The sequence below is a fragment of the Oncorhynchus masou genome, chromosome 27 (assembly GCF_036934945.1).
Source record: "Oncorhynchus masou masou isolate Uvic2021 chromosome 27, UVic_Omas_1.1, whole genome shotgun sequence".
Classification (NCBI taxonomy): domain Eukaryota; kingdom Metazoa; phylum Chordata; class Actinopteri; order Salmoniformes; family Salmonidae; genus Oncorhynchus; species Oncorhynchus masou.
The window spans coordinates 21,332,814-21,393,761 of NC_088238.1; the positions used below are offsets into that span (position 1 = coordinate 21,332,814).

General features: G+C 47.2%; 1 protein-coding gene across 1 annotated transcript; it reads left to right on the forward strand.

Moving 5' to 3' along the window:
* Positions 1-23,985: 23,985 nt before the first annotated feature.
* Positions 23,986-54,490, forward strand: LOC135515779 (protein FAM180A-like). Its single transcript, XM_064939509.1, has 3 exons — positions 23,986-24,545; positions 30,392-30,489; positions 52,723-54,490. The coding sequence occupies exons 1-3, from the start codon at positions 24,467-24,469 to the stop codon at positions 53,068-53,070; spliced, it is 525 nt and encodes a 174-aa protein (XP_064795581.1). The 5' UTR covers positions 23,986-24,466; the 3' UTR covers positions 53,071-54,490.
* Positions 54,491-60,948: the final 6,458 nt, after the last annotated feature.

Below are 60,948 nucleotides of genomic sequence, written 5' to 3' on the forward strand. Positions count from 1 at the left end.
TTTGCAAGGAGGAATGGGAAAACATTTCAGTCTCTCGATGTGCAAAACTGATAGAGACATACCCCAAGCGACTTACAGCTGTAATCGCAGCAAAAGGTGGCGCTACAAAGTATTAACTTAAGGGGGCTGAATAATTTTGCACGCCCAATTTTTCAGTTTTTGATTTGTTAAAAAAGTTTGAAATATCCAATAAATGTCGTTCCACTTCATGATTGTGTCCCACTTGTTGTTGATTCTTCACAAAAAAATACAGTTTTATATCTTTATGTTTGAAGCCTGAAATGTGGCAAAAGGTCGCAAAGTTCAAGGGGGCCGAATACTTTCGCAAGGCACTGTATATATATATAATACACCTGCACACACACACACACACATATATATATATATATATATATATATATATATATATATATATATATATATATATATATATATATATATATGTGTGTGTGTGTGTGTGCAGGTGTATTGTTGTATGTGTGTAGGGGAATGTGCAGGTGTATTGTTGTATGTCTATATGTGTGTAGGAGAATGTGCAGGTGTATTGTGGTATGTCTATATGTGTGCAGGGGAATGTGTATTGTTGTATGTCTATATGTGTGTAGGAGAATGTGCAGGTGTATTGTTGTATGTGTATTGTTGTGTGTCTATATGTGTGTAGGGGAATGTGCAGGTGTATTGTTGTATGTGTATTGTTGTATGTCTATATGTGTATAGGAGAATGTGCAGGTGTATTGTTGTATGTCTATATGTGTGTAGGAGAATGTGCAGGTGTATTGTTGTATGTCTATATGTGTGTAGGGGAATGTGCAGGTGTATTGTTGTATGTCTATATGTGTGTAGGGGAATGTGCAGGTGTATTGTTGTATGTGTATTGTTGTATGTCTATATGTGTGTAGGAGAATGTGCAGGTGTATTGTTGTATGTCTATATGTGTGTAGGGGAATGTGCAGGTGTATTGTTGTATGTCTATATGTGTGTAGGGGAATGTGCAGGTGTATTGTTGTATGTCTATATGTGTGTTGGGGAATGTGCAGGTGTATTGTTGTATGTCTATATGTGTGTAGGAGAATGTGCAGGTGTATTGTGGTATGTCTATATGTGTGCAGGGGAATGTGTATTGTTGTATGTCTATATGTGTGTAGGAGAATGTGCAGGTGTATTGTTGTATGTCTATATGTGTGTAGGAGAATGTGCAGGTGTATTGTTGTATGTGTATTGTTGTGTGTCTATATGTGTGTAGGGGAATGTGCAGGTGTATTGTTGTATGTGTATTGTTGTATGTCTATATGTGTATAGGAGAATGTGCAGGTGTATTGTTGTATGTCTATATGTGTGTAGGAGAATGTGCAGGTGTATTTTTGTATGTCTATATGTGTGTAGGGGAATGTGCAGGTGTATTGTTGTATGTCTATATGTGTGTAGGGGAATGTGCAGGTGTATTGTTGTATGTGTATTGTTGTATGTCTATATGTGTGTAGGAGAATGTGCAGGTGTATTGTTGTATGTCTATATGTGTGTAGGGGAATGTGCAGGTGTATTGTTGTATGTCTATATGTGTGTAGGGGAATGTGCAGGTGTATTGTTGTATGTCTATATGTGTATAGGAGAATGTGCAGGTGTATTGTTGTATGTCTATATGTGTGTAGGGGAATGTGTATTGTTGTATGTCTATATGTGTGTAGGGGAATGTGCAGGTGTATTGTTGTATGTCTATATGTGTGTAGGAGAATGTGTATTGTTGTATGTCTATATGTGTGTAGGGGAATGTGCAGGTGTATGTCTATATGTGTGTAGGAGAATGTGCAGGTGTATTGTTGTATGTCTATATGTGTGTAGGAGAATGTGCAGGTGTATTGTTGTACGTGTATTGTTGTGTGTCTATATGTGTGTAGGAGAATGTGCAGGTGTATTGTTGTATGTGTATTGTTGTGTGTCTATATGTGTGTAGGGGAATGTGCAGGTGTATTGTTGTATGTGTATTGTTGTATGTCTATATGTGTATAGGAGAATGTGCAGGTGTATTGTTGTATGTCTATATGTGTGTAGGAGAATGTGCAGGTGTATTGTTGTATGTCTATATGTGTGTAGGAGAATGTGCAGGTGTATTGTTGTATGTGTATTGTTGTGTGTCTATATGTGTGTAGGGGAATGTGCAGGTGTATTGTTGTATGTGTATTGTTGTATGTCTATATGTGTATAGGAGAATGTGCAGGTGTATTGTTGTATGTCTATATGTGTGTAGGAGAATGTGCAGGTGTATTGTTGTATGTCTATATGTGTGTAGGGGAATGTGCAGGTGTATTGTTGTATGTCTATATGTGTGTAGGGGAATGTGCAGGTGTATTGTTGTATGTGTATTGTTGTATGTCTATATGTGTGTAGGAGAATGTGCAGGTGTATTGTTGTATGTCTATATGTGTGTAGGGGAATGTGCAGGTGTATTGTTGTATGTCTATATGTGTGTAGGGGAATGTGCAGGTGTATTGTTGTATGTCTATATGTGTATAGGAGAATGTGCAGGTGTATTGTTGTATGTCTATATGTGTGTAGGGGAATGTGCAGGTGTATTGTTGTATGTCTATATGTGTATAGGAGAATGTGCAGGTGTATTGTTGTATGTCTATATGTGTGTAGGGGAATGTGTATTGTTGTATGTCTATATGTGTGTAGGGGAATGTGCAGGTGTATTGTTGTATGTCTATATGTGTGTAGGAGAATGTGTATTGTTGTATGTCTATATGTGTGTAGGGGAATGTGCAGGTGTATTGATGTATGTCTATATGTGTGTAGGGGAATGTGCAGGTGTATGTCTATATGTGTGTAGGAGAATGTGCAGGTGTATTGTTGTATGTCTATATGTGTGTAGGAGAATGTGCAGGTGTATTGTTGTATGTGTATTGTTGTGTGTCTATATGTGTGTAGGAGAATGTGCAGGTGTATTGTTGTATGTCTATATGTGTGTAGGAGAATGTGCAGGTGTATTGTTGTATGTGTATTGTTGTGTGTCTATATGTGTGTAGGGGAATGTGCAGGTGTATTGTTGTATGTGTATTGTTGTATGTCTATATGTGTATAGGAGAATGTGCAGGTGTATTGTTGTATGTCTATATGTGTGTAGGAGAATGTGCAGGTGTATTGTTGTATGTCTATATGTGTGTAGGAGAATGTGCAGGTGTATTGTTGTATGTGTATTGTTGTGTGTCTATATGTGTGTAGGGGAATGTGCAGGTGTATTGTTGTATGTGTATTGTTGTATGTCTATATGTGTATAGGAGAATGTGCAGGTGTATTGTTGTATGTCTATATGTGTGTAGGAGAATGTGCAGGTGTATTGTTGTATGTCTATATGTGTGTAGGGGAATGTGCAGGTGTATGTCTATATGTGTGTAGGAGAATGTGCAGATGTATTGTTGTATGTCTATATGTGTGTAGGAGAATGTGCAGCTGTATTGTTGTATGTCTATATGTGTGTAGGAGAATGTGCAGGTGTATTGTTGTATGTCTATATGTGTGTAGGGGAATGTGCAGGTGTATTGTTGTATGTCTATATGTGTGCAGGGGAATGTGTATTGTTGTATGTCTATATGTGTGTAGGGGAATGTGCAGGTGTATTGTTGTATGTCTATATGTGTGCAGGGGAATGTGTATTGTTGTATGTCTATATGTGTGTAGGGGAATGTGCAGGTGTATTGTTGTATGTCTATATGTGTGTAGGAGAATGTGCAGGTGTATTGTTGTATGTCTATATGTGTGCAGGGGAATGTGCAGGTGTCTTTTTGTGAGTGGCTTTGTAGTGTAACAATATATTTCTGTATGGGCTGATTGTTACATGTAAGAGCCGTTGTTGCATTTGGAAATGTCTCGGTCTGGAATATAGACGGCAGCTCTGCCTCTGATCTAACAAGGCATTATGCTCTGCGGTAGACAGCTTTGAGGGGATTTCAGAAGAGGAAGTGTGAGATTTTAACAAGGAGAAGATTTGATTTGGCAAACATTGAGCGGAGAAAAGGTTGCTAAGGAGTGAAAAAAAAGACGGTCTTCAAGCTGAGTCCCACCCACTCAAATGCTGTGCGTCTATTTAGAATTGGATATAGGAAACCAAAGCCCTGAACTGCCATTGTGAAACATAAAAAATGCCTCAAATTTAGCTAAAGCTGTGGAATTAGCTTTTCATACGAAGATGCTTCTTTTTCTGCTAAAGATGGAAAGAAATGTGCCTTGGGTTATCTAATGACTTTGTTTTTGTTTATTCTGTCATACTGTATGTCCGTTACACTAACCTTCCAGGACATCCAGCCAATCATTTTCTTTTCATAACTTTCATTGACAAGATTGACATGGTCATTGAATATGAATGTTAGTTCTTTGCATCAGCTTGATGTCACAGTCTCATATGCATGCTGTACAGGTACCCACTGGGCACAAACGTCAGATCAACGTCTAGTTTTGATTTTAATTTGGTTGAGTTGTCGACTAACGTGAAGTCAACGTGAAATCAACAGCACTGTCATTGGATTAGGTTGATACAGTGGGGCAAAAAAGTATTTAGTCAGCCAATAATTGTGCAAGTTCTCCCACTTAAAAAAGATGAGAGAGGCCTGTAATTTTCATCATAGGTACACTTCAACTATGACAGACAAAATGGAGAAAAAAATGCAGAAAATCACATTGGAGAATTTTTAATGAATTTATTTGCAAATTATGGTGGAAAATAAGTATTTGGTCACCTACAAACAAGCAAGAGTTCTGGCTCTCATGGACCTATAACTTCTTCTTTAAGAGGCTCCTCTGTCCTCCACTCGTTACCTGTATTAATGGCACCTATTTGAACGTGTTATCAGTATAAAAGACACCTGTCCACAACCTCAAACAGTCACACTCCAAACTCCACTATGGCCAAGACCAAAGCTGTCAAAGGACACCAGAAACAAAATTGTAGACCTGCACCAGGCTGGGAAGACTGAATCTGGTATTGGTAAGCAGCTTGGTTTGAAGAAATCAACTGTGGGAGCAATTATTAGGAAATCGAAGACATACAAGACCACTGATAATCTCCCTCGATCTGGGGCTCCACGCAAGATCTCACCCCGTGGGGTCAAAATGATCACAAGAACGGTGAGCAAAAATCCCAGAACCACACGGGGGGACTTAGTGAATGACCTGCAGAGAGCTGGGACCAAAGTAACAATGCCTACCATCAGTAACACACTACGCCGCCAGGGACTCAAATCCTGCAGTGCCAGACGTGTCCCCCTGCTTAAGGCAGTACATGTCCAGCCCCATCTGAAGTTTGCTTGAGAGCATTTGGATGATCCAGAAGAAGATTGGGAGAATGTCATATGGTCAGATGAAACCAAAATATAACTTTTTGGTAAAAACTCAACTCGTCGTGTTTGGAGGACAAAGAATCCTGAGTTGCATCCAAAGAACACCATACCTACTGTGAAGCATGGGGGTGGAAACATCATGCTTTGGGGCTGTTTTCTGCAATGGGACCAGGACGACTGATCTGTGTAAAGCAAAGAATGAATGGGGCCATGTATCGTGAGATTTCGAGTGAAAACCTCCTTCCATCAGCAAGGGCATTGAAGATGAAACATGGCTGGGTCTTTCAGCATGACAATGATCCCAAACACACCGCCCGGGCAACAAAGCATTTCAAGGTCCTGGAGTGGCCTAGCCAGTCTCCAGATCTCAAACCCATAGAAAATCTTTGGAGGGAGTTGAAAGTCCGTGTTGCCCAGCAACAGCCCCAAAACATCACTGCTCTAGAGGAGATCTGCATGAGGAATGGGCCAAAATACCAGCAACAGTGTGTGAAATGTTATGTACTTGAGTGAAGACCCAAAAGCGGTTTTAACAGAAACAGAGTTCTTTTAATGAAAAAACAGGAATGGCATAGATCCTCTTCCGACGTTGTCAATGGCACAATAGAATACCCGCAGAGAGGGTGACAAATGAAACATAAAGTCCCTCTGATGAATAGCTGGGTAGCGGCGACAGGCTGCAGGTCGCTCTGGGTCGGTGCGGGTCACAGAGGAACGGTGGTAGCTGATCACACGTAGCATATGATGAACTGGACACGGTGCAAACAAAAGATAGTTAGTAGAGTGCAGGATGCACCTGCCAGGCAGACTCCGACAGGATAGGACTAGGTGGAAGCAAACGAGACGATAGCTTGCTTCTGGCATGAGAAACACAAATGAGAATCTGACACCGAAAGTAGCAGGAACAGAGAGAGAAATAGAGACCTAATCAGAGGGAAAAAAGGGAACAGGTGGGGAAAGGGTGAATGAGCTAGTTAGGGGAGATGAGGAACAGCTGGAGAAGGAGAGAAAGAGAAGGTAACCTAATAAGACCAGCAGAGAGAGACAGAGTGAAGAGAAAGGACAGGAACAGACATAATAAGACATGACATGAAAACCTTGTGAAGACTTATAGTAAACGTTTGACCTCTGTCATTGCCAACAAAGGGTATATAACAAAGTATTGAGATAAACTTTTGTTATTGACCAAATACTTATTTTCCACCATAATTTGCAAATAAATTCATTAAAAATCCTACAATGTGATTTTCTGAAATTTGTTTTGATGAAAATGACAGGCCTCTCGTCTTTTTAAGTGGGAGAACTTGCACAATTGGTCGCTGACTAAATACTTTTTTGCCCCACTGTATGTGGGTGAAAAAAGACAATGTCTTTATGTTGATGACTTTTTGCAAATCCAATCAGTTTTCCACGTTGATTCAAAGTCATCACATTGATTTTTGGGGGTTGAAATGACTTGGAAACAACATTGATTCAACCAGTTATTGCCCAGAGGGTAAGGTTATGAATGTAGCTAAGATCACCCTTTGTTTTTCTTTCATAATTTTTATTTCACATAGAAATCTGTGGTTAGGGAAATGAGCACACTGCATAGCAACAAGGCAATCACTGAGAGTAGAGAATGGGAGATTTAAATTCTCTGTGCCAAACATAACATTTTATATTATGAGCTGTATCACTGTCTCAAGGGAGGTTAGTGGAATTATCACATAATGGTTCTGCTTTGTGGGAGCTTATTACCCTAACACCCTTATTAGAGAGTACCAGAGGTGAGTGACATAATAACCACATTCATCATATACCTGTAATACAATGAGCAAAAATATAAATGCAACATGTGAAGTGCTGGTCCCATATTTCGTGAGGTAAAGTAAAATATCCCAGAAATGTTCCATACGCACAAAAAAGCTTATTGCTCTCAAATGTTGTACATACATTTGTTTACATCCCTGTTAGTGAGCATTGCTCCTTTGCCAAGATAATCCATCCACCTGACAGGTGTGGCATATAAAGAAGCTGATTAAACAGCAGGATCATTATTACACAGGTGCACCTTTTGCTGGGGACATTAAAAGGCCACTCTAAAATGTGCAGTTTTGTCACACAACACAATGCCACAGATGTCTCAAGTTTTGAGGGAGCATACAATTGGAATGCTGACTGCAGACATATCTACCAGAGCTGTTGCCAGAGAATTTAATGTTAATTTCTCTACCTTAAGCCGCCTCCAACGTCCAACTGACCTTACAACCGCAGACCATGTGTATGGCGTTGTGTGGGCGAGCAGTTTGCTGATGTCAACGTTGTGAACAGAGTGCCCCATGGTGACGGTGGGGTTATGGTATGGGCAGGCATAAGTTATGGACAACGAATACAACTGCATTTTATCAATGGCAATTTGAATGCACAAAAATACATTGATGGAATCCTGAGGCCCATTTTTTAAGGTATCTGTGACCAAAAGATCTGTAGTCATGTGAAATCCATAGATTACGACCTAATTAATGTATTTAAATTGACTGATTTCCTTACATGAACTGTAACTCAGTAAAATCTTTGAAATTGTTGCATGTTGCGTTTCTAGTACGTTTACAGTATATATGGTATAATACATTAGGGGTGAACACAACATACTGTATATACTGCAGCCAACAGTTACAATATCCTCTTCTCCTGTGAGTTTATGGACCTCTGTAAACCAACATACGCATGCTGGCTACTCTGATACAACACCTACAGTATTCAGACCCCTAGACTTTTCCCACATTTTGTTAATTTACCGCCTAATTTTATAGTTTTTTTCCCTCATCAATCTACACACAATACCCCATATGCTGCTAACACCATGCTTCACCGTAGGGATGGTGCCATGTTTCCTTTTATTTTTTTATTTATTTCACCTTTATTTAACCAGGTAGGCAAGTTGAGAACAAGTTCTCATTTACAATTGCGACCTGGCCAAGATAAAGCAAAGCAGTTCGACACATACAACGACACAAAGTTACACATGGAGCAAAACAAACATACAGTCAATAATACAGTATAAACAAGTCTATATACGATGTGAGCAAATGAGGTGAGATAAGGGAGGTAAAGGCAAAAAAAGGCCATGGTGGCAAAGTAAATACAATATAGCAAGTAAAACACTGGAATGGTAGATTTGCAATGGAAGAATGTGCAAAGTAGAAATAAAAATAATGGGGTGCAAATGAGCAAAATAAATAAATTAAATACAGTAGGGAAAGAGGTAGTTGTTTGGGCTAAAATATAGGTGGGCTATGTACAGGTGCAGTAATCTGTGAGCTGCTCTGACAGTTGGTGCTTAAAGCTAGTGAGGGAGATAAGTGTTTCCAGTTTCAGTTCTTTTTGTAGTTTGTTCCAGTCATTGGCAGCAGAGAACTGGAAGGAGAGGCGGCCAAAGAAAGAATTGGTTTTGGGGGTGACTAGAGAGATATACCTGCTGGAGCGTGTGCTACAGGTGGGAGATGCTATGGTGACCAGCGAGCTGAGATAAGGGGGGACTTTACCTAGCAGGGTCTTGTAGATGACATGGAGCCAGTGGGTTTGGCGACGAGTATGAAGCGAGGGCCAGCCAACGAGAGCGTACAGGTCGCAATGGTGGGTAGTATATGGGGCTTTGGTGACAAAACGGATTGCACTGTGATAGACTGCATCCAATTTGTTGAGTAGGGTATTGGAGGCTATTTTGTAAATGACATCGCCAAAGTCGAGGATTGGTAGGATGGTCAGTTTTACAAGGGTATGTTTGGCAGCATGAGTGAAGGATGCTTTGTTGCGAAATAGGAAGCCAATTCTAAATTTAACTTTCGATTGGAGATATTTGGGTCTGGAAGGAGAGTTTACAGTCTAACCAGACACCTAAGTATTTGTAGTTGTCCACGTATTCTAAATCAGAGCCGTCCAGAGTAGTGATGTTGGACAGGCGGGTAGGAGCGGGTAGCGATCGGTTGAAGAGCATGCATTTAGTTTTACTTGTATTTAAGAGCAATTGGAGGCCACGGAAGGAGAGTTGTATGGCATTGAAGCTTGCCTAGAGGGTTGTTAGCACAGTGTCCAAAGAAGGGCCAGAAGTATACAGAATGGTGTCGTCTGCGTAGAGGTGGATCAGAGACTTACCAGCAGCAAGAGAGACATCATTGATGTATACAGAGAAGAGAGTCGGTCCAAAAATTGAACCCTGTGGCACCCCCAAAGAGACTGCCAGAGGTCCGGACAGCAGACCCTCCGATTTGACACACTGAACTCTATCAGAGAAGTAGTTGGTGAACCAGGCGAGGCAATCATTTGAGAAACCAAGGCTGTCGAGTATGCCGATGAGGATGTGGTGATTGACAGTCGAAAGCCTTGGCCAGATCAATGAACACGGCTGCACAGTAATGTTTCTTATCGATGGCGGTTAAGATATCGTTTAGGACCTTGAGTGTGGCTGAGGTGCACCCATGACCAGCTCTGAAACCAGATTGCATAGCATAGAAGGTATGGTGAGATTCGAAATGGTCGGTAATCTGTTTGTTGCCTTGGCTTTCGAAGACCTTAGAAAGGCATGGTAGGATAGATATAGGTCTGTAGCAGTTTGGGTCAAGAGTGTCCCCCCCTTTGAAGAAGGGGATGACCGCAGCTGTCATGTCTTGTTATGTCTGTTCCTGTCCTTTCTCTTCACTCTGTCTCTCTCTGCTGGTCTTTTTAGGTTACCTTCTCTGTCTCTCATTCTTCAGCTGTTCTACATCTCCCCTAACTAGCTCATTCACTCTTTCACACCTGTTCTCTCTTCCCCCTCTGATTAGGTCTCTATTTCTCTCTCTGTTCCTGCTACTTTCAGTGTCTGATTCTTGTTTGTGTTTTTGATGCCAGAAGCAAGCTGTCGTCGCGTTTGCTTCCACCTTGTCCTATCCTGTCGGAGTCTGCCTGGCAGGTGCATCCTGCATTATACTAACGTTCTTTTTGTTCCATTGACTACGTTGGAAGAGGATTTATGCCATTCCTGTTTTTTCATTAAAGAACTCTGTTTTCTGTTAAAACCGCTTTTGGGTCTTCACTCAAGTACATAACAGAAGAATCAGACCAAGAATGGACCCAGCGGCTCCGGACCCTTTTCACTCCGCCGTCGAGATCCAGGGAGCGATGCTAGGCAGACACGAGGAGGAATTGTCTGCTGCTCGACATGCCGTTGAGACCCTGGCCGTCCAAGTCTCCGACCTCACAAGACAGGTTCACCAACTCCACCTCGATCCACCGCCCACTTCCAGGGTTTCCGAGTCTGCGGAGCCCAGGATCAACAACCCGCCGTGTTACTCTGGGGAGCCCACTGAGTGCCGCTCATTCCTCACTCAGTGTGATGTGGTGTTCTCTCTCCAGCCCAACACTTACTCCAGGAGCACAGCCCGCATCGCCTACGTCATTTCTCTCCTTACCGGACGGGCGCGTGAGTGGGGCACGGCAGTCTGGGAGGCGAGGGCTGAGTGTATTAACCAGTATCAAGACTTTAAGGAGGAGATGATACGGGTTTTTGACCGTTCTGTTTTTGGGGAGGAGGCTTCCAGGGCCCTGTCTTCCCTATGTCAGGGGAATCGATCCATAACGGATTATTCTATTGAGTTTCGCACTCTCGCTGCCTCAAGTGACTGGAACGAGCCGGCTTTGCTCGCTCGTTTTCTGGAGGGTCTCCTCGTCGAGGTTAAGGACGAGATCCTCTCCCGGGAGGTTCCTTCCAGTCTGGACTCCTTAATAGCTCTCGCTATTCGCATAGAGCGACGGTTTGATCTTCGTCGCCGAGCTCGTGGAAAGGAGCTCGCGTTCTCCGTTGCTCCCCTCTCCACATCACTGCCACCTGCCGCATCACTGCCACCCTCCTCCGCCGGCTCGGATGCTGAGCCTATGCAGCTGGGGGTATCCGCATCTCGGCCAAGGAGAAGGAACGGAGAATCACCAATCGCCTCTGTCTCTACTGCGGCTCCGCTGGTCATTTTGTCACCTCATGTCCAGTAAAAGCCAGAGCTCATCAGTAAGAGGAGGGCTACTGGTGAGCGCAACTACTCAGGCCTCTCCTTCTGGATCACGCACTACTTTTCCGGTCCATCTCCGCTGGCCCGGTTCATCTGCTTCCTGCAGTGCCTTGATAGACTCTGGGGCGGAGGGCTGTTTTATGGACGAGACCTGGGCTCGGGAACATGACATTCCTCTCAGACAGTTAGGGAGCCCACGGCCTTGTTCGCTTTAGATGGTAGTTCTCTCCCCAAGATTCAGCGTGAGACGCTGCCTTTAACCCTCACTGTCTCTGGTAATCATAGCGAAACCATTTCTTTTTTAATTTTTCGTTCACCTTTTACACCTGTTGTTTTGGGTCATCCCTGGCTAGTGCGCCATAACCCTTCTATTAATTGGTCTAGTAATACTATCCTATCCTGGAATGTTTCTTGTCATGTGACCTGTTTAATGTCTGCTATCCCTCCTGTTTCCTCTGTCTCTTCTTCACAGGAGGAGCCTGGCGATTTGACAGGGGTGCCGGAGGAGTATCACGATCTGCGCACGGTGTTCAGTCGTTCCAAGGCCACTTCTCTCCCTCCACACCGGTCGTATGACTGTAGTATTGATCTCCTTCCGGGAACTACTCCCCCCCGGGGTAGATTATACTCTCTGTCGGCTCCCGAACGTAAGGCTCTCGAGGATTATTTGTCGGTTTCGCTCGACGCCGGTACCATAGTCTCCTCCTCCTCTCCCGCCGGAGCGGGGTTTTTTTGTTCAGAAGAAGGACGGGTCCCTGCGCCCATGCGTGGATTATCGAGGGCTGAATGACATAACAGTTAAGAATCGTTATCCGCTTCCTCTTATGTCTTCAGCCTTCGAGATCCTGCAGGGAGCCAGGTTTTTCACCAAATTGGACCTTCGTAACGCCTACCATCTCGTGCGCATCAGGGAGGGGGACGAGTGGAAGACGGCGTTTAACACTCCGTTAGGGCACTTTGAATACCGGGTTCTTCCTTTCGGCCTCGTTAACGCTCCAGCTGTCTTTCAGGCACTAGTTAACGACGTCCTGAGAGACATGCTGAACATTTTTGTTTTCGTTTACATGGACAATATCCTGATTTTTTCACCGTCTCTCTCGATTCATGTTCAGCACGTGCGACGCGTCCTCCAGCGCCTTTTGGAGAACTGTCTTTATGTGAAGGCTGAGAAGTGCATTTTTCATGCCGCCTCTGTCCCTTTTCTCGGTTCCGTTATTTCCGCTGAGGGCATTAAGATGGATCCCGCTAAGGTCCAGGCTGTCATTGATTGGCCCGTTCCTAAGTCACGCGTAGAGCTGCAGCGCTTTCTGGGCTTCGCTAATTTCTATCGTCGTTTCATCCGTAATTTCGGTCAGGTGGCAGCTCCCCTCACAGCCCTTACTTCTGTTAAGACGTGCTTTAAGTGGTCCGTTTCCGCCCAGGGAGCTTTTGATCTTCTTAAGAATCGTTTTACATCCGCTCCTATTCTTGTTACACCTGACATCTCTAGACAGTTTGTTGTTGAGGTTGACGCGTCAGAGGTGGGCGTGGGAGCCATTCTTTCTCAGCGCTCTCTCTCTGACGGCAAGGTCCATCCTTGCGCGTTTTCTCTCATCGCTTATCGCCGTCAGAACGTAACTATGATGTTGGTAATCGCGAACTGCTCGCCATCCGCTTAGCCCTAGGCGAATGGCGACAGTGGTTGGAGGGGGCGACCGTTCCTTTTGTCGTTTGGACTGACCATAGGAACCTTGAGTACATCCGTTCAGCCAAACGACTTAATGCGCGTCAGGCTCGTTGGGCTCTGTTTTTCGCTCGTTTCGAGTTTGTTATTTCTTATCGTCCGGGCTCAAAAAACACCAAGCCTGATGCTTTATCTCGTCTCTTCAGTTCTTCTGAGGTCTCCACCGACCCCGAGGGGATTCTCCTGACGGGCGTGTTGTCGGGTTGACTGTCTGGGGAATTGAGAGGCAGGTAAAGCAAGCACTCGCTCACACTCCGTCGCCGCGAGCTTGTCCTAGGAACCTTCTGTTCGTTCCCGTTCCTACTCGTCCGGCCGTTCTTCAGTGGGCCCACTCTGCCAAGTTAGCCGGCCACCCCGGCGTTCGGGGTACGCTCGCTTCCATTCGCCAGCGTTTCTGGTGGCCCACTCGGGAACGTGACGCGCGTCGATTTGTCGCCGCTTGTTCGGTCTGCGCGCAGACTAAATCTGGGAACTCTCCTCCTGTCGGCCGTCTCAGACCGCTTCCCATTCCCTCTCGACCGTGGTCTCACATCGCTTTAGATTTTATCACCGGACTGCCTTCATCAGCGGGGAAGACAGTTATTCTTACGGTTGTCGATAGATTCTCTAAGGCGGCTCATTTCATTCCTCTCGATAAGCTCCCTTCTGCTAAGGAGACGGCTCAGATCATTATCGAGAATGTTTTCCGAATTCATGGCCTTCCGTCTGACGTCGTTTCCGACAGAGGCCCGCAGTTCACGTCTCAATTTTGGAGGGAGTTTTGCCGTTTGATTGGGGCTTCCGTCAGTCTCTCGTCCGGCTTTCATCCCCAGTCTAACGGTCAAGCCGAACGGGCCAATCAGACTGTTGGTCGCATTTTACGCAGTCTTTCTTTTCGTAACCCTGCGTCTTGGTCAGAACAGCTCCCTGGGCAGAGTACGCCCACAACTCGCTTCCCTCGTCTGCTACCGGTCTATCCCCTTTTCAGTGTAGCCTCGGGTACCAGCCTCCGCTGTTCTCATCTCAGCTCGCCGAGTCCTGCGTCCCCTCCGCTCAGGCTTTTGTCCAGCGTTGCCAGCGCACCTGGAAGGGGGTCAGGTCGGCACTTTGCCGTAATAGGGCGCAGACTGTGAGGGCCGCTAATAAGCGTAGGACCAAGAGTCCTAGATATTGTTGCGGTCAGAGAGTATGGCTCTCCACTCAGAACCTTCCCCTTAAGACAGCTTCTCGCAAGTTGGCCCCGCGGTTCATTGGTCCGTTCCGTATTTCTCAGGTCATTAATCCTGTCGCAGTGCGACTTCTTCTCCGCGCTATCTTCGTCGCGTTCACCCGGTCTTCCATGTCTCCTGTGTTAAGCCCGTTCTTCGCGCCCCGCTCGTCCCTCCCCCCATCCTTGTCGAGGGCGCACCCATCTACAGGGTTCGTAAGATTTTGGACATGCGCCCTCGGGGCCGTGGTCATCAGTACCTAGTGGATTGGGAGGGGTACGGTCCTGAGGAGAGGAGTTGGGTTCCCTCTCGGGACGTGCTGGACCGTTCGCTGATCGATGATTTCCTCCGTTGCCGCCAGGTTTCCTCCTCGAGTGCGCCAGGAGGCGCTCGGTGAGTGGGGGGGTACTGTCATGTCTTGTTATGTCTGTTCCTGTCCTTTCTCTTCACTCTGTCTCTCTCTGCTGGTCTTTTTAGGTTACCTTCTCTGTCTCTCATTCTTCAGCTGTTCTACATCTCCCCTAACTAGCTCATTCACTCTTTCACACCTGTTCTCTCTTCCCCCTCTGATTAGGTCTCTATTTCTCTCTCTGTTCCTGCTACTTTCAGTGTCTGATTCTTGTTTGTGTTTTTGATGCCAGAAGCAAGCTGTCGTCGCGTTTGCTTCCACCTTGTCCTATCCTGTCGGAGTCTGCCTGGCAGGTGCATCCTGCATTATACTAACGTTCTTTTTGTTCCATTGACTACGTTGGAAGAGGATTTATGCCATTCCTGTTTTTTCATTAAAGAACTCTGTTTTCTGTTAAAACCGCTTTTGGGTCTTCACTCAAGTACATAACAGCAGCTGCTTTCCAATCTTTGGGGATCTCAGACGACACGAAAGAGAGGTTGAACAGGCTAGTAATAGGGGTGGCAACAATTTCGGCAGATCATTTTAGAAAGAAAGGGTCCAGATTGTCTAGCCCGGCTGATTTGTAGGGGTCCAGATTTTGCAGCTCTTTCAGAACATCAGCTGAATGGATTTGGGAGAAGGAGAAATGGGGAAGGCTTGGGCGAGTTGCTGTGGGGGGTGCAGTGCTGTTGACCGGGGTAGGAGTAGCCAGGTGGAAAGCATTGCCAGCCGTAGAAAAATGCTTATTGAAATTCTCAATTATGGTGGATTTATCAGTGGTGACAGTGTTTCCTATCTTCAGTGCAGTGGGCAGCTGGGAGGAGGTGTTCTTATTCTCCATGGACTTTACAGTGTCCCAGAACTTTTTTGAGTTTGTGTTGCAGGAAGCAAATTTCTGCTTGAAAAAGCTATCCTTGGCTTTTCTAACTGCCTGTGTATAATGGTTTCTAGCTTCCCTGAACAGCTGCATATCACGGGGGCTGTTCGATGCTAATGCAGAACGCCATAGGATGTTTTTGTGTTGGTTAAGGGCAGTCAGGTCTGGGGAGAACCAAGGGCTATATCTGTTCCTGGTTCTAAATTTCTTGAATGGGGCATGTTTATTTAAGATGGTTAGGAAGGCATTTAAAAAATATATCCAGGCATCCTCTACTGACGGGATGAGATCAATATCCTTCCAGGATACCCCGGCCAGGTCGATTAGAAAGGCCTGCTCGCTGAAGTGTTTCAGGGAGCGTTTTACAGTGATGAGTGGGGGTCGTTTGACCGCTGACCCATTACGGATGCAGGCAATGAGGCAGTGATCGCTGAGATCTTGGTTGAAGACAGCAGAGGTGTATTTAGAGGGCAAGTTGGTTAGGATGATATCTATGAGGGTGCCCATGTTTAAGACTTTGGGGAGGTACCTGATAGGTTCATTGATAATTTGTGTGAGATTGAGGGCATCAAGTTTAGATTGTAGGATGGCTGGGGTGTTAAGCATGTTCCAGTTTAGGTCGCCTAGCAGCACAAGCTCTGAAGATAGATGGGGGGCAATCAGTTCACATATGGTGTCCAGGGTACAACTGGGGGCAGAGGGTGGTCTATAGCAGACTGCAACGGTGAGAGACTTGTTTTTAGAGAGGTGGATTTTTAAAAGTAGAAGTTCAAATTGTTTGGGTACAGACCTGGATAGTAGGACAGAACTCTGCAGGCTATATTTGCAGTAGATTACAACACTGCCCACTTTGGCAGTTCTATCTTGTCTGAAAAGGTTGTAGTTTGGAATTAAAATTTCAGAATTTTTGGTAGTCTTCCTAAGCCAGGATTCAGACACAGCTAGAACATCCGGGTTGGCAGAGTGTGCTAAAGCAGTGAATAGAACAAACTTAGGGAGGAGGCTTCTAATGTTAACATGCATGAAACCAAGGCTATTACGGTTACAGAAGTCGTCAAAAGAGAGCGACAGGGGAATAGGAGTGGAGCAAGGCACTGTAGGGCCTGGATTCACCTCTACATCGCCAGAGGAACAGAGGAGGAGTAGAATAAGGGTGCGACTGAAAGCAATAAGAATTGGTCGTCTAGAACGTCTGGAACAGAGAGTAAAAGAAGGTTTCTGGGGGCGATAAAATAGCATCAAGGTATAATGTACAGACAAAGGTATGGTAGGATGTGAATACAGTGGAGGTAAACCTAGGTATTGAGTGATGAAGAGAGAGATATTGTCTCTAGAAACATCATTGAAACCAGGAGATGTCATTGCATGTGTGGGTGGTGGAACTAATAGGTTGGATAAGGTATGGTGAGCAGGACTAGAGGCTCTACAGTGAAATAAGCCAATAAACACTAACCAGAACAGCAATGGACAAGGCATATTGACATTAAGGAGAGGCATGCTTAGTCGAGTGATCAAAAGGGTCCAGAGTGGAGAGGTTGGTTGGGGGCCACGGCGATCCAGACAGCCAGCCAGGCCATCGATAGCAAGCTAGCATAGGATGGACGTCTGTTATTAGCCACCTCTTGCGCTCCGTCAGTAGATTAGTGGGGTTCCGTGTGGTAGAGGGGACCAATCCAAATCACACAACAACAACAAAAATAAAAACAATAGGTATGGCTAGAGGCCCAGAAGAAGAAAAAAATAACAATAACAATAAAAATAAATAAATAAATAAATTGTCCGATTATCTATTCAGATAGCAGCCGATAAGACAGCTAATGGCTAGCAGGCCGCAGATGGGCGCCCAGGCAACGTCGCGACGGAGGAACCAGACGGATAACTCCCTTGGGTAGACAACGTCGGCAGTTCAGCCGTGAAGGCCCGGCGGGGCTCCGCGCAGGCAGCAAAACGGGTCCGTACAGGTGACCGCAGCCCAGGAGCGATTGATGGAACTTCTCAGCTGGTAAGCTCCGCAACAACCGATGCTCGCTCCGGAATCGACGAAAACTCCAACTAGCTTCCGATTAGCTTCTGGATTAGCTTCTGGCTAGCTCCTGGCTAGCTTCTGGCCAGTTTCCAGCCAGCTCCTGACCCAGCTTGTGATTAGCTTCTGGATTAGCACCTGGCTAGCTTCTGGCTAGCTCCTGGCTAGCTCCTGGCTAGTTTCTGCCTAGCTTCTGGCTAGTTTCTGGCTAGCTTCTTGGAGTTTGGAGTTTCTGGCTAGCTTCTTGGATGATTTCAGACTTGAGGTAAATAATACTTTTTTAATACTTTTTTATAAATATAAATTGGTGAGGCGGGTTGTAGGAGAGTGTTTTGAGGATGAGTTTATGGAAAATTTAAATAACAAAATGTATGAAAAAAGTTGTAAATATATATATATATATATACGGGACACGACAAGACGAGGACAAATGACGTCTGAACTGCTATGCCATCTTGGTAAGAATGTTCCTCCAGACGAGATGCTTGGCATTCAGGCCAAAGAGTTCAATCTTGGTTTCAGACCAGCGAATCTTGTTTCTCATGGTCTGAGAGTCCTTTAGGTGCCTTTTGGCAAACTCCAAGTGGGCTGTCATTTTCCTTTTACTGAGGAGTGACTTCCATCTGGTCACACTACCATAAAGGCCTGATTAGTAGAGTGCAGCAGAGATGGTTGTTCTTCTGGAAGGTTCTCCCATCTCCACAGAGGAACTCTGGAGCTCTGTCAGAGTGACCCTCGGGTTCTTGGTCACCTCCCTGACCATGGCCCTTCTCCCCCGATTGCTCAGTTTGGCTGGGAGGCCAGCTCTAGGAAGAGTCTTGGTGGTTCCAAACTTCTTCCATTTAAGAATGATGGAGGCCCCTGTGTTCTTGGGGACCTTCAATGCTGCAGAATGTTGTTGGTACCCTTCACCATATCTGTGCCTCAACACAATCCTGTCTAGGTGCTCTGTGGGCAATTCCTTCGACCTCATGGCTTGGTTTTTGCTCTGACATGCACTGTCAACTGTGGGACCTTATATAGACAGGTGTGTATCTTTCCAAATCATGTCCAATCAATTGAATTTACCACAGGTGGACTCCAATCAAGTTGTAGAAACATCTCAAGATTGATAATTTAAAACAGGATGCACCTGAGCTCAATTTCGAGTCTCACAGCAAAGGCTCTGAATACTAATGTAAATCAGGTATTTTATTTGTAATACATTTGAAAACAATTCTAAATACCTGTTTTTGCTTTGTCATTATGGGGTATTGTGTGTAGATTGATGAGGGGGAAAATGATTTAATCCATTTTATAATAAGGCTGTAATGTATCAAAATGTGGAAAAGGGGAAGGGGACTGAATACTTTCTCAATGCTTGGATGCATTTTGACATATTCCCTCTTGGTCGATCCTAACCCCACTTTGTTCAGACTTCCCATCCTTTCCCCTTCTTTATGCAGTTAGGTTTCCTCTCTCTCTGTTCTCTCTCTCTGTTCTCTCCCTGTTCTCTGTTTCTGCTGGCAGTGCATGTTTCCTGTGTTGTGCATTCAGCAGGAGGTCTGGACTCATCCTACCATTAGCCACCTCTGGTCCAGGCTTTGATGTGTTTGGTGTCTACTTCTGGAAAACAACACGTACACTACTCTGAGGTCCTTCCGTTTTTGCCTCACCCTGACTATTGGACCTCATTGAACATGCCCCCTCCAGCTGTTCTAGAATGCCCCCCAAGAGAGCCTGTCGTGTCCCAACTCACCTTTTCAGGCGGGTTCCCTTCAGACCTCTCTCTCTCTCTCTCTCTCTCTCTCTCTCTCTCTCTCCTCTCTTTCATCCTGCCATCCGCTCCTAAGCTCAAGGCAGACTCTTCTGTGGAGTACAAACAGCATACAAAGTCGGGATGTTTTTGTTGCCATGGCACCGGGAGGAAGCCTAGGCAGAGAGCTCTCTCAATATTGTATATATATTTGTATTATTAAGTGTTTTTTGTTGCATTTTGAAACAATTTTTTGTTAACCTGTTCAGAAAAAATATCTGGTGGTGGCCCATGGAGTTGCAGGCCTGACAATGGCACGTCTATTTACTTTGCTTGGCTAGCATTAGCTAGCTAGCTGGGAAGTCTGTTTACTTGGCTTTGCTAGCATTAACTAGCTAGTTGGGAAGTCTGTTTACTTGGCTTGGCTAGCATTAGCTCGCTAGTTGGGAAGTCTGTTTACTTGACTTGGCTAGCATTAACTAGCTAGTTGGGAAGTCTGTTTACTTGGCTTGGCTAGCATTAGCTCGCTAGTTGGGAAGTCTGTTTACTTGACTTGGCTAGCATTAACTAGCTAGTTGGGAAGTCTGTTTACTTGGCTTGGCTAGCATTAGCTTGCTAGCTGGGAAGTCTGCTTACTTGGCTTGGCTAGGATTAGCTAGCTAGCTTGGAAGTCTGTTTACTTTGCTTGGCTAGCATTAGCGAATCTAATTTGAATGATGCATCAACACAGAACCAGATTTTTATTCCACCTGCCTCAGTTTCTGGAAGGATGTGGACTGTGGTGTGAGGGGATTGCAGAGGCTCACCTCGTAGGAGACACTTGGTGATTATAGCCGAGGTGTGGTGGTCTCTCGGGCACTTGTGCTGCCGAAGCATCACCCAGGTCGGTGCTACACATTTCTGTGGTGGATGTTCCAGCGCACCTACAGAGGAGGAGTAGCTGTGAGCTTCAGATACATAGGTGCCTGATAAAGAGCTCCCGACTGTTTCTCCCTCCCTGGCTGTACCATCAACACCACCTTTACCTAAGCTACTCCTTTATTGAACTGCATCATGATCTATACTAGCTGTAGAAGACCATCTCCCATCAACTGCCAGCTCCCTGAATTTGTTTGAGATTCTGTATGAAAAGCTTTATATTAAATACACAGGAGGTCGGTGGCTCCTTAATTGGGGAGGACGGGCTTGTGGTAATGGCTGGAGCAGAATCAGTGGAGTGGTATCAAATACCATTCCGTTTGCGTCGTTCCAGCCATTATTATGAGCCGTCCTCCCCTCAGCAACCTCTACTGATAAAATACATCTATTATTACTATTATTAGAGGGGTTGGAGAGACTGACATAGATCAGGTGGAAGCGGTTGGTAGTTTTGGCTTGATGGGTTGTGGCATGGACTGGACAATAGGACCTCAATTACGTATGTTATCTCGTCTTTACCATCAAGAAACAACAGGTTGTGTAGATAAATATAATGTTTTGTCCTTTCAAGTTGGTACAATTTCTACCAGCTATTGTCCGCATGTTGAGTCATCCCCAACTATTTCAACAGCAGATACATTTCTCTCAACATTAGCCTGCCTGTGTGTGCAGCCCGTGGGCGTAGCGACCAGAATTCCCCTTCCCAATCCTTCCGTCAATCAGAGTCGCATCACCAGGCAATGTCGCCATCACCATGCACCCGTCACTCACAGACTGGTCCGGTGACACTCCCCTCTACTATTCTGCAGGTGATAGCGTTGTCCCTGGAGACGGTGATGAGGGCAGGAGATAGTGGTGGTGATGGCTCTCTAGTCAGCAAACATGCCTTCATTGTATTCATTACTAATACTGTGCTATAATTGGTCATTGCTATAGCATGACCTGAGATGCCTGTGTACCTCCCTAATCATTGTGTCAGAAATAATCCCTCTGCCCACATGTAACAAGGCAGGATGGTCTCAGCGTGTCACCATCATCAACACCTCTCACTTTCCACAGGAAAGTCACAGGAAAAGCTGTTGTCCAGGGTGACTGTGTCACTGCCCACGACACACCAACAACAACCTGCAGCTCTGAGGAATTCAGCCAAGACATGAAATAATGCCTCAGCACAGAGACACTGACATCAACACAGAGACAAGCTTCAGTATACCTGCAAAGGGAGCTGCAACGACTAACACTAATGACTGAAACAATGCTGTCGCAAAGTGAAGGAGCAAATACTGCCTTCTGGTGAAGTTTCAGACACCAATTAAGTGTTTCCTTCTCGTTATTGAAATGCTGGACTGGTCAAAAAGTGGTGGTGCAACAGAAAAACCCAAAGAGCGTTTCAGGGAACTTTGCCACCGGTGGTCATTAATTGCAGAGCAATTACGAAGCATGATGTCCATAATGAGTCATTATTGCATTGTAATTGTCTCTATGTCTGAGTAATGAGGCTGGTGTTGGGTGTTGTGATTCGGCTGGTTAGTTCTGCAGGCTCCGCTGCTCTTGGGGAGAGGCATAGTCAACAGCAGCAGCAGTGGAATCTCTCTAAGAGCCTGGATGGTGTGTGTGCCCTCTGGCCAACCATAATAAGAGGAGCTGTCATGGGAGAGGGCCAGGAGACATCAGCTCCATTTGCAGTTAAGACACAGTGGAAATGGATCACGCAGCTGAGCCGCTGTCTGTGTCCAGACAATTTAGCTCTGAACTAATATCCTCCTGACAGGGTTTAGGATATGTTTCTACAGTAATGTTTTGTCTATTCATAATGGGTCTCTTATGTTGGATGTTTTTAGGGAAATTCAATTAATTCTTGATGTCGGATGACTCGGAATTGTGTGGTGGAAGACATATCAGATAGGCACTGGTGCTGACCCTGCCAAGAATTTATATTTTCCATTAAACCTTTTGCTACAGCTCAAATAACGATTCTGTATATTCTGCCCCATCCTGATTGCTGGTAATTACAGTCATGTGACATTTTGAGTCTGAAGTGTATAAATTAAAATGCTTTTCTTTTGTAGTTCTCATATAGGGGTTGCAGCTGCGCTTCTCTTGTCTAAAGGTAATTTGACTATTGAGGCTTTTACAGACTTCTAATGGCCTCCTATTCATTTGCATATTTTATGTATTACCAAGCTTTACAGCACGACTTGGGCAATTAAGCACTTGAGCGATTTCTTTATTTATTTCAAGGGTCCCCACCTGGACCTGAACCCAAACAACCCTTACATCTCTCTCAAGTGCATTCATATTGTGAGCATTTATCTTAATAGAATTCATTCTCAAATTCACACAGCATCATCAAAATAGTTTGAAAACGGCATCAGTCTGATGGGGTGCTGGAGTGATGGAAGAAGAATGTGTGTTCTTAGCCTGCCCCCTGCTGGTAAATGGAGAACTACACGTCAGTAGAAATTATTAGGGCTGGGACTTTTTCTGCTCATGTATCCAGGAGCTCCTGTGGACCTCGTTTATTTTTTTAAACAAAAAGACTGGAGTTCCTCTCTACCATGACCCTTCCAGTAAGGAGACGAGAGACCGGCTCTGGTGAAGCTTTCTTTACCTGCTGGACATTGTTTTCTCAGACTCATCTGTTATTACCTTCTGAGTTGATTGCGTAATGTACTGAGAGACAGACAGGTGTTAACTTGTTCACTGGGAATATCATCACCTTCTCATCATCCTTTATTTGAATATACTGTTCCTTCAGTGAGACATGGAAGGGCAGAATACCTCAGGTGCCCATCTGGTTTTAGAGGTGAAAATTTCAATTCAACATATTGTGTTTGTAAAGCAAATAACTTGAAAGTCAGAGGGCGCTCAATTGATCATGCCCTCCAGCATTGCCTGATATATCAGTGGAATGTTTGAAGTTACCTAATCAAGGTGGTGGTAATAGTGATGTGAAGTGGGTAATTAAAACCGCTGGCAATTTTAGATTTTCATTTAGATTTCATATCAGTCATCAGTCATATTTTTTATGATCATGCGCAGATAATATAGAAGCAGTAATTGTAAAACAAAACATTTAACCCAAACGATCATTTATGAATACACCATTAGTTCTCAGCAGTAGAGTACTGATATAGCAGATATTGGTTGAGCTCTGAAATACATACTGCAAAAACAGTTGTCATCCGCAGTCAGTAAGCTGAGGTAGAATGGTGTAATTCTATTTAATAATAGCAGACTCCTTTCTGAAATCTCTTTTCCCCCAGTTATTTTCCTTTATTCCCTGCCTTCATCTCAGAGGACAGGCCAACCAAAGCAAAGCCCCTGGATTCCTGAGCAAACCACTATGCTCCTTGGCCCTGGTAGCGAGAGTTCTGAATGTTGTTGAAACTGACATCATGTGACTGACTACCCAGAGAACAGAAACTGTTCACTGAGGACAATGGAGAGACGAAGAGAACCCTGAAATGCTATACTGCACTGTAAGCTATTGTATGTGGAGTGGATGTATTTGATGTGGGCAGATATTGGTGTTTTAGTCTTGTCTGTGATGAAGCTGTCAGACACTTACTGTGTATGCAATATGTGGAATGCAGGTGGATTCTAAGACCGAGCATGATGATGATGGAGACGTGTTATTCCTCACAGTAGTGATTGTCTCAGCCACCATCTTTGTCTCTGTGTGAGGTAGCAATAAGCCTGGGGACGAGGTTACGATATGACTATGATCACCATTATGCTAATGCTGATGGAAACCATATTGGAAACGACGGTGACTACAACAATGATGATGATGATGATACTGGACAGGTTTTACAGGTTGTAGACCAGCTGCAGCCAGTCTGGTGTCAGCTCTGCCTCAGCCAGTAGCACGGTGAGCGGCAGGCCAGCCACTAACCGAGCAGCCATTCCCTGAGTCTTGATGACTTCCAGATGACAGCCCAGACAGCCTGGCCCGAGAGAACTCAGCACTCAGTCACAGACAGAGAGAGAGGGGGGAGGCAGAGATAGGGGAAGGGAGGAGAGAGAGAAACAGACAGACAAAGGAAAGGATGAAGCAGTTGCATGTGAAGTGGTTTAGCAGTGCTCCAGTCAGCGTTCTTACCTCATTCTCCTGATGGTTGTTGGTACACAACTCTCTCCAGCTGGGGCCTAGCTGGCTGCTGTGATTGGCTGGTGACTGATCCACATTCAGATCCCATTGAGACAGACAGACGACAGGGCAGTGTCAGTGTGTGTGCGCTGGGCCGAGAGTCAGCATGATGCATCGGTGGGGTCTACTCATCACTGTGTTCTACTGCCAACTGTTCCTGGCTGCTGCTCAACACTGGAGGAAAGGTAGGACACCTGAGCACCTCACAGAGCTTAGACTGACTTCAGGTCAGTTTGAGGGGTCCACACAGACACGTTCATAGAAAGTTAATGGTTGTTGTGTAGACGTACTCAGAGCTAGTCGCAATAAGAAGTAATGAACTGCATTTAGGAATCAAAGGAAAAAATAAACTATGGTTATGTATTAAGTATCGTTGTGCTTTATCATAACTGAACGTTTTGCTGCCAAATAGATTATTTAGTTGGAGTTAAGAAGGCTACATTTTTTTATGTAGACTATTTTCTGATGTGTTTGCAGACATTTATGAGATTATATGTTTTTTTTAAGAAAAAAAATTGTTTTGTTTGCTTTGGCAGGGCTGTGGGTGTTAGGCTCCTGTATGTATGTGATTGTGTTGATGAGAAGGAGAGAAATGCTATTTTCTGAATGTCTTTCGACAGGGAAAAACAACTTCAAGTGCCTCTTTGTAGTTGTGTCCAAACATTTGGATCTACATTCATACATTTTCCCTCCCTCCCACACACGTCAATGTTTGGTTCCTTGGAAATGTTGACTGCCCAAAATAGGTCCCTCCGAATTAAGGAATGTAGGAGGGTGTATTTACATGTAAATCACTGAATCAGACACATGATGTTGAACTTGCTTCAGGAAACGCAACTTAGCTCAGGTTTTTGCAGGCAGATGAGATCCAGTCATATACAGTCTTGGCCAAAGGTTTTGAGAATGACACAAATATATGTCTTCGCAAAGTTTGCTGCTTCAGTGTCTTTAGATATTTTTGTCGGATGTTACTATGGAATACTGAAGTATAATTACAAGCATTTTATAAGTGTCAAGTCTTTTATTGACAATTACATGAAGTTGATGCAAGAGTCAATATTTGCAGTGTTGACCCTTATTTTTCAAGACCTCTGCGATCTGACCCTGGCATGCTGTCAATTAACTTCTGTGCCACATCCTGACTGATGGCAGCCCATTCTTGCATATTCAATGCTTGGAGTTTGTCAGAAATTGTGGGTTTTTGTTTGTCCACCCGCCTCTAGAGGCTTGACCACAAGTTCTCAATGGGATTAAGGTCTGGGGAGTTTCCTGGCCATGGACCCAAAATATCAATGTTTTGTTCCCCGAGCCACTTACTTATCACTTTTGCCTTATGGCAAGGTGCTCCATCATGCTGGAAAAGGCATTGTTCGTCACCAAACTGTTCCTGGATGGTTGGGAGAAGTTCCTTTTGGAGGATGTGTTGGTAGCATTCTTTGTTCATGGCTGTGTTCTTAGGCAAAAATGTGAGTGAGCCCACTCCTTTGGCTGAGAAGCAACCCCACACATGAATGGTCTCAGGATGCTTTACTGTTGGCATGACACAGGACTGATAGTAGGGCTCACATTGTCTTCTCCGGACAAGCTTTTTTCCAGATGCCCCAAACAATCGGAAAGGGGATTGATCAGAGAAAATGACTTTACCCCAGTCCTCAGCAGTCCAATCCCTGTACGTTTTGCAGAATATCAGTCTGTCTCTGAACTTTTTCCTGGAGAGAAGTGGCTTCTTTGCTGCCCTTCTTGACATCAGGCCATCCTCCAAAAGTCCTCCATCCTCCAAAAGTCAGATGCACTCACACCTGCCTGCTCCCATTCCTGAGCAAACTCTGTACTGGTGGTACCCCGATCCCACAGCTGAATCAACTTTAGGAGGTCCTGGAGCTTGCTGGACTTTCTTGGGCGCCCTGAAGCCTTCTTCACAACAATTGAACCGCTCTCCTTGAAGTTCTTGATGATCCGATAAATGGTTGATTTAGGTGCAATCTTACTGGCAGCAATATCCTTGCCTGTGAAGCCCTTTTTGTGCAAAGCAATGATGACGGCATGTGTTTCCTTGCAGGTAACCATGGCTGACAGAGGAAGAACAATGATTCCAAGCACTACCCTCCTTTTGAAGCTTCCAGTCTGTTATTCAATTCAATCAGCATGACAGAGTGATCTCCATCCTTGTCCTCGTCAACACTCACACCTGTGTTAATAAGAGAATCACTGACATGATGTCAGCTGGTCCTTTGTGGCAGGGCTGAAATGCAGTGGAAATGTTTTTGGGGGGATTTAGTTCATTTGCATGGCAAAGAGGGACTTCATCTGATCACTCTTCATAACATTCTGGAGTATATGCAAATTGTCATCATACAAACTGAGGCAGCAGACAAATCAATATCTGCGTCATTCTCAAAACATTTGGCCACGACTGTACATGATGTGACTGTGTGGATACGAGTCTGACATGATCAGATAAAATAACACAAACTTTATTAATCCCAGAGGGGAAACCGGTCTGTCAATCAGTCATGTGTCTCAGTATCCTGTAGGCAAATATTATTACATCCATGTCCTACTAGTACTAAGCTTATCTACTGTATGGCTATTGAACGTCAGGTTACTTCTAAAGATCACGTCTGAATATTCAGGATTTGATAGAGGGGACAGACAGTGATTTAGAATTGGGGACAAGCTGTAAGTGTAGCCCATGTGACTGTCTCTGGCCCACTGTGACCCTCTGACTGTTGACACATTCTTCCCCAGCTGTTTGACTGCAGCAGCTTGGAAGAACATCTGCATGTCTGACTTGATATATTGTTATCCCTTCAACATTGAGACATATCTTGTCCCATATTTGGAGCTCTCGGGTCTTCGGCCCACTGGGAATGTTCTAATTAGGACATATACTTGCTCCAGAGTGTGTGCATTCTGTGGATAATATCAGTTTAGACATCACAATGCAAATATGTAAACTGGTTAAGCAAACATCATTCATCAGTTGTAGTATGGCAAATGTTCCTGACTTTGGTTTTGGCTCTGACTTTAATCCAAATAACCATTACTGTAAACCTGGAGGACAGTGACCTCTGGTTTGCCTGCTTTTCTCTAGTCACGACACAATTCCAGCCAAGACCATTTAGCACTGCTTGTAATGAATGGGCTTTGTGTTTTCCCCTGGCTCAGTGCATGTGCTTAGAGGGAGATTACAAGTTCCCTGCTTGTTTGTGAGGACACAGGGGACAGTGTCCTAGCAAACACTGATTATTTAGTCTACTGCTACAGTGGGCCGAGAAGCACGAGCGATGATTGGTTTCTTCTAGCTCAGAGCTTTGAAAACTGAGATCTGCTTTCAGAGGTGGGATCATCCACTTTAAACCAGCAACCACTTATTCCATGTGTGATCGGCTGGATTTGGAAACCGAGGCTACTGTGTATCAGATGACTGTGTTGGCCCGCTGAGCTAAAGCCTAGGCATTACGCAAGTCTTCAGGTCTCAGGCAAGGTTACACATCGCAGGGGCATTGCACGTAGATGTTTCTTTGTGTTGCTGTTGTTCTGCTGAGGTGAAAAGAAGGTTCCCTCCTGTTCTTCACTTCTGACACGAGCTTAACACAGTGGACTCAACTCATCATCTGTGTGTGGAATTTCAGCTCCGCCTACCTCCACTTATAGATACACACTGGAAGGCATTTTGAAGGGATGTGCTCCTGGATGAAAGTCAACATTGGGGCTTTGGCTTTCCAGTACATACTGGATGAGTATCTCACTTGGATGCACAGTAGCACATATCAGCACAAATCTAGGTGAAAATTATGACAGCAGTGTCTGGCATTCCTCGCAGCTGCTGTATGTATGGCACCTGCGCAACTACTGGTGAAACCCATACAAATTGCTGGCTGGTTGGAGCAGCCATTTTGGAGCTAATATCTCCACAGTGGTACAGCATCAACATTAACATCAAAGGATTCATGGAAAATGAAGCACGGAAATGAACCTCATAGACCTCATAACCTCACTGTTCACACTGTGGCTCTGTGCCAATCAAAGTCGTTGTCCCTATGGGTGTGTTCTGTATGCTTATACATTCCAACGCTGATCATTTAACCCTGTTTCTGAATGGGGAGAATATGGCAAGTGTTGTCCCATCGAGAGCGTGAGGAGTACAGTGGAGGGGGGCTGGGAATAGCAAGACCTGATCTTGGATCAGAATCCATATGGAGTACAGTCGGAGAACAGTGGAATTGTGCTGGGTGTCAGTTGACCAGGAGCTGATTCCTGATCAGTTTCCATAAAGAGGGCCAATGTTTAAACTATGATCCTCATTAAACTCAGTGAGCCTATATTTCGCTTGTCTCAAACAGCAGATTACTGTACAGTGATTGGATATCTGGCTTAGATTAGTAACAAGAGCACGTTCTACAGTAGTAGGGAACTGACCAAGCTCAGAAAGAATGTCACTCTCCGACAGGTGTTGTATCTATGAGAGAATGAGTAAGCTAGGGTGTGATAAACAGTAGCCCCCCGTGTGTTGTGTTTCATAAAGCTAAGTTACAACCGCATTGAACTCTGAACTGTTGAGAGGGCAACTTATTTTTACCCCTGGTCACGCTGTGTTCCTACCATGACCTTTCTGTTCTGTCCAGGGCCCAGGCATTCCTCAGACAGACTGAAGCACTGCATGATCGATGGTCTGTTTGTGTCCATTTCATACATGCTCCGACTTCCAATCAAGCTTCTTATTTGGACCTTGTCTGTCTGTACCTGACCCTTCAACCCAAAAGCACATGGTCCTGTACTTTCAACACACAGTCGGAGTTCCTGCCAGGTATTCAGGGATGTAATGGAAAAGAAAGCAAATAAGGTATTGAGGGAGAGATGCTGTTGCACCAGACTTTCTTTGGGTTGGGCTGGTTCATCTCTAGGTCATGTTAACAACATTTCTCAACGTGTCATATTTTTCTGTTGCGGTCAAATACTTGACCACAAGAATGTCTCTATGTACTGTAGCTGTCTCTCAAACTGGTGAAGGGTATTATCATGTCACTACTGTGACTCCTGCCTCAAATCATCCCCTCACTGTTCAGAAGCCGCTCAGAGTAATGCAGAGGGAACCCTGTGAAAAGAAGCCCATTAGTCCCATTATCTCACTTAATGTTAATCAGGCCTAGGTCATTTTTGAGAGATTAGACGAGTCCTTTGTAGATATAATAACTACCACATCTCCCTTACAGGTCAAAGAATAGGTGTGAAGGAGGTGGTTCAGTGAATGGTCTCATCGGAGATCAGAATACCTGCCTTAGCTGCATTTAGCTCAGGAGCTGCCTTTAGCTCAGCAGTCTTGTGGTATGCAAGGGACCAAGGTTGGAACCCAGTTGGTAAGCTTGTGTCCAGGTGTTTCTCTGCTTCTGCTCCTGGTTAGCTCCCCTTATAAATGACAGAGCTGCCTTAGTCTGTGGTTCTGAAGGCTGAGAGAGAGGGTTTTTATAAGGAGCAGACCACAGCTCCTGAACTCTCAGGCCTGCTGCGGCACATATGCCCTGACACTTTGAAATCTGACCGCCCTACCCTATAGCCTATGCCCTATAGACACACCTGGCTCTTTGAAAAGAGGGGGCATCTATAACGTGGGACATACCAGTGATTACCGGTGTCAGAGGTTAAAAGGTTTTCACCCGGTTTCACATAGGAATGTCTGCTGCAGTTTACACCCTAGTTGTCTCCCACAAACCTGGGACTCGATAGTTTAACCTAAGTAGACATGTTTACAGTGTGCAGTAAGTGTAGGATTTTACATGACCTATAGCTACTGTGTCAATGTATTTGACTATATTATATACTGTATGCCACTGCGTAAATACTGCAACATGTGTTGTGTTTGACTGACTTCCTGGTCACAACAACGGCAACCATATTCACTCGCTCAACGGGAAATTCTGGATCTATTGTATTTCAGGACTTCTTTTGGTTTGCTATTGGTTTAATGAGTCATTCAACTACTCAAAATGCTATCTCTCCTCTTCTCACTTTCTCTCCCCTTTCTATTCAGCCCTTTACCCATCAGCCTTTAGAGTGAAGCGTGGCACACACTCATTGGTCAACCCCACGTTCCAGAACTCTGTGGAAGATGTTAACCTGCTGTTTGAGGTGAGTCGACAATAGCCATCTCTGCTTAAATTACATTAATGAGCATAAAGGGGATTTAATTCATTGTGAATGTTACATGGAAACAAGAAGATTGTTGTCAGATCAAGTTAAATCTTCCACAAATGTAAAGTTTCATTACAGGCTCTCAGTCTGTAACAGCCTGGCTCTTTTCTCCGACCCACAATGGATCATCCAGAGACCCTCCTCTCAGATCATTTCGTCTTTAATACTTAATATTGTTCTGACATTGAATTCCATATCCCAGAGGCCCCTGCTTCTTCTCATTGTTGAGCCAGACCATATCCAATGTGGGCACAACCCAGATTCATCCACACATATTACAGCTGGTATGTTGGAGCCCAAGAAGCAAACATTATGTCTGGACATATACTGCTCAACCATCCACCGCTCTGATGTTTGAGTGGAAAACATGGACACAGAGGTTATAGGTTATTGAATCTTTGTGAATCTTGTGGGGTAGCGGCAAAACATGTTGCATCAGAATCAATGCCACTCAAGCTTTTATATTCACCTTTGCTTCTAAATAAAACATCTTAGGCATAACAAGTCAAAAATACCTGAAAGCTCATCTCTTGTGATTTTGGGAAGAATTCTTAACTTTCAGAAACTCTGTTAGTTACTTAAGTGAGTTGTAGGTCGCATAGGGGCCCCTTTCTCCATACTGTAGCAAACTCTTATATCAGTCCTTGTCAGTGCCAAATCTCAAATGTTAAATCGACCCCTAGACCCTGCACTTATGGAGATCTGAGAGTGCATAGGGTCTAAGGGTTGATTTGGAATTGGGCATTGCAGTATGGGAAGAGGCTACATTTCTACTGTTTGTTCTGACAGAACTCAGAACATCGCTGAGCAAACAACGGAAACCAAGAAGTGCGTGTGGAGTAAGCAAAGTTGGAGAGCTCTTGTCTTCAGCAGTGGGCCTATGTTTGTAGGTGTGTGTATCTCCTCAGAGTTCAATTCAGAGAGAGAGAGAAGTGAAAGTTAGATGTATTGAATGTTTGACTCCTCTTCTCCTCCAAATTGAAGAGCTGAAACATTTCCTGTTTGATGTGAATCTTGTGGATACCACCGCTCGTCGTGCTGCAGGGAAATGGAGGACGGAGGTGGGAAGGGCCGAGGCAGAGGTGCTGTAGGCAAAGTGAACAGTCCTCATGGGTTCAAACTTTCTGAATTTCATACAGTTGAACTTGGGCAACGAGAGTCATGGTTGGAGCAGGAACGTAGTTTTGACCCACTGGGAAAGGAAACTGAAGCCTCAGTCAGCAGTCGTCATCAGTAGCAGTGTGTGGGTAAAATCACTGGGGAAACCAAGCCAGGGAAAAAAAGCCATATTACAACCTGTGTTGTGAGAATTTATTTGTTTGCTCTATGACCTGTTAGTTCATATGCCTTGCCACCGTGATATAGAGATATATAGGCCTAAGGCCGAGACAATAAGAAGACACAGTCGCAGAATAAATTGAACCACACATTTGTTTCATCACAAAACCAGAGAGCATCCTCTGTCCGGTGAAGTCCACAAAGCATATTGAATGTAACATACAGTTACATGAACTACAGCATGGTCAAGCAAAAGAATGTTTCTGGAGTTTTCAGACTACTTAACAACTATTGATTTAGAACCACGGAGAGTTACTGCAAGTCACAAAGAAAACAGGAGCTGCCTCCACTATTCCAGCACCATTTCAACTTCAACATTTCAACATTATCAAATCACCTACTGTATGCTTAGTCTAATACAGTGACAACTAAAATACACCAAAAACAATCTAGTCCAATCAACGTAATGTGGCGTACAGCAAGTCAGCCACCAGCGGGAGACTCGTCAAGGCCTGGTGACAGACGGTGTATACATCACGAGGCGATGGCTCCATCCGCTGGACGTGCCAGGTCTCGACGACTTCTCCGGACAGGGCTGATTGGGAAGAAAGGACTCCTGTAGAGTTGGGGATGGGGGAAGAAAGGACTTCTGTATAGTTGGGGATGGGGGGAAGAAAGGACTCCATGTATAGGTGGGGATGGGGGAAGAAAGGACTCCATGTATAGGTGGGGATGGGGGAAGAAAGGACTCCTTGTATAGGTGGGGATGGGGGAAGAAAGGACTCCATGTATAGGTGGGGATGGGGGAAGAAAGGACTCCATGTATAGGTGGGGATGGGGGGAAGAAAGGACTCCTGTATAGTTGGGGATGGGGGAAGAAAGGACTCCTGTAGAGTTGGGGATGGGGGAAGAAAGGACTCCATGTATAGGTGGGGATGGGGGAAGAAAGGACTCCATGTATAGGTGGGGATGGGGGAAGAAAGGACTCCTGTATAGTTGGGGATGGGGGAAGAAAGGACTCCTGTAGAGTTGGGGATGGGGGAAGAAAGGACTCCTGTATAGGTGGGGATGGGGGGAAGAAAGGACTCCATGTATAGGTGGGGATGGGGGAAGAAAGGACTCCATGTATAGGTGGGGATGGGGGAAGAAAGGACTCCTGTATAGGTGGGGATGGGGGGAAGAAAGGACTCCTGTAGAGTTGGGGATGGGGGAAGAAAGGACTCCTGTATAGTTGGGGATGGGGGGAAGAAAGGACTCCTGTATAGTTGGGGATGGGGGAAGAAAGGACTCCTGTATAGTTGGGGATGGGGGAAGAAAGGACTCCTGTAGAGTTGGGGATGGGGGAGAAAGGACTCCTGTATAGGTGGGGATGGGGGGAAGAAAGGACTCCTGTAGAGTTGGGGATGGGGGAAGAAAGGACTTCTGTATAGTTGGGGATGGGGGGAAGAAAGGACTTCTGTATAGTTGGGGATGGGGGAAGAAAGGAGTCCTGTATAGGTGGGGATGGGGTAAGAAAGGACGCCTGTATAGTTGGGGATGGGGGAAGAAAGGACGCCTGTATAGGTGGGGATGGGGGAAAGAAAGGACTCCTGTATAGGTGGGGATGGGGGGAAGAAAGGACTCCTGTAGAGTTGGGGATGGGGGAAGAAAGGAGTCCTGTATAGGTGGGGATGGGGGGAAGAAAGGACTCCTGTATAGGTGGGGATGGGGGGAAGAAAGGACTCCTGTAGAGTTGGGGATGGGGGAAGAAAGGACTTCTGTATAGTTGGGGATGGGGGAAGAAAGGACTTCTGTATAGTTGGGGATGGGGGGAAGAAAAGAGTCCTGTATAGTTGGGGATGGGGGGAAGAAAGGAGTCCTGTATAGTTGGGGATGGGAGGAAGAAAGGACTCCTGTATAGTTGGGGATGGGGGGAAAAAAGGACTCCATGTATAGTTGGGGATGGGGGAAGAAAGGAGTCCTGTATAGTTGGGGATGGGGGAAGAAAGGAGTCCTGTATAGTTGGGGATGGGGGAAGAAAGGACTCCTGTATAGGTGGGGATGGGGGGAAGAAAGGACTCCTGTATAGTTGGGGATGGGGGAAGAAAGGACTCCTGTATAGGTGGGGAAGGGGGAAGAAAGGACTCCTGTATAGGTGGGGATGGGGGAAGAAAGGACTCCTGTATAGTTGGGGATGGGGGAAGAAAGGACTCCTGTATAGTTGGGGATGGGGGAAGAAAGGACTCCTGTATAGTTGGGGATGGGGGGAAGAAAGGACTCCTGTATAGGTGGGGATGGGGGGGAAGAAAGGACTCCTGTATAGTTGGGGATGGGGGGAGAAAGGACTCCTGTATAGTTGGGGATGGGGGGAAGAAAGGACTCCTGTATAGTTGGGGATGGGGAAGAAAGGACTCCTGTATAGTTGGGGATGGGGGTGGAAGAAAGGACTCCTGTATAGTTAGGGATGGGGGGAAGAAAGGACTCCTGTATAGTTGGGGATGGGGGAAGAAATGACTCCTGTATAGTTGGGGATGGGGGCGGAGAAAGGACTCCTGTATAGTTGGGGATGGGGGGAAGAAAGGACTCCTGTATAAGTGGGGATGGGCAGGAAGAAATGACTCCTGTATAGGTGGGGATGGGGGAAGAAAGGACTCCTGTATAGTTGGGGATGGGGGAAGAAAGGACTCCTGTATAGTTGGGGATGGGGGGAAGAAAGGACTCCTGTATAGTTGGGGATGGGGGAAGAAAGGACTCCTGTATAGTTGGGGATGGGGGGAAGAAAGGACTCCTGTATAGTTGGGGATGGGGGAAGAAAGGACTCCTGTATAGGTGGGGATGGGGGAAGAAAGGACTCCTGTATAGGTGGGGATGGGGGAAGAAAGGACTCCTGTATATGTGGGGATGGGGGGAAGAAAGGACTCCTGTATAAGTGGGGATGGGCAGGAAGAAATGACTCCTGTATAGGTGGGGATGGGGGAAGAAAGGGCTCCTGTATAGGTGGGGATGGGGGAAGAAAGGACTCCTGTATAGTTGGGGATGGGTGGAAGAAAGGGCTCCTGTATAGGTGGGGATGGGGGGGGAAGAAAGGACTCCTGTATAGGTGGGGATGGGGGAAGAAAGGACTCCTGTATAGTTGGGGATGGGTGGAAGAAAGGGCTCCTGTATAGGTGGGGATGGGGGGGAAGAAAGGACTCCTGTATAGTTGGGGATGGGGGAAGAAAGGACTCCTGTATAGGTGGGGATGGGGGGGAAGAAAGGACTCCTGTATCGGTGGGGATGGGGGAAGAAAGGCCTCCTGTATAGGTGGGGATGGGGGAAGAAAGGACTCCTGTATAGTTGGGGATGGGGGAAGAAAGGACTCCTGTATAGTTGGGGATGGGGGAAGAAAGGACTCCTGTATAGTTGGGGATGGGGGGAAGAAAGGACTCCTGTATAGGTGGGGATGGGGGGAAGAAAGGACTCCTGTATAGTTGGGGATGGGGGGAGAAAGGACTCCTGTATAGTTGGGGATGGGGGAAGAAAGGACTCCTGTATAGTTGGGGATGGGGGAAGAAAGGACTCCTGTATAGTTGGGGATGGGGGTGGAAGAAAGGACTCCTGTATAGTTAGGGATGGGGGGAAGAAAGGACTCCTGTATAGTTGGGGATGGGGGAAGAAATGACTCCTGTATAGTTGGGGATGGGGGGGAGAAAGGACTCCTGTATAGTTGGGGATGGGGGAAGAAAGGACTCCTGTATAAGTGGGGATGGGCAGGAAGAAATGACTCCTGTATAGGTGCTGATGGGGGGAAGAAAGGACTCCTGTATAGTTGGGGATGGGGAAGAAAGGACTCCTGTATAGTTGGGGATGGGGGGGGAGAAAGGACTCCTGTATAGTTGGGGATGGGGGAAGAAAGGACTCCTGTATAGTTGGGGATGGGGGGAAGAAAGGACTCCTGTATATGTGGGGATGGGGGAAGAAAGGACTCCTGTATAGGTGGGGATGGGGGAAGAAAGGACTCCTGTATAGGTGGGGATGGGGGAAGAAAGGACTCCTGTATATGTGGGGATGGGGGAAGAAAGGACTCCTGTATAAGTGGGGATGGGCAGGAAGAAATGACTCCTGTATAGGTGGGGATGGGGGGAAGAAAGGGCTCCTGTATAGGTGGGGATGGGGGAAGAAAGGACTCCTGTATAGTTGGGGATGGGTGGAAGAAAGGGCTCCTGTATAGGTGGGGATGGGGGGGAAGAAAGGACTCCTGTATAGGTGGGGATGGGGGAAGAAAGGACTCCTGTATAGTTGGGGATGGGTGGAAGAAAGGGCTCCTGTATAGGTGGGGATGGGGGGGGAAGAAAGGACTCCTGTATAGTTGGGGATGGGGGAAGAAAGGACTCCTGTATAGGTGGGGATGGGGGGAAGAAAGGACTCCTGTATCGGTGGGGATGGGGGAAGAAAGGCCTCCTGTATAGGTGGGGATGGGGGAAGAAAGGACTCCTGTATAGTTGGGGATGGGGGAAGAAAGGACTCCTGTATAGGTGGGGATGGGGGAAGAAAGGACTCCTGTATAGGTGGGGATGGGGGGGAAGAAAGGACTCCTGTATAGGTGGGGATGGGGGAAGAAAGGACTCCTGTATAGGTGGGGATGGGGTAGAAAGGACTCCTATATAGTTGGGGATGGGGGGAAGAAAGGACTCCTGTATAGTTGGGGATGGGGGAAGAAAGGACTCCTGTATAAGTGGGGATGGGCAGGAAGAAATGACTCCTGTATAGGTGGGGATGGGGGAAGAAAGGAGTCCTGTATAGGTGGGGATGGGGGGAAGAAAGGACTCCTGTATAGGTGGGGATGGGGGGAAGAAAGGACTCCTGTAGAGTTGGGGATGGGGGAAGAAAGGACTTCTGTATAGTTGGGGATGGGGGAAGAAAGGAGTCCTGTATAGTTGGGGATGGGGGGAAGAAAGGACTTCTGTATAGTTGGGGATGGGGGAAGAAAGGAGTCCTGTATAGTTGGGGATGGGGGAAGAAAGGACTTCTGTATAGTTGGGGATGGGGGGAAGAAAGGAGTCCTGTATAGTTGGGGATGGGAAGAAAGGACTCCTGTATAGTTGGGGATGGGGGAAAAAGGACTCCATGTATAGTTGGGGATGGGGGAAGAAAGGAGTCCTGTATAGGTGGGGATGGGGGAAGAAAGGACTCCTGTATAGGTGGGGATGGGGGAAGAAAGGACTCCTGTATAGTTGGGGATGGGGGAAGAAAGGACTCCTGTATAGTTGGGGATGGGGGAAGAAAGGACTCCTGTATAGTTGGGGATGGGAGGAAGAAAGGACTCCTGTATAGGTGGGGATGGGGGGAAGAAAGGACTCCTGTATAGTTGGGGATGGGGGAGAAAGGACTCCTGTATAGTTGGGGATGGGGGGAAGAAAGGACTCCTGTATAGTTGGGGATGGGGGAAGAAAGGACTCCTGTATAGTTGGGGATGGGGGTGGAAGAAAGGACTCCTGTATAGTTAGGGATGGGGGAAGAAAGGACTCCTGTATAGTTGGGGATGGGGGAAGAAATGACTCCTGTATAGTTGGGGATGGGGGGAGAAAGGACTCCTGTATTGTTGGGGATGGGGGGAAGAAAGGACTCCTGTATAAGTGGGGATGGGCAGGAAGAAATGACTCCTGTATAGGTGGGGATGGGGGGAAGAAAGGACTCCTGTATAGTTGGGGATGGGGGAAGAAAGGACTCCTGTATAGTTGGGGATGGGGGGGAGAAAGGACTCCTGTATAGTTGGGGATGGGGGAAGAAAGGACTCCTGTATAGTTGGGGATGGGGGGAAGAAAGGACTCCTGTATATGTGGGGATGGGGGGAAGAAAGGACTCCTGTATAGGTGGGGATGGGGGAAGAAAGGACTCCTGTATAGTTGGGGATGGGTGGAAGAAAGGGCTCCTGTATAGGTGGGGATGGGGGGGAAGAAAGGACTCCTGTATAGGTGGGGATGGGGGAAGAAAGGACTCCTGTATAGTTGGGGATGGGTGGAAGAAAGGGCTCCTGTATAGGTGGGGATGGGGGGGAAGAAAGGACTCCTGTATAGTTGGGAATGGGGGAAGAAAGGACTCCTGTATAGGTGGGGATGGGGGGGAAGAAAGGACTCCTGTATCGGTGGGGATGGGGGAAGAAAGGCCTCCTGTATAGGTGGGGATGGGGGAAGAAAGGACTCCTGTATAGTTGGGGATGGGGGAAGAAAGGACTCCTGTATAGGTGGGGATGAGGGAAGAAAGGACTCCTGTATAGGTGGGGATGAGGGAAGAAAGGACTCCTGTATAGGTGGGGATGGGGGAAGAAAGGACTCCTGTATAGGTGGGGATGGGGGAAGAAAGGACTCCTATATAGTTGGGGATGGGGGGAAGAAAGGACTCCTGTATAGTTGGGGATGGGGGGAAGAAAGGACTCCTGTATAAGTGGGGATGGGCAGGAAGAAATGACTCCTGTATAGGTGGGGATGGGGGAAGAAAGGACTCCTGTATAGTTGGGGATGGGGGAAGAAAGGACTCCTGTATAGTTGGGGATGGGGGGGGGAGAAAGGACTCCTGTATAGTTGGGGATGGGGGAAGAAAGGACTCCTGTATAGTTGGGGATGGGGGGAAGAAAGGACTCCTGTATAAGTGGGGATGGGCAGGAAGAAATGACTCCTGTATAGGTGGGGATGGGGGAAGAAAGGACTCCTGTATAGTTGGGGATGGGGGAAGAAAGGACTCCTGTATAGTTGGGGATGGGGGGGGAGAAAGGACTCCTGTATAGTTGGGGATGGGGGAAGAAAGGACTCCTGTATAGTTGGGGATGGGGGAAGAAAGGACTCCTGTATATGTGGGGATGGGGGGAAGAAAGGACTCCTGTATAGGTGGGGATGGGGGAAGAAAGGACTCCTGTATAGGTGGGGATGGGGGAAGAAAGGACTCCTGTATATGTGGGGATGGGGGAAGAAAGGACTCCTGTATAGGTGGGGATGGGGGGAAGAAAGGACTCCTGTATATGTGGGGATGGGGGAAGAAAGGACTCCTGTATAAGTGGGGATGGGCAGGAAGAAATGACTCCTGTATAGGTGGGGATGGGGGGAAGAAAGGGCTCCTGTATAGGTGGGGATGGGGGAAGAAAGGACTCCTGTATAGTTGGGGATGGGTGGAAGAAAGGGCTCCTGTATAGGTGGGGATGGGGGGGAAGAAAGGAGTCCTGTATAGGTGGGGATGGGGGAAGAAAGGACTCCTGTATAGGTGGGGATGGGGGAAGAAAGGACTCCTGTATAGTTGGGGATGGGGGAAGAAAGGACTCCTGTATAGTTGGGAATGGGGGAAGAAAGGACTCCTGTATAGGTGGGGATGGGGGGAAGAAAGGACTCCTGTATCGGTGGGGATGGGGGAAGAAAGGCCTCCTGTATAGGTGGGGATGGGGGAAGAAAGGACTCCTGTATAGTTGGGGATGGGGGAAGAAAGGACTCCTGTATAGGTGGGGATGGGGGAAGAAAGGACTCCTGTATAGGTGGGGATGGGGGGGGAAGAAAGGACTCCTGTATAGGTGGGGATGGGGGGAAGAAAGGACTCCTGTATAGGTGGGGATGGGGGAAGAAAGGACTCCTATATAGTTGGGGATGGGGGGGAAGAAAGGACTCCTGTATAGTTGGGGATGGGGGGAAGAAAGGACTCCTGTATAAGTGGGGATGGGCAGGAAGAAATGACTCCTGTATAGGTGGGGATGGGGGAAGAAAGGAGTCCTGTATAGGTGGGGATGGGGGAAGAAAGGACTCCTGTATAGGTGGGGATGGGGGAAGAAAGGACTCCTGTAGAGTTGGGGATGGGGGAAGAAAGGACTTCTGTATAGTTGGGGATGGGGGGAAGAAAGGACTTCTGTATAGTTGGGGATGGGGGGAAGAAAGGAGTCCTGTATAGTTGTGGATGGGGGAAGAAAGGACTTCTGTATAGTTGGGGATGGGGGAAGAAAGGAGTCCTGTATAGTTGGGGATGGGGGGAAGAAAGGACTTCTGTATAGTTGGGGATGGGGGAAGAAAGGAGTCCTGTATAGTTGGGGATGGGGGAAGAAAGGACTCCTGTATAGTTGGGGATGGGGGAAAAAGGACTCCATGTATAGTTGGGGATGGGGGAAGAAAGGAGTCCTGTATAGGTGGGGATGGGGGAAGAAAGGACTCCTGAATAGTTGGGGATGGGGGAAGAAAGGACTCCTGTATAGTTGGGGATGGGGGAAGAAAGGACTCCTGTATAGTTGGGGATGGGGGAAGAAAGGACTCCTGTATAGTTGGGGATGGGGGGAAGAAAGGACTCCTGTATAGGTGGGGATGGGGGGAAGAAAGGACTCCTGTATAGTTGGGGATGGGGGAAGAAAGGACTCCTGTATAGTTGGGGATGGGGGAAGAAAGGACTCCTGTATAGTTGGGGATGGGGGAAGAAAGGACTCCTGTATAGTTGGGGATGGGGGTGGAAGAAAGGACTCCTGTATAGTTAGGGATGGGGGAAGAAAGGACTCCTGTATAGTTGGGGATGGGGGAAGAAATGACTCCTGTATAGTTGGGGATGGGGGGAGAAAGGACTCCTGTATAGTTGGGGATGGGGGAAGAAAGGACTCCTGTATAAGTGGGGATGGGCAGGAAGAAATGACTCCTGTATAGGTGGGGATGGGGGGAAGAAAGGACTCCTGTATAGTTGGGGATGGGGGAAGAAAGGACTCCTGTATAGTTGGGGATGGGGGGGAGAAAGGACTCCTGTATAGTTGGGGATGGGGAAGAAAGGACTCCTGTATAGTTGGGGATGGGGGAAGAAAGGACTCCTGTATATGTGGGGATGGGGGGAAGAAAGGACTCCTGTATAGGTGGGGATGGGGGAAGAAAGGACTCCTGTATAGGTGGGGATGGGGGAAGAAAGGACTCCTGTATATGTGGGGATGGGGGGAAGAAAGGACTCCTGTATAGGTGGGGATGGGGGAAGAAAGGACTCCTGTATATGTGGGGATGGGGGAAGAAAGGACTCCTGTATAGTTGGGGATGGGTGGAAGAAAGGGCTCCTGTATAGGTGGGGAATGGGGGGGAAGAAAGTACTCCTGTATAGGTGGGGATGGGGGAAGAAAGGACTCCTGTATAGTTGGGGATGGGTGGAAGAAAGGGCTCCTGTATAGGTGGGGATGGGGGGAAGAAAGGACTCCTGTATAGTTGGGGATGGGGGAAGAAAGGACTCCTGTATAGGTGGGGATGGGGGGGAAGAAAGGACTCCTGTATCGGTGGGGATGGGGGAAGAAAGGACTCCTGTATAGGTGGGGATGGGGGGAAGAAAGGCCTCCTGTATAGGTGGGGATGGGGGGGAAGAAAGGACTCCTGTATAGTTGGGGATGGGGGAAGAAAGGACTCCTGTATAGGTGGGGATGGGGGAAGAAAGGACTCCTGTATAGGTGGGGATGGGGGGAAGAAAGGATTCCTGTATAGGTGGGGATGGGGGAAGAAAGGACTCCATGTATAGGTGGGGATGGGGGAAGAAAGGACTCCTGTATAGTTGGGGATGGGGGAAGAAAGGACTCCTGTAGAGTTGGGGATGGGGGAAGAAAGGACTCCTGTATAGGTGGGGATGGGGGGAAGAAAGGACTCCATGTATAGGTGGGGATGGGGGAAGAAAGGACTCCATGTATAGGTGGGGATGGGGGGAAGAAAGGACTCCTGTATAGGTGGGGATGGGGGGGAAGAAAGGACTCCTGTAGAGTTGGGGATGGGGGAAGAAAGGACTCCTGTATAGGTGGGGATGGGGGAAGAAAGGACTCCTGTAGAGTTGGGGATGGGGGAGAAAGGACTCCTGTATAGTTGGGGATGGGGGAGAAAGGACTCCTGTATAGGTGGGGATGGGGGGAAGAAAGGACTCCTGTAGAGTTGGGGATGGGGGAAGAAAGGACTTCTGTATAGTTGGGGATGGGGGAAGAAAGGACTTCTGTATAGTTGGGGATGGGGGGAAGAAAGGAGTCCTGTATAGGTGGGGATGGGGGAAGAAAGGACGCCTGTATAGTTGGGGATGGGGGAAGAAAGGACGCCTGTATAGGTGGGGATGGGGGAAAGAAAGGACTCCTGTATAGGTGGGGATGGGGGGAAGAAAGGACTCCTGTAGAGTTGGGGATGGGGGAAGAAAGGAGTCCTGTATAGGTGGGGATGGGGGAAGAAAGGACTCCTGTATAGGTGGGGATGGGGGGAAGAAAGGACTCCTGTAGAGTTGGGGATGGGGGAAGAAAGGACTTCTGTATAGTTGGGGATGGGGGGAAGAAAGGACTTCTGTATAGTTGGGGATGGGGGGAAGAAAAGAGTCCTGTATAGTTGGGGATGGGGGGAAGAAAGGAGTCCTGTATAGTTGGGGATGGGAGGAAGAAAGGACTCCTGTATAGTTGGGGATGGGGGAAAAAAGGACTCCATGTATAGTTGGGGATGGGGAAGAAAGGAGTCCTGTATAGTTGGGGATGGGGGAAGAAAGGAGTCCTGTATAGTTGGGGATGGGGGGAAGAAAGGACTCCTGTATAGGTGGGGATGGGGGGAAGAAAGGACTCCTGTATAGTTGGGGATGGGGGAAGAAAGGACTCCTGTATAGGTGGGGATGGGGGGAAGAAAGGACTCCTGTATAGGTGGGGATGGGGGAAGAAAGGACTCCTGTATAGTTGGGGATGGGGGAAGAAAGGACTCCTGTATAGTTGGGGATGGGGGAAGAAAGGACTCCTGTATAGTTGGGGATGGGGGGAAGAAAGGACTCCTGTATAGGTGGGGATGGGGGGAAGAAAGGACTCCTGTATAGTTGGGGATGGGGGGAGAAAGGACTCCTGTATAGTTGGGGATGGGGGAAGAAAGGACTCCTGTATAGTTGGGGATGGGGGAAGAAAGGACTCCTGTATAGTTGGGGATGGGGGTGGAAGAAAGGACTCCTGTATAGTTAGGGATGGGGGGAAGAAAGGACTCCTGTATAGTTGGGGATGGGGGAAGAAATGACTCCTGTATAGTTGGGGATGGGGGGGAGAAAGGACTCCTGTATAGTTGGGGATGGGGGGAAGAAAGGACTCCTGTATAAGTGGGGATGGGCAGGAAGAAATGACTCCTGTATAGGTGGGGATGGGGGGAAGAAAGGACTCCTGTATAGTTGGGGATGGGGGAAGAAAGGACTCCTGTATAGTTGGGGATGGGGGGGGAGAAAGGACTCCTGTATAGTTGGGGATGGGGGAAGAAAGGACTCCTGTATAGTTGGGGATGGGGGGAAGAAAGGACTCCTGTATATGTGGGGATGGGGGAAGAAAGGACTCCTGTATAGGTGGGGATGGGGGAAGAAAGGACTCCTGTATAGGTGGGGATGGGGGAAGAAAGGACTCCTGTATATGTGGGGATGGGGGGAAGAAAGGACTCCTGTATAAGTGGGGATGGGCAGGAAGAAATGACTCCTGTATAGGTGGGGATGGGGGAAGAAAGGGCTCCTGTATAGGTGGGGATGGGGGAAGAAAGGACTCCTGTATAGTTGGGGATGGGTGGAAGAAAGGGCTCCTGTATAGGTGGGGATGGGGGGAAAGAAAGGACTCCTGTATAGGTGGGGATGGGGAAGAAAGGACTCCTGTATAGTTGGGGATGGGTGGAAGAAAGGGCTCCTGTATAGGTGGGGATGGGGGAAGAAAGGACTCCTGTATAGTTGGGGATGGGGGAAGAAAGGACTCCTGTATAGGTGGGGATGGGGGGAAGAAAGGACTCCTGTATCGGTGGGGATGGGGGAAGAAAGGCCTCCTGTATAGGTGGGGATGGGGGAAGAAAGGACTCCTGTATAGTTGGGGATGGGGGAAGAAAGGACTCCTGTATAGTTGGGGATGGGGGAAGAAAGGACTCCTGTATAGTTGGGGATGGGGGGAAGAAAGGACTCCTGTATAGGTGGGGATGGGGGGAAGAAAGGACTCCTGTATAGTTGGGGATGGGGGAGAAAGGACTCCTGTATAGTTGGGGATGGGGGAAGAAAGGACTCCTGTATAGTTGGGGATGGGGGAAGAAAGGACTCCTGTATAGTTGGGGATGGGGGTGGAAGAAAGGACTCCTGTATAGTTAGGGATGGGGGAAGAAAGGACTCCTGTATAGTTGGGGATGGGGGAAGAAATGACTCCTGTATAGTTGGGGATGGGGGGAGAAAGGACTCCTGTATAGTTGGGGATGGGGGAAGAAAGGACTCCTGTATAAGTGGGGATGGGCAGGAAGAAATGACTCCTGTATAGGTGCTGATGGGGGGAAGAAAGGACTCCTGTATAGTTGGGGATGGGGGAAGAAAGGACTCCTGTATAGTTGGGGATGGGGGGGGGAGAAAGGACTCCTGTATAGTTGGGGATGGGGGAAGAAAGGACTCCTGTATAGTTGGGGATGGGGGGAAGAAAGGACTCCTGTATATGTGGGGATGGGGGGAAGAAAGGACTCCTGTATAGGTGGGGATGGGGGAATAAAGGATTCCTGTATAGGTGGGGATGGGGGGAAGAAAGGACTCCTGTATATGTGGGGATGGGGGGAAGAAAGGACTCCTGTATATGTGGGGATGGGCAGGAAGAAATGACTCCTGTATAGGTGGGGATGGGGGGAAGAAAGGGCTCCTGTATAGGTGGGGATGGGGGAAGAAAGGACTCCTGTATAGTTGGGGATGGGTGGAAGAAAGGGCTCCTGTATAGGTGGGGATGGGGGGAAGAAAGGACTCCTGTATAGGTGGGGATGGGGGAAGAAAGGACTCCTGTATAGTTGGGGATGGGTGGAAGAAAGGGCACCTGTATAGGTGGGGATGGGGGGAAGAAAGGACTCCTGAATAGTTGGGGATGGGGGAAGAAAGGACTCCTGTATAGGTGGGGATGGGGGGAAGAAAGGACTCCTGTATCGGTGGGGATGGGGGAAGAAAGGCCTCCTGTATAGGTGGGGATGGGGGAAGAAAGGACTCCTGTATAGTTGGGGATGGGGAAGAAAGGACTCCTGTATAGGTGGGGATGGGGGAAGAAAGGACTCCTGTATAGGTGGGGATGGGGGGAAGAAAGGACTCCTGTATAGGTGGGGATGGGGGAAGAAAGGACTCCTGTATAGGTGGGGATGGGGTAGAAAGGACACCTATATAGTTGGGGATGGGGGGAAGAAAGGACTCCTGTATAGTTGGGGATGGGGGGAAGAAAGGACTCCTGTATAAGTGGGGATGGGCAGGAAGAAATGACTCCTGTATAGGTGGGGATGGGGAAGAAAGGAGTCCTGTATAGGTGGGGATGGGGGAAGAAAGGACTCCTGTATAGGTGGGGATGGGGGAAGAAAGGACTCCTGTAGAGTTGGGGATGGGGGAAGAAAGGACTTCTGTATAGTTGGGGATGGGGGAAGAAAGGAGTCCTGTATAGTTGGGGATGGGGGAAGAAAGGACTTCTGTATAGTTGGGGATGGGGGAAGAAAGGAGTCCTGTATAGTTGGGGATGGGGGAAGAAAGGACTTCTGTATAGTTGGGGATGGGGGGAAGAAAGGAGTCCTGTATAGTTGGGGATGGGGGAAGAAAGGACTCCTGTATAGTTGGGGATGGGGGAAAAAAGGACTCCATGTATAGTTGGGGATGGGGGAAGAAAGGAGTCCTGTATAGGTGGGGATGGGGGGAAGAAAGGACTCCTGTATAGGTGGGGATGGGGGAAGAAAGGACTCCTGTATAGTTGGGGATGGGGGAAGAAAGGACTCCTGTATAGTTGGGGATGGGGGAAGAAAGGACTCCTGTATAGTTGGGGATGGGAGGAAGAAAGGACTCCTGTATAGGTGGGGATGGGGGGGAAGAAAGGACTCCTGTATAGTTGGGGATGGGGGGGAGAAAGGACTCCTGTATAGTTGGGGATGGGGGGAAGAAAGGACTCCTGTATAGTTGGGGATGGGGGAAGAAAGGACTCCTGTATAGTTGGGGATGGGGGTGGAAGAAAGGACTCCTGTATAGTTAGGGATGGGGGGAAGAAAGGACTCCTGTATAGTTGGGGATGGGGGAAGAAATGACTCCTGTATAGTTGGGGATGGGGGGGAGAAAGGACTCCTGTATAGTTGGGGATGGGGGGAAGAAAGGACTCCTGTATAAGTGGGGATGGGCAGGAAGAAATGACTCCTGTATAGGTGGGGATGGGGGGAAGAAAGGACTCCTGTATAGTTGGGGATGGGGAAGAAAGGACTCCTGTATAGTTGGGGATGGGGGGGGGAGAAAGGACTCCTGTATAGTTGGGGATGGGGGAACAAAGGACTCCTGTATAGTTGGGGATGGGGGAAGAAAGGACTCCTGTATATGTGGGGATGGGGGGAAGAAAGGACTCCTGTATAGGTGGGGATGGGGGAAGAAAGGACTCCTGTATAGTTGGGGATGGGTGGAAGAAAGGGCTCCTGTATAGGTGGGGATGGGGGGAAGAAAGGACTCCTGTATAGGTGGGGATGGGGGAAGAAAGGACTCCTGTATAGTTGGGGATGGGTGGAAGAAAGGGCTCCTGTATAGGTGGGGATGGGGGGAAGAAAGGACTCCTGTATAGTTGGGAATGGGGGAAGAAAGGACTCCTGTATAGGTGGGGATGGGGGGAAGAAAGGACTCCTGTATCGGTGGGGATGGGGGAAGAAAGGCCTCCTGTATAGGTGGGGATGGGGGAAGAAAGGACTCCTGTATAGTTGGGGATGGGGAAGAAAGGACTCCTGTATAGGTGGGGATGGGGGAAGAAAGGACTCCTGTATAGGTGGGGATGGGGGGGGAAGAAAGGACTCCTGTATAGGTGGGGATGGGGGGAAGAAAGGACTCCTGTATAGGTGGGGATGGGGGAAGAAAGGACTCCTATAAAGTTGGGGATGGGGGGGAAGAAAGGACTCCTGTATAGTTGGGGATGGGGGGAAGAAAGGACTCCTGTATACGTGGGGATGGGCAGGAAGAAATGACTCCTGTATAGGTGGGGATGGGGGAAGAAAGGACTCCTGTATAGTTGGGGATGGGGGAAGAAAGGACTCCTGTATAGTTGGGGATGGGGGGAAGAAAGGACTCCTGTATAGTTGGGGATGGGGGAAGAAAGGACTCCTGTATAGTTGGGGATGGGGGAAGAAAGGACTCCTGTATAAGTGGGGATGGGCAGGAAGAAATGACTCCTGTATAGGTGGGGATGGGGGGAAGAAAGGACTCCTGTATAGTTGGGGATGGGGGAAGAAAGGACTCCTGTATAGTTGGGGATGGGGGAAGAAAGGACTCCTGTATAGTTGGGGATGGGGGAAGAAAGGACTCCTGTATAGTTGGGGATGGGGGAAGAAAGGACTCCTGTATATGTGGGGATGGGGGGAAGAAAGGACTCCTGTATAGGTGGGGATGGGGGAAGAAAGGACTCCTGTATAGGTGGGGATGGGGGGAAGAAAGGACTCCTGTATATGTGGGGATGGGGGGAAGAAAGGACTCCTGTATAGGTGGGGATGGGGGGAAGAAAGGACTCCTGTATATGTGGGGATGGGGGGAAGAAAGGACTCCTGTATAAGTGGGGATGGGCAGGAAGAAATGACTCCTGTATAGGTGGGGATGGGGGGAAGAAAGGGCTCCTGTATAGGTGGGGATGGGGGAAGAAAGGACTCCTGTATAGTTGGGGATGGGTGGAAGAAAGGGCTCCTGTATAGGTGGGGATGGGGGGAAGAAAGGACTCCTGTATAGGTGGGGATGGGGGAAGAAAGGACTCCTGTATAGTTGGGGATGGGTGGAAGAAAGGGCTCCTGTATAGGTGGGGATGGGGGGAAGAAAGGACTCCTGTATAGTTGGGAATGGGGGAAGAAAGGACTCCTGTATAGGTGGGGATGGGGGGAAGAAAGGACTCCTGTATCGGTGGGGATGGGGGAAGAAAGGCCTCCTGTATAGGTGGGGATGGGGGAAGAAAGGACTCCTGTATAGTTGGGGATGGGGGAAGAAAGGACTCCTGTATAGGTGGGGATGGGGGAAGAAAGGACTCCTGTATAGGTGGGGATGGGGGGGAAGAAAGGACTCCTGTATAGGTGGGGATGGGGGGAAGAAAGGACTCCTGTATAGGTGGGGATGGGGGAAGAAAGGACTCCTGTATAGTTGGGGATGGGGGGAAGAAAGGACTCCTGTATAGTTGGGGATGGGGGAAGAAAGGACTCCTGTATAAGTGGGGATGGGCAGGAAGAAATGACTCCTGTATAGGTGGGGATGGGGGAAGAAAGGAGTCCTGTATAGGTGGGGATGGGGGGAAGAAAGGACTCCTGTATAGGTGGGGATGGGGGGAAGAAAGGACTCCTGTAGAGTTGGGGATGGGGGAAGAAAGGACTTCTGTATAGTTGGGGATGGGGGGAAGAAAGGACTCCTGTATAGTTGGGGATGGGGGGAAAAAGGACTCCATGTATAGTTGGGGATGGGGGAAGAAAGGAGTCCTGTATAGGTGGGGATGGGGGGAAGAAAGGACTCCTGTATAGGTGGGGATGGGGGAAGAAAGGACTCCTGTATAGTTGGGGATGGGGGAAGAAAGGACTCCTGTATAGTTGGGGATGGGGGAAGAAAGGACTCCTGTATAGTTGGGGATGGGGGGAAGAAAGGAATCCTGTATAGGTGGGGATGGGGGGAAGAAAGGACTCCTGTATAGTTGGGGATGGGGGGAGAAAGGACTCCTGTATAGTTGGGGATGGGGGGAAGAAAGGACTCCTGTATAGTTGGGGATGGGGGAAGAAAGGACTCCTGTATAGTTGGGGATGGGGGTGGAAGAAAGGACTCCTGTATAGTTAGGGATGGGGGAAGAAAGGACTCCTGTATAGTTGGGGATGGGGGAAGAAATGACTCCTGTATAGTTGGGGATGGGGGGAGAAAGGACTCCTGTATAGTTGGGGATGGGGGAAGAAAGGACTCCTGTATAAGTGGGGATGGGCAGGAAGAAATGACTCCTGTATAGGTGGGGATGGGGGGAAGAAAGGACTCCTGTATAGTTGGGGATGGGGGAAGAAAGGACTCCTGTATAGTTGGGGATGGGGGAGAAAGGACTCCTGTATAGTTGGGGATGGGGGAAGAAAGGACTCCTGTATAGTTGGGGATGGGGGAAGAAAGGACTCCTGTATATGTGGGGATGGGGGGAAGAAAGGACTCCTGTATAGGTGGGGATGGGGGAAGAAAGGACTCCTGTATAGGTGGGGATGGGGGGAAGAAAGGACTCCTGTATATGTGGGGATGGGGGAAGAAAGGACTCCTGTATAGGTGGGGATGGGGGAAGAAAGGACTCCTGTATATGTGGGGATGGGGGAAGAAAGGACTCCTGTATAGTTGGGGATGGGTGGAAGAAAGGGCTCCTGTATAGGTGGGGAATGGGGGGGAAGAAAGGACTCCTGTATAGGTGGGGATGGGGGAAGAAAGGACTCCTGTATAGTTGGGGATGGGTGGAAGAAAGGGCTCCTGTATAGGTGGGGATGGGGGGAAGAAAGGACTCCTGTATAGTTGGGGATGGGGGAAGAAAGGACTCCTGTATAGGTGGGGATGGGGGGAAGAAAGGACTCCTGTATCGGTGGGGATGGGGGAAGAAAGGACTCCTGTATAGGTGGGGATGGGGGGAAGAAAGGCCTCCTGTATATGTGGGGATGGGGGAAGAAAGGACTCCTGTATAGTTGGGGATGGGGGAAGAAAGGACTCCTGTATAGGTGGGGATGGGGGAAGAAAGGACTCCTGTATAGGTGGGGATGGGGGGGAAGAAAGGATTCCTGTATAGGTGGGGATGGGGGAAGAAAGGACTCCTATATAGTTGGGGATGGGGGGGAAGAAAGGACTCCTGTATAGGTGGGGATGGGGGAAGAAAGGACTCCTGTATAGGTGGGGATGGGGGGAAGAAAGGACTCCTGTATAGTTGGGGATGGAGGAGAAGAAAGGAGTCCTGTATAGGTGGGGATGGGGGAAGAAAGGCCTCCTGTATAGGTGGGGATGGGGGGAAGAAGGACTCCTGTATAGGTGTTGATGGGGGGAAGAAAGGACTCCTGTATAGTTGGGGATGGTAGAAGAAAGGACTCCTGTATAGGTGGGGATGGGGGAAGAAAGGACTCCTGTATAGTTGGGGATGGAGGAGAAGAAAGGAGTCCTGTATAGGTGGGGATGGGGGGAAGAAGGACTCCTGTATAGGTGGGGATGGGGGGAAGAAGGACTCCTGTATAGGTGGGGATGGGGGAAGAAAGGACTCCTGTATAGTTGGGGATGGGGGAAGAAAGGACTCCTGTATAGGTGGGGATGGGGGGCAGAAGGACTCCTGTATAGGTGGGGATGGGGAAGGAAAGGACTCCTGTATAGTTGGGGATGGGGGAAGAAGGACTCCTGTATAGGTGGGGATGGGGGAAGAAAGGACTCCTGTATAGTTGGGGATGGGGGAAGAAAGGACTCCTGTATAGGTGGGGATGGGGGAAGAAAGGCCTCCTGTATAGGTGGGGATGGGGGGAAGAAGGACTCCTGTATAGGTGGGGATGGGGGAAGAAAGGACTCCTGTATAGTTGGGGATGGGGGAAGAAAGGCCTCCTGTATAGGTGGGGATGGGGGAAGAAGGACTCCTGTATAGGTGGGGATGGGGGAAGAAAGGACTCCTGTATAGGTGGGGATGGGGGGAAGAAGGACTCCTGTATAGGTGGGGATGGGGGGAAGAAAGGACTCCTGTATAGTTGGGGATGGGGGAAGAAAGGACTCCTGTATAGGTGGGGATGGGGGAAGAAAGGCCTCCTGTATAGGTGGGGATGGGGGGAAGAAGGACTCCTGTATAGGTGGGGATGGGGGGCAGAAGGACTCCTGTATAGGTGGGGATGGGGGGAAGAAAGGACTCCTGTATAGTTGGGGATGGGGGAAGAAAGGCCTCCTGTATATGTGGGGATGGGGGGAAGAAGGACTCCTGTATAGGTGGGGATGGGGGGAAGAAAGGACTCCTGTATAGGTGGGGATTGGGGGAAGAAGGACTCCTGTATAGGTGGGGATGGGGGGAAGAAAGGACTCCTGTATAGTTGGGGATGGGGGAAGAAAGGACTCCTGTATAGGTGGGGATGGGGGAAGAAAGGCCTCCTGTATAGGTGGGGATGGGGGAAGAAGGACTCCTGTATAGGTGGGGATGGGGGAAGAAAGGACCTCTGTATAGGTGGGGATGGGGGGCAGAAAGGACTCCTGTATAGGTGGGGATGGGAGAAGAAAGGCCTCCTGTATAGTTGGGGATGGGGGAAGAAAGGACTCCTGTATAGGTGGGGATGGGGGGCAGAAAGGACTCCTATATAGTTGGGGATGGGGGAAGAAAGGACTCCTGTATAGGTGGGGATGGGGGGCAGAAAGGACTCCTGTATAGGTGGGGATGGGAGAAGAAAGGCCTCCTGTATAGGTGGGGATGGGGGAAGAAAGGACTCCTGTATAGTTGGGGATGGGGGAAGAAAGGACTCCTGTATAGTTGGGGATGGGGGGGAAGAAAGGACTCCTGTATAGTTGGGGATGGTAGAAGATAGGACTCCTGTATAGGTGGGGATGGGGGAAGAAGGACTCCTGTATAGGTGGGGATGGGGGAAGAAAGGAGTCCTGTATAGGTGGGGATGGGGGGAAGAAAGGACTCCTATATAGTTGGGTATGGGGGGGGGAGAAAGGACGCCTGTATAGGTGGGGATGGTAGAAGAAAGGACTCCTGTATAGTTGGGGATGGTAGAAGAAAGGACTCCTGTATAGTTGGGGATGGTAGAAGAAAGGAGTCCTGTATAGTTGGGGATGGTAGAAGAAAGGAGTCCTGTATAGGTGGGGATGGGGGGAAGAAAGGACTCCTATATAGTTGGGTATGGGGGGAAGAAAGGACGCCTGTATAGGTGGGGATGGTAGAAGAAAGGACTCCTGTATAGTTGGGGATGGTAGAAGAAAGGACTCCTGTATAGTTGGGGATGGTAGAAGAAAGGAGTCCTGTATAGTTGGGGATGGTAGAAGAAAGGAGTCCTGTATAGGTGGGGATGGGGGGAAGAAAGGACTCCTGTATAGTTGGGGATGGTAGAAGAAAGGACTCCTGTATAGTTGGGGATGGTAGAAGAAAGGAGTCCTGTATAGTTGGGGATGGTAGAAGAAAGGAGTCCTGTATAGTTGGGGATGGTAGAAGAAAGGAGTCCTGTATAGGTGGGGATGGGGGGAAGAAAGGACTCCTATATAGTTGGGTATGGGGGGGGAAGAAAGGACGCCTGTATAGGTGGGGATGGTAGAAGAAAGGACTCCTGTATAGGTGGGGATGGGGGGAAGAAAGGACGCCTGTATAGGTGGGGATGGTAGAAGAAAGGACTCCTGTATAGTTGGGGATGGGGGGAAGAAAGGACTCCTGTATAGGTGGGGATGGTTACAGAGGTAACAGGAGTGAGTGCAGTTGCTATCCCAGCAGGATACAGCAAGACCCGGAGTCCAGAAGAGGGTCTCATAGGGAGACCTTTTCTTTTTGATTTATTATTTAAATAAACACCCTTGAAACCGAGTTTATCCTACTCTGTCCGTGTCTAATCTGTGTAAATGTCTTGACCAAACCCCTACTGGTAAGAGCTTGACTTGTGTTCCAGGTGGGGATTCAACAGAGGAATAAGGCAGCAAACATATTTTGTAATGTATTGTATGACCCCTACTGGTAAGAGTTTGACTTGTGTTCCAGGTGGGGATTCAACAGAGGAATAAGGCAGCAATCATATTTTGTAATGTATTGTATGACCCCTACTGGTAAGAGTTTGACTTGTGTTCCAGTTATACCATTGGTGGCGCATGAGGTGAGATTCACCATGACTCTGTTGGGAAATCGCTCTGTTGATCGAATCATTCAATCAGTCAATTGATTAAATCAATCAAACAATCTCAGAACATGAAGGTATTGAGATGACAGATGGACATATGAAAAGTGGATCTGATAGAACCTGTAAAGAATCTGATACAACTGTGTCTGTCTTCTAGATCCTGCTGGCAGGCCTGCAGATCGAGGATGAGGACAAGCCCTTTGTGATCCCAGACATGGAGCTGGCGTCTCTGAGGTCGGTCCAAAAGCTGGAGGTTATCTGTGAGGACGTCCTTCCCAAGAGACTATCCGAGATCAGACGTCTGACCTCCCACCTGTTCCAGCACAGAGGTGCCCTGAGCAGGGAGGACTTTGAGCGCACAGTGCTCACTATGGTGTACACTGCCCAGACTCTGGCTCATACCACCTCCCAACACCAGAAGGCGCTGTGGGGAGACGCCCTGCTGCAGCTGTTCAGGGCCATACAAGAAGATCTGACGCCCCCACCCAGGACACCTCAGCACTAGTGTTATGGACATGTGGACACATTATTTTAGATAATATAATATACTGATTATTTTATACTGTAACACAAGAGAATTTGAAGGATGTTTTCTATTGTATTCTGTTGTATTGTATTATCAAAATGACTGTTCTGATAATGTAATATGTTTGGTTATGATCAAATGTTATGATCTAATCAATTTGCAAGGAGGATGTGGGAAACGGAGGGATGTGAACTATATCTTGTTCGTGTTCTATCTATTGGATTCCGCCTTGTTCCAGGACTTCAGATGTAATCAAACATTTTAAATATTTTATCAGTCACTCTGTCATCATGATTCATTACAGGTCTTTATCAAATCTTCTGTCCTAATCTTCTCAGCTGTTTATCGCAATCACATAATCTTTACCCAGCACAGTCCTATGGCGAAAAGGAGCTTCGTGAAAAGGTTGTCCTATGAGGGGCAGAAATATTGTATTGACCTGTAACATAGCTTTGGATGAAGACAGGGGTATCAATTTGCTTAGCTTATTTCTCCGTAATTGATATTATAACAAAATAATTATGAATATTTTTAACGGTACCATGGTTATGGCCATGTTATGATCCAACCTATCCTGATGCAGTAAAAACATATATTTATGCAAAATCTTTTTGACTGCAGACCCATTATATATTTTGGGATTATCTGGATTCACAGGTTTTACGCACCAACAAGACTTTTTGGAGAGCACTCTGGTCCTCTTTTGATATGGCCTTGTTATGAATATGTACAGATGAGGGATATGGCTATAGAATGTTCACTCACATTTGCAAAATACGTGGGGAGGGATTTGCCTCAGTCCCAACCTGTTTTTATTTTGGAAGTCGAGGATTTTAGCTGCTCTAGCCTGCAGGGAGGATGTCAAGCTCTCCTGGTGGTCACACATAATGGCAGAGGTGAGTCCAAGCCCCATGCTCCGAGTAGAGCCCACTAGAGCCCTCATTGATGAGAAACTACAGATTGTGGTGAAGAATGTTTTTCCCCAAAAATAAGATTACACTTCGTTCCTTTCACCGCTCTGAGGGTGGGAGGTGTTCTGCCATTATGCCAGTGATGAAACGGGGATGGTCAAAGGCAAGAACAACTATGTTTTTGGGCTTGTGTTCCTACTTGTTGTTTTGCCAGATGTTACTATTTATGTTTGTCATACTTCATGCAAAGATATTTTTTTTAAGTACAGTATTTTGACTTGTTAATCAACTTTACAAATTGCTATAGGAAAGCAACCGAGTTGTGTTATTGTACTGTATCGTGTGTGAAGTTGCTGAGGACATCCGTTTCTGCGGTTCTTATATGGGCTTAGAATCCATGGGCTTACTGTGGATCATGAGGCCATAGTCTGGCAGTGAAACAGGACTCACACACACACACACACCAAATTACATAAGATATGCCTCTGCTCCAGTATGGATTCTGAATTATTCTCAGTTCGCTCTCCCTACATAGTTGACTGTTTCTTTTCTCTCTGTAATACTGTAAACAATTATTTTACAGATGCTCTGTAGACACAACCCTATTTTCCAACATATGTTTTGATAATTCAGCCCAGATGTATGGAGTGTATAAGTGCCAGTCATGTTTTCCCTTTGAGATTGTCCCTTGTGTTTTAGCCGATTCTAAAGCAATGGTAAATGACCACATTTGGAATGCACTGAAATTATAGTTGTATTTTGCTCAAATCTCTAGAAATATGCACAAGATGCACTTTGATGAGAACAACCATTTGATCCTGAGAGACATGATCCAGCCTTTCACTGAGAGTGACCCTAAAGTAGAGGTGGTGGTATCTTTCAGACTGCATTGTATGCACACTAGACTGTATGTATTTGTACAGCGAGGAACTGACATGTGTGTGGACCTCTTTTTTGACCCCAAAGGACAGGAGGTTAAAGTGTCCATTACTGATGGTCATTGGAGAAGCTGACCAGAACTGTGCCACTGCAGAACCTGTCCAGGATGTAAGTACTGTACAGGAGCAATTAGTGTTAAGCGCCTTGCTCAAGATATATTTTTCAACTAGTCATCTCAGGGATTCAAACCAGCAACCTTTCAGTTAATGGCCCAACACTCTTAACCACTAGGCTACCTGCCACGACCTGATAATGCAAACATAGACCTACATTGATTACTGTATAAGTTGGCACGCTAAAAGGCCTATCCCAGATATCACCTGACCTCTGACCTCTATGCACAGATGCGCAGTACAGTATGTTAGATAGGGCAGGGAACGGTCACCTGCTGACAACTGTGTCCTACCCTGGGGCTGGTCACCTGATCAAACCTTTCTACTCTCCTCACTTCCGCTCCAGCACCATTCTTAGGCTTTACAACAAGAACAGGGTAATAAGTGAGGGATTTTACAGAGCATCTCTCATCTGCTCTTACTTACTGTAAGGCTCGATCAAGGACCCAGTCAATAGTATCCCTAGACATTACACATGACATTATAAGTCTTTGAAAGGGATTGTTTTTCATGAGTATTTTTACCCTACTGTAAAACTGTGATGTGCTGTTGCAGTGATCATGTTGTGGGGAGGGGAGTCCAAATGGAGGAGGATCCTGGAGTTCCTTCAGAAGAACCTGTACCAAAGACAGGACCCCTCTGTCCCCTCAGAGCTGTGAGATCCTCCTGGACTATCTCCATTATAGTCGTCGCTTCTCCAGCTTCGTTATCTGTCAGGGCCCTATTCTTGAAATTAAAGAGAGAAGATATTGGTTGGATTTGTTTTTACTCACCAGGTGGCAGCATTGTACAGTCTCTTAAATGACTGGTCTGCTGCTCGTAGGTGTCAGTAGTCAATGTCCTGACAATTACCAGAAGGAAGAAGAGGAGATGGTCGACATCAAAGTCCTCATGGGGAAGCTTTTCTGTTTAAAGACCTTGGGTCAGACCTTGGCTGCTCGGTCACGGTTGAGTTGCGGTCTTCTAGCCAGTCTGGTTTGGATTCCAAACTCCTGTGAGGTGATGTGAAGTGTTATTGATATCAGCTGAATTGGAGAGAATGAACACCGCTGCCTTTAACTCTCATTAACTGCATAACCTTTTTGTTGTTGTTGAGATGTCACCCATATTCTCACTTCAGATCACACCATTCTGGCAAAGTGGACCGATGGCGTAAACATCTCCATGTGTTGCTCATATATTAAACCAAAAGCCTGGTTCCAGATCTGTTTGCGCTGTGTTGCTCCTAGGGTCATTGTCATCCCAAACATCGTCATGCACAAACAGATCTGGGACTACGTAGGCTACTAAACCAATGCTTTCTCTAGTGATGAAGGATAAAATACCCAATTTGGCAACCTGTCGTGCTACTAAACCAATGCCTTCTCTAGTGATGAAGGATAAAATACCCAATTTGGCAACCTGTCGTGCTACTAAACCAATGCCTTCTCTAGTGATGAAGGATAAAATACCCAATTTGGCAACCTGTCGTGCTATTAAACCAATGCCTTCTCTAGTGATGAAGGATAAAATACCCAATCTGGCAACCTGTCGTGCTATTAAACCAATGCCTTCTCTAGTGATGAAGGGTAAATACCCAATCTGGCATCCTGCCGTGCCATTAAACCAATGCCTTCTCTAGTGATGAAGGGTAAATTCCCAATCTGGCAACCTGTCGTGCCATTAAACCAATGCCTTCTCTAGTGATGAAGGGTAAATTCCCAATCTGGCAACCTGCCGTGCCATTAAACCAATGCCTTCTCTAGTGATGAAGGGTAAATTCCCAATCTGGCAACCTGCCGTGCCGTTAAACCTTTACAGACACAGTGGAGTATATCCTCAACCTTCATTCCTCCAGCAGCCTTGTGGTGTGACTTGCCCCCCTATTATAATGAGGAGGAAGTAATCCAGTGCCTGTACCCCATGCATCAGACCCACGCTCTGGCCCCACCATGGAAAACATTCCACTGGCAGCCCCTCAGCACGGCACATATGGACCAAATTCCTCCTTTTGAAACTCCATTGAAAGAATATGTTCATGTTGTGAGCCCGAAAAAAAGGGGAGTAATAGATAAAAGCGATGTTAAAATAAAACATTTGCATTACTTATTGTCACACATGGCGGCGGTAGAGAAGGGGATGGGGGGGGAAGGGATTTAGAGACGCAGTCAGAGACTCTAGATGTTAGGTTCAGATGTTCTGATTTATGAGCTATAGAGCCATGCACAGTGTAAGGCTATTACCCAGATAATGATGCCATCTAGTGACCATGGCAATGTACAAATCCTGTAACTCTCTGGTTAGGGACCATGCCATGTTAAGTGGGCAGCCCACAGAACACTAGATCTAGAATCCCTACTCCCCAGGGGCTGATAGTGAGGTAGGATTTTAGAAATGTGGCCCACCCAGTTTTAGTAGGGAGGTGGAAGGGAGGGTTGACACATTTCCCTGTCCATCCATAGAGTTTTGACAGACTGATATAGCATGTATAATGGCTAGGGAGCCTGGCTTTGACAGTGAGAAGGGAGAGGGGTGATGATGCCAACATTGTGTGCGCTTGTGTGTGTGTTAGTTTCCTATGTGTTAGTCATGGAATGGGATACCTCAGTGTATCCAACAGCCAATTACACAGTATGAGGAGGGTAGTGCCTAACCCATAACAAACAATACTTTAACAGCCTGCATGAACTCATGAGATCAGACTGAAATTAAATTAACACACTACCACTACTTGGGATCATGTCAACAAGAGTAGATTAAACTCACAGCAGACTGTCAATCTACTTCTTGCCAAGCACTTGCCCTCTGTGATGTGGTTGTTGGTGACGGCTTCTCCTCCAAAAACCCCATAATACTCAGTAACCGAAGTGGCCACATTTATCACAGCTCTTGGAATTCTGGCATTCTGCTCCATGTTCCCACAAAATAGATTTGTTGTGTATAGTGCCCCTGACACAGTCGATAAGCGATGGGAGATCATTGTCAGGGAGGAAGTGATGAGGCTTAGGCATGAAGTGGTTCTCTCTTACTCCCCTCTACAGCTCTTATTTAGTATTGTTATGTAGAGGTGCTTAGTTCTCATGAGAGTTCTGGTAGTGTTATGTAGAGCTGCTAGGTTCTCATGAGAGTTCTGGTAAGCCCTGTTTCAACACAACCCATTGCAAGGGTCTTTAACTCAATTTGGCCTGGTGTAATCCTACCACAGGTGCTGGCTTCCCAAGGGGAAATGCTCATCCAGTGTGTGTGTGTGTGTGTGTGTGTGTGTGTGTGTGTGTGTGTGTGTGTGTGTGTGTGTGTGTGTGTGTGTGTGTGTGTGTGTGTGTGTGTGTGTGTGTGTGTGTGTGTGTGTGTGTGTGTGTGTGTGTGTGTGTGTGATTTAATAATATTACCATTCAAAAGTTTGGGGTCACTTAGAAATGTCCTTGTTATTGAAAGAAAATCTATTTTTTTGTCCATTAAAGTAACATCAAATTGATCAGAAATACAGTGTAGACATTGTTAATGTTGTAAATGACTATTTATGGCTGGTTTTGAATGGAATATCTACATATGCGTACAGAGGCCCATTATCAGCAACCATCACCCCTGTATTCCAATGGCATGTTGTGTAAGCTAAGCCATGTTTATAATTTTAAAAGTCTAATTGATCATAAGAAAAACCCTTTTGCAATTATGTTAGCACAGCTGGTTTAAAGAAGCAATAAAACTGGCCTTCTTTAGACTAGTTGAGTATCTGGAGCATCAGCATTTGTGGGTTCGATTACAGACTCAAAATGGCCAGAAACAAAGCACTTTCTTCTGAAACTCGTCAGTCTATTCTTGTTCTGAGAAATGAAGGCTATTCCATGCGAGAAATTGCCATGAAACTGAAGATCTCGTACAACGCTGTGTACTACTCCCTTCACAGAACAGTGCAAACTGGCTCTAACCAGAATAGAAAGAGGAGTGGGAGGCCCCGGTGCACAACTGAGCAAGAGGAGAAGTACATTAGAGTATCTAGTTTGAGAAACAGACACCTTAAAAGTCCTCAACTGGCCTCATCATTAAATAGTACCCGCAAAACACCCGTCTTAATGTCAACAGTGAAGAGGCAACTCAGGGATGCTGGCCTTCTAGACACGTTTGGCAGATTACCTCCACGTTTCTCTCTACACCAACATTTTTTATCTCTACTGAACACACCCAACAGTTAATGACCAAGGAGCAACAGCCTTATCACATGCCCACACTGCCCCTTACTGTCCAGTCCCCACAATAGACTCAGTGTATTAGCTATGTGGTTACAGCAATCTGTTTTTAATAGACTCTCTCACTTTGGACATTGTGAAAATGTATCTGCCATTCAGCCAGTTCATCACAGGCTAGGGTTTCTCTCCCCTTGTGGCTTGGCATCTTTATAGAGGCGCTTATCACACAACTGATTTTTCTATTGGTTGTCGTCCAAGGAGAAGCTCTTGTGTGATTTTCTTGGAAAACGTAAGGAGATAACTGTGAGTAATGAGTAAACAACTGGCTCCATGAGGTGTGCTGACTGGTGGAAAGCACCTTGAGAATAAACACTGCGCTGTTTCGGTCCTTGGCAGATTTCCATCCTAGCATTTTCTCTGTTTATTTAAGAATTAATCATTAAAAGGGTAATCCGCAGTTGAAACAATAACAAAGCATAATCCCCGCCCCTGTTCCAGTAATACATTTAGCTGTGGGATTGGGCTGGAGAAATGTAACCACTCAAATTCATAGACAGAGCTATGGATGAAAGGACTGACCATCCATGATATCAAAATTACAATTTTAACTTTGTTTTGAGGCTATATAGTGTTTGTTTATATTACTTTTTTTACGAATATTGAGGCAATCAATACAATAATAAATCATTATTGTATAAGTCCAAAAATGGATGTAGCAATTGCAGATTGCCCCTTTAATTGACTATAGTATCTGTGGTCAGCAGGCTCTGTTTTCTCTGTAGCCATCTTCGTATGGTTTTAATGTGCATCGTGCTGTTGTGTCAACACATACAGGGAACCCAGTGTTAGTCCTCGACGTACGGGGAATTCAAGCGTTTATTTCTCACAGAGTAAACCGTGAAATTAGGTGCATGTGCATCAGTGTGCACATACAGTACCTGTGTGCTTGCTTGCGTGCATTCGCGCATTCGTCTGTGCGTGTGTTCCCCTCAGACGTGCTCCAACCCACCCCTGAGCTTCCAGTCACCAGAGGCAGCAGGGCCATTATGTGTGTGTGTGAGTGTGTTCAGTGTGAAACTAGCTGTGAAGACGCGTGTGGCCCTCGGAGAGCCAACCTGACCCTGTGAGCCGTTTAGTCAAACTGCTTATCCTTCCATTTCAACACGCCATCTGATTTGTATTTCAGGGGAATGTCCACCTGCAGTATGATGGACCTTAGGGGTATGACACTCTCCACTTGATGACCTCATCATTAAGAGACACATATAACATAGCCTCCCTAGATCATCCCCTAGTCGTCACCACTGGGTGGTGGTGCCTAATGGGAGTGGTGCCTTATGGGAGTTTTATGTGTTATCCATCTGACAAACATTGTTTGACCTAACACACCCCAGGCTTTATTCCACAACGGGGAAAGTATGTTTACTTGGATCACATAGTAGAAAGTAAAAAGCTGTTGGCTTGGTGAATCCCTCTTTCCCCTCCTTTCTTCTTAATGGTGTTTTTCAGGGGAACAGATGTGTTGACTGAGTCACATAAGGACTCTGCAGATGCTCTGGGTTGAGGAGTTGAAGCATTCGTGTCCCAGAGAATACATCACACACAGTAGGAGGGATATGATGTGGTGATCAATGTGTCCACATGAGGATTCATGTCGAGAGAGGGAGAAGATACAGGTAGAGAGACAGGGGGATACCGAGTCAGCTGTACAACTGAATGCCTTCAACT

Bases quoted from the DNA above. Each gene is read 5' to 3' on its own strand.
- LOC135515779 (XM_064939509.1), top strand. From the start codon at position 24,467: ATGATGCATCGGTGGGGTCTACTCATCACTGTGTTCTACTGCCAACTG. The intron at 24,546-30,391 runs GTAGGACACCTG...CTTTCTATTCAG, and splicing joins TGCTCAACACTGGAGGAAAG to CCCTTTACCCATCAGCCTTT. The intron at 30,490-52,722 runs GTGAGTCGACAA...TCTGTCTTCTAG, and splicing joins ATGTTAACCTGCTGTTTGAG to ATCCTGCTGGCAGGCCTGCA.